The sequence below is a fragment of the Papaver somniferum genome, chromosome 9 (assembly GCF_003573695.1).
Source record: "Papaver somniferum cultivar HN1 chromosome 9, ASM357369v1, whole genome shotgun sequence".
NCBI classification, from domain to species: domain Eukaryota; kingdom Viridiplantae; phylum Streptophyta; class Magnoliopsida; order Ranunculales; family Papaveraceae; genus Papaver; species Papaver somniferum.
In genome coordinates, this window is record NC_039366.1 from 73,248,893 (window position 1) to 73,320,981 (window position 72,089).

The following is a 72,089-nucleotide window of genomic DNA, read 5'->3' on the forward strand; positions in this document are numbered from 1 at the left end:
TGCAATATCATGATTTTACGGTTTTGTCCTTTGTTGAAAATCCACCATATATACCATATTCTTTTCGATATCAACTTATATGAGACACACCTTGCGTAATCTAATATAGACAGAGACTGTCAAAAAGATAGCAACCACATGATTTCTACTTGGTATATAGTATAAGTTCGGACCGAACCAATTATGGGATCAAACCAAGTGTTTGATTAATGAACGGTGCAATTACTTTATTATAGCTAATCAATATTTATATTGCTGAAAGAAAAGTAAAAGCACACGACAAGATTTTGTTAACGAGGAAATTGCAAATGCAGAAAAACCCTGGACCTAGTCTAATTTTGAATGCTCTCAGAATTAAGACAATATACAAAAGATTACTATCAACTTCGTACAGTTGAGACCAAATAAACTAACTCCAAGTTACCTATAGTCCCTTCAGTATCCCTGCACGTACTACCAATCTGGTCAACGCATGTGAATCCTAAGATAGGGTCCATTATCTTAAGTTGCTTCAGTCGCTGTGAAGAATTCTAACACTCAATTCCTTTCCATCGTATTCTAGGCTTGATGTTCTTGAAGAAAAAAAGATCAATTTTAACATCTTTTTTCATGTTGTGATGATCAATCAAAACATGTTCCTTTGACATATAACATGATTAATTAACAACTAATTGACAAATTAAAACTAATAATCAAGGACACATTAGCTATTAACTAAAATAGGTGGGTTACTGTTTTTTTAAATTACTTCAAAATGGCCTCATTTTAATTCTTCGTGTATGCCTCAAATTAGCCAGGAAAAAAGAAAGATAAAGTAAGTCCCGACTTTAAGTCAAATATATAAGACACATGCTGCTTTTAAAAGGCTGAATCGTGTGACTCGAGTGATGTTGTTTTTGTTAGTTTTTGCCTCAAATATATTCTTCTCCCTTTCTTCTTCATCAACTTCTATGTTTCTTTCTTTCTCTCTCCCTCGGTTTTATTTGTCAAACGACGATTCATCATCGAATCAAAATGACTTCTATTAGGTAAAAATATGAAAACCTATTATTTCTTCTTGCTTTTGATTGCTTAAACATGTTAGATAATTCGAACTTAATTTCAAGTTTCAGTTTCAAGAACAACCTACAATTGATAATTGATGAACTCTCTACTATAAACAACAAATTATGGTTTTGAATTGATGAACTCTCAGTCGTAGGTTAGATAATTACACAATTACGGCTGGAAAAAGAAGAAACTCTCATTCGTTAGTTAGATTTATTTATTTTTCATTATGACTGGAAAAAAATGAACTCCCAGGCGTATCGATTTTGAATTTCTTTTACTTAAGGTTGGGAAATGTTAAAGACCCAACCGTAAATATAATTGTAGAGATTACTCCTACGTCCTAGCCATAGGTAAGTTTGAATTTTCAAAAAATAAACAAATCAAGTTTTATATGATTTTCAAACACTAACTATAAATCAAACCGTTAATCTAATATAACCACTAACACTTAATTAGTTTATCTAATTAAGTTTATTAACACAAATTAGCAGAGGGAAATTTATCAATTATAAAGGGTGTTCTTGTATATACCCCTCATAAATATTATTGGTACCCCTTTATCTGCACACCCTTAAAACTTGTATACAAATATGTTAAATTCCTATCCCTAGAGAAACAAAACCAGAAACCATACCTTCTCCACGTATCTTCTCCTTCTATATTAATTTGAGGAAAATGTAACTACAATTACAATTGATAGATTTCTTTTACAAAAAAAAAATAGAAGAGTCAATTCTCGATAATCTTCATTTGAAAACAACGAAGAACAAAGGTTAGCATAATAATTAATCTAAAAACCTAAAACCTAATTTACATGATCTAAATCTCATCAATCTTTGACATCGACAAAATTAATCTCATTGATCAATCAACTAGTGAAAAATGGTAACGAGATCGATGTATAAGCGTATCTGGTCTAACAATTATAGGTTTTCAAGATATAATCAGTTGTCCCCGGTTGACCCATGTTGAGAAAGTAAGACTGCTTTCATGGCATGTTAGCACATGCAATTTTTTTAATCAAAAAATTAACTGCAACACGATCAATATAACATGTTTTGTCTTATGAGGAGATACATTTGGGAAGAAGCCAAAAAACTGACTGATCAAAGAAAAGTCACAAGCTCTAAACATAACGTTGTATATTGAACATTAGTTGGTGATAACGTAACTAGAATACAAATCAAAATTCCTCTAATTGGTTTTTCGGTAGGCGTTCGATTTAATTCTCCGTGCTTATGAATTCTCTGTTCGTGATGAGGAAGAACGAAGAAATTTTTCGCAGGAACAGATTTTGAATGTTTCATCACCAGAAACGAGTGAATATATCAGTTTTATCAGTTTTTTTTCTTTTTCTCTTATCCTTTACACATATATAAGTTTGATCTGTTGCTATCTTTTTCGCTCGATTATGTAACTACTCAGTTTCGATTTCAATTTCCTTTAAGGTTTTACGTATGATTATCTAACAAATTTTGGAGGGGGTATAAGTATCAAAATTTTCAAAAAATTTAGTGATTTCCATATTAACCTAATTATAACTAACATAACTAACTCATGGGGGTATCGTTAGTATTTTTAGGGGGTATATAAAGGAATACCCATTATAAAATATTATAATTAAAGGGTTATTGAGTTTACTACTTAATGAAGCTATTTTGTCTTCTTATCATCCCTCAGAGAAGTATCTTGCAGCCCCAATATAATAGGTTTCAAAAATAGCGCTTTAACTTATGACCAGTTAAATATGTAACCGGGCATCTCCAACATGTGAATAACAAAGGAAGCGTATGTAGCTGTAGAGGGAAGTTTTTATGGCTAACAAGATGACAAAATAGGGTCATAAAGTAGTAAACTCAATAACCCCTTATCCAATAATTTTTGATAATGTATAAATAAAAATGTTAGTGGTTAGATTAGATTAATGATTTGAAAGCACTATTTGCGACTAGGAAAACACAATTTATAGTTAAAAACTGTATGACGATTTTTTTTTTATTTTTTAGAGTCACTTACAACTAGAAATTCATCATTTCCTAGCAGTAAACAACGAGTTATGGCTAGAAAATAGTGAATTGCTCCCCTTAAGTAGTTCATTTATTGCTAGAAATTCATTAATTCCTAGCCGTAATAGGTTTGTACTATGTACGTAAATGGGCATATAGGCATGCTCATTTTAAAATTGAGTAAAAACTAATACTTATGTATACTCGTTCCTAAAATGAGTATTTGTTATCGATGCTTTGATTGTACGGTTAGGAATTCATCAATTCTTAACCGTTAGTTGTCATTTACGGATAAGTATCCATCAATTTCTATCCGCAATTACGGTTATGAGTCTATAAATACCCAGTTTTGTTCCTCATTTTTTTCTCGAAGGGGAAGAGAAGAAAATGAGTGATAGATTTGTTTTTTTTTTTTTTTTATGTAGTTATTAGATGACGGAGGATCCACTTACATTTATATTTTCACATTATCTCACACTTTAAGCGTTTTTTCCCTAATAAAAATAAAATGATATCAAGTTTCAAGTTAATATTTTGAGGATATGTTCCTATTACAAAGTTCTACATACCTAGTTGGAATACCAAATCTCGCAATCTGTCATTCTTAATTTCAACGGTTAAAAAAAGGGTAATTTGACTTTTTATAAGCTCTACGTCTCCTATTGTCACACCCGCGATGCACCTGGCAGATTTCTGACACGAGCGTAACCCGACAACAACGTGGTTCAGTGAATCAAGCTTCACTCACAATCGTTTCAGCCTTATAAGTTTGCACCAATGCAAACAGTACACATACACATTTTTGCAACGGAAGTCTCTAACCTTTGTTTCTTTTCTCTTTTCTTCTCAAATACTTGCCATAAAGCATTCAACATTCCCACACATTCACTAACACAATCATCCAACCAAGAACACTTGGAACATGACACAATTAACTCATTTTATTGCACCAAAGAGAAGATATACAAACCTTGCCCACTTAGAGACTTACACAGACTTGTTCCTCTTGAACCAAGCCTTTTCCTTACCAAAACTCTCCCAATTTGAGTCGCACAATGAACACTGTAATCCCACTGATTTTCGAGTGTTTCTACATTTTTTATACAGTGGCTACAATGACCAAAAATCGTGCATAACACTTGCACACGATGAAATATCCATTTGTCCCATAACCGCCAACAAATGTGCCTACTGTCCAGTTCCTTTCCAAACTCAAGCCAGCCTTCAACACCTATTCCAAAATAGTTATGGACAATCCCATTAGGTTATAATAAACTTCTTCTACAACCGTCCTCCCTTGTTTCACACTTTTGGCACGCTTGTAAAGCCAATAACCAACTTATAACCTCCACTGAGCCATAATGTGCTAACTTTACACATTACTGAACTTGGCCTCGAGTCAATACTCAATCAACATGGCACTGCAGTACTTTTGGCCTACGCTAATGTACAACTAACATTGCGTTACAATCATCTCGGCCAATCTCTTATCTCATTCATGCGTCATATGCTTCACTTAACAAATTTGCTCGAAAATAGCAATGCCCACTCTTTCATTACCATCTCGTTTGCAATGTCCAAGCTTTGGCTAGCCTTTGACTAATGCATAAGCCATATCTTAGCATATTCGACATTATTACATCATCCTTGAGTTTGGGACATCTCAATTCCACGGATATACCTTAATGCCAACATCACATGTTGCATTTGTCACTTTGTCCTTGTCTTGCTTTCCTCAATGAAGATTTATTGTTTCGGTAATAAGCTTCATCACTTGACCATTGAATCTACAAGGTAGCATCATATCGGCACTTCACCGGTCCTATATGATCCTGCTATCTCAGCGCTTCATGGTCTATGTTGTGTAGCGTCATCATGACTGAACAATGACTAGGCCGGCTATGCTGTAACGCGCCACTATGGCGTTTAAGTAGCCATACATGTTATACCTACCCACATCTAGGACATTTTAATCCTATGCATCCCTCAAAACTTTTTCGCTGCAACCCCCATAATAATGTTCTAAAAAAACAAGGATGCAGAACGCAATATTGCATCAATCCCTTTTCTCCATCCGACTGATTGCTCAATGGGAAAAATACAGTTTAGTCCAAAATGAGACTAATATGTACTACCTAGTCCTGACTAGGGCTGTCAACGGGTCCGGGTCCTCCCGGGTAGTACATGGCCCAGAACCGGACCCGACATATCAGCGTCGGTTCCGGGTCCTAACGGTTCCGGGACCGGTTCCATAATGTGTTGTCCCAGAACCGGACCCAGTAAAGATCACGGGTAATCACCGGGTCCGGGTACCCATCGGGTAAAAAAGCAAACTTATATGACTTCCCAATTTTATGGCTCCTGAGTACTGAAAAAGGATTATTCAACACCTGAAAAGTGACCATCTTTAACATACATACAAAAGTAGAGTAAACTTGAGCTTAGAATCCTTAGATTAGGAAAATCAAAGTTACTTTCCTAGCTATAAGTAAGAATCTGCCATTATATATGATAAATATTAAATACAAAAGTTGGCAGATATTTTTTTAGCCGATAACTACAAGTAACGCCAGCCCTAATATCTAATATAGTCTGTCGTATTATAACCACAAAAGTTGACAGACATATCATTCTATAAAGTGTAGAAGCCCCAAAAGATAAATGCGTTTCCTTCACAAGTACATATACAAAAAAGAAGGATGTAGTTCGCACTTCACATGTTCTTTGGCTATGCCTATATATACCAAAAAGAAGTTCCAACCAGTTCACTAAAGATTTCACCATCATATTTCCAATTGTTCCTGCAAGAGAAACAAAAACAGTTAATCATATTCCCAATTTTTCCCAATTCAGAAACCACCTCAAAATTATTATCACTACCACATTCTCTACCAAGTTTAAGGAAATACATTACGTAAAGACAATGTGCTACGAGTAAAAAAGTACAAATCTTGCACCTTCAACCAGACAACGTGTACAAGTAACCATATCACAATCAAATACCTTGCCTGTGATGAAGCAAGAGTTGCTTCCGTGATTGCACTCACCAAATATACAACTAGCTAGGGCCAGGACCACAAGCAAACATTAAAATTCCTAGTAACAAATAGTCAAATATGTAGATTTATACTGTACTAATTATACATGTATAAGTCTTCAAAACAGATATATAGGCAAGAATATAAAAAGAAATTCAAAGTTCATCGTGGAACGACAAATATTGTATAGACAGACACAAGTCAAACTTTCTTACGAATGTATTTCCTTATACTGTACTAATCACATTTCGACAAAGTTTAAGGAAATACAAATTTGTGCATTCCAAGGTTAGCTGGTTATTTTACCTTAAATTGATAGTCAGTCAGTTAGAAAATGTGCGATGTTGCATCATCATCGTCTGACTCGAGCTCCTCCATTGCCTCTAAAAGAGTCTGAAGTGAAGTACTACCTAACCCAAATCCCTCATCCAACACAATAAAATAGTTAGTTGACGTACAAGAACCATAGTAAATGAATCACTAACTAAAATTGATATAATAGCAAACATGAATTGAATATGTTACTTACTCTTCAGCGCACTTCTTATCCAATCTTGTGTGCATATCAGAGCTTCAATTATTTCTGGAAGCATTGAAGAACGAAATTTATCTACAACTCTACCACTGGTGATGAAAACAGATTCAGAAGCCACCGATGACGCAAGAATTGCTAATATATCACGAGCTATCACTGCTACAATTGGATACATTGGTCCATGAAATTTCCACCACCCCAAAACATCAAAACTAGAATCATTCAGATCAATACCACTTCCTTTTCTAATAGGGTGAACATCAGCTGATAGGTATTGCTCTAGATCTGTGCGAACAACGTCATGTTGAGAACTTTCTTCCAGAAATGCCGTCAAACCTTTCCTTCTAGAAGTAAAAGAACTTTGAGAAGATGAAGTACTACCACTACTACCAACTAAATCTTCCATGTTCACTTGATTTGTCGAAATGTTTGCTGAGTATACATGAGCTGAAGAAGCATAATGTGTTGCATATTCATTATACAATCTTTTCAAGACTTCCATAACTTCTAACTTCTTCTCCTCGCTGTTACCAGGATATATTAATGGGAAATAGTAATCCAATAATTTCATTTTAAACCGAGGATCTAAAATGGAAGCTATTGCAAATGTTTTACTAGTAAGTTTCCAATATATTTCAAACTTTTTCATCATATTTACTGCCATTTTTGAGATTAATGCATCATCGGAATCACACCACTCACGAAGTTCTAAATACAAAGAACAAGCAGTATCAAAATAACGATTAACTGTCACGTATGACGTACCTGAAAAGAGAATGGTGAATTCATAAAAGAACTTCAAGCAAATTGAAAGACTACTTGCATTCTTCCAATCTTCACTCGTTGGAGCAACATTAAGAAAATCAGGTTCAATCTTCCCGAACCGGTTAAATGCTTCCCGAAATAGAAGTGCTGTTTCAAGCATCAGATAGGTAGAATTCCACCTTGTATCAACGTCTTGAATCAACTTTTTATCAGGAGCATTGACTTGCAAGCAAACTTCTTTAAATTTTTGTTGTCTTTGTGGTGAGCCTCTAATAATTTCACTGAATTTCTAATTTTCTGTATTTCTTCTTTAATTTGCAGCATCCCATGATCAACAATAATGGCAACTACATGAGCAGAACATCGAACATGGAATAATTCCCCATCCAAAAGTAATCCATTATCTGGTTTTAGCTGAGTAAGAAGTTCACTTACCACGACTTTGTTAGTTGAAGCATTATCCAGCGTAATTGAAGCTATCTTCCTATCTATATTCCACTTGTACACCTGCTCCATCAGTACCTTTGCAATGTTAACTCCAGTGTGTTGCCCATCCACAGCGTTAAAAGATAAAATTCTCTTCTGAATCTTCCATTCTTCATCAACATAGTGAGCTGTCAAAGCCATATAACCTCTATTCTGAGTGGTACAAGTCCACATATCAGTAGTAAGGCTTATGCGACTCTGTACCTTACTAAAAATCTTGTACAAATGCTTCTTTTCCATTTGATAAATCTTTATGCAGTCTGACTTCGCAGTGTTCCGCTTCACAAATTTAATATTGGGTTGTAATGAAGTCAGCACCCTTCTAAAACCAATGTACTCTACAAATGAGAAAGGGAGTTCATGCAAGATAATCATTCTTGCAATACAATCACGAGTTACTTCTTGGTTAAACTTAAAGTTGTAAGCAGCTACTGAACCATCTTGTGTTTCACTAGCTTTCAAGAACATTTGGTTAATTTGCTGTTGTGCTCCTTTGTACGCCATACAACTATTTAGATGTTTCCTCAAACTGCTTGTCCCATTTTTGCTCTCCGCACCAATATTCCTCTTGCAATGCTTGCATTCTCCGTGTGTTTTCCCTTTTATCAATACCTCTTGAAATTCAACCCAATACTTTGAGGTTCTTTTGCGTTTACGTGTAGGTGACGGAACCACATCTGTTGTTGCCGCTTCTACATGATCAGAATCACCAGAATCACTTGACTCACTGGCTACAGTTTCTACTTCTTTCGGCTCTGATGATTTTACAACTTTACTCTTCTTTGCAGCCTTCGAAACGGCAGCTTTAGGAGGCGGCATACACGGGGATTTCTAAATGGTAACTTTAGTCTTCTTTACAGGAACACAATGACTACCAACACTACTTCCTGTTTGACTTTTCATGTTGCCTCTGCAAGGAAAAACCAACAAACATCTGTATCAGCCTATCAGGTGTCATAAAGTATAAACGATAATAAATTTAACAAGCATATACAGTAAGAAAAAGACAAATGTTCCAAGCATATACGCATAAACAGTATACGCATCAACCACACACAACAGTATACGCATCAACCACACACAAGGAATTAGTAGTTTATGACTTAATTTCCAAAATGGCAGTAGAAGACTTGCTCTTGTGCATGTTTGCTGCAAGCTACTGAAAACACCCAACCTTCGAGCTATTAAAATCCCAAATAAGCAAACAAGCAAGTGGGTATGGGGCGTGTCACGGCCTCATGGGAATTTACAGTAAAAAAGTCGTATTACTGTCTTTCCTTGTATTCTCTCTCTCACAATCTCACACTCTCTTTTACTCTCACTGACTCTATGTGCATTTTCTACTTTGGACCCCCATACATACTCTTTCTTTTTTCATTCATTTCCCACTTCACTCAGACTCAAAAATCACTCTCATCACTGACTTTCTCTGATCAAACAAACCACTCCTTCATACTCTCCCATAATAACACTCCTCTCCTCTCCTACAAGCAAAGCAGTGTCTCTGAATAAATAACAAGAGTGTGAAAAGAAAAGAAAAGAAATCAGGACAAAACCCTTTCTTTCACTCATTGATTTCTCACAAAAACAACCATAGAGTTCACATATCATTGATATTACAGGTATACCCATTCAAGCATAATAAGTTTGCCTTGTCTGTGCAAGAGAAATCATCAAGAACAAGGAAAAAAAATTGATACAAAATGAAAGAAATTAAACAGTAGACTAATAAGAGATGAGCGATTCATTTCAACTAGACAATTACTAGATAAGAAATAGTATAATAACTAGACACAACAACAAATCTAGGCCGGCCTGTTTGACAACTCTACCCACAAATCTAACTTCACTAGCAGCAACAATTAGAGCCATAAGTTCAATTATTGAATTTAGAGAAATTGAGCACACCAAATACTGATTAAAATTGAGAAATTGAAAGATACCCATTGATTAAAATTGAGAAATTGAAAGATACCCACTGATTAACCTTATCACCACCCATTATTGGAATCAATAATATTTTAGATGTTATTTTCCTAACATTTCTTAACATTCTCTTCTAAATTTTTTTTAATTGGAATCTCTTCTAAAATCATACTGTAACAGATTCAAGAGGATTCAAAAGCCTCTAAAATCGATTCAATAAAAATCACGCGCATCACTTTAAGAATTTGTAGAGTAGCATATCATACTTTTCTTTCAGTGAAAGAATTTGAGAAACAAAGGATTTCCAGTGTGTAGAAGTAGTTGCAGGAGAAGAAAGTAGATCGGCTGAAATGGGTGGTGAGAACTTCTCATCCTTTATATATGACCTAATTTTCGCTGGGATTTTTACAGAATTAGCCTTTATGAAATACCCGAATACCCGAGGGTACCCGACGGGTAGGATCCGGATGGACCCGTTCATAAACGGGTATATACGGGTAATTACCCGCCGGGTCCTAAGTGGTTAATGGGTACAATTTAAGGACCCGGAACCGGACCCAAATCCATCGGATCCGGTTCCGGACCCGTGTAATGGGTACCCATTGACAGCCCTAGTCCTGACCCATTTAACTAGGTACAATTTACTTTATTATTTATTCAAAATATGTACAATAATAACCCTCATGATTTACAGTGTAATCCAATTTTAGTAAATAATGACTCATGATGGTGTCAGCAATTTTAAATAACATAGTTTTTTTTAAAACAATTTACCTTTCGAAACGCACGTAAAATATTCACAAACTTTATATATTTGGAGAGATCTTTGCTAAATTTACACAAAAAGTACCTACATGACTATAAAGTTTTCATTTTTAATAGTTTTAGTTTTCGCTTTATCGTTATCCCATGTGTACAAAAAAGTACACATGTACAAAATTTTCATAAGCTTATGCGTCGTTTTTTTCATATATGCACCACTTTGTACACACCTACAAAATATGCATGAAATCGATCATTCATATCGACATTCGGACCAACTTTTTCACGGGAGTTACACTGGTGCACCAGTACGTACACATCTACAAAACATGGAGCAAATCAACCATTCATACCCATAAACAGATTTATTTCACAGAATTACACCGGCACACGAATACACACATACCATATTGAATAAACATAACATGGAAACTCAGATGGATTTGGACCACCTACCTCCGCAAACCTTCTGATATGCTTGGACGTTCTACCATTTTGAGCTTAGGTGTCCATAAGTTTAAGATTTAGTCTATTACAGTCACTGGAGAACAAACGTAAGATTCAGATCAGGTCGAGAATCCAATCTAAATCATTTTAGAAAAGATTAGATGGGGAATCCAATCTAAATCAGTTTAGAAGATGTTAGATGCCCACAAACTAATAACATATCAATGAAGTTAATTCAGGATTCCAGTTCGTCTTGGTCGGGACCGAGACACTGGGACAACTTTATCTCAGGGATATTCTCGGTGAGGTTCTCTTTTAAATCTCGGAATAATTACCGAAAATTCATTTCAAATTATATATATAGTATGGATATCAAGCATTATTCAAACGTTTTCACACATAATTGTGTGTCAATACCACCAATTTATTAAAATAAAAACAAGTCTTCATTCAAAACAATAGATACCTCTAGATTCATACTAATTTCAAAAACTTCAACCAAGTTTCCGGTTAATTTCGGCCAATTTCGGCCGTGTCACCCGAGATTCAGTCAAAAATTTTGGACGATTCTGGCTAATTCCAACCAAATTTCATCGGCTAACTTGAGAGCCGAAACTGGAATTTCTGGTGAGATCTCGGCCATCTCGGCCAAAATTGCCTACATTAGACCACATATCCTTGAGATGTCTCAAAGGTATACTACTATGTACACTTCTATAGAATTCTTACAAATACAACGTTATGCCCACAAAGCAGGTCATGTATCCTTGAGATATCTCAAACATCTACACTCACAACAATCTAAAAAATCAAACAACCATGCCCTCAAAACATTCCATATACCCATGAGATAGCCCTACAACAAATCTAACAAAGAGAACATTCGTACCCACAAAGCAGTCCATGTATTCCTGGATAACTTAAAATCAAAATAAAAATTTAAAAAAAAATCAAAAAATGAAAATCAAAGTTCAATAGAAAACCTAAAACAAGTTACGACAAAATAAAAAACGGAAAGAGTAATCAAAAGATTGAACAAACAATCAAAGATCAAACAAATATTTTCATCCGTCAAAATATCATGCATCGATAAACGATCAAAATTAAACTTGAAACAAAAATAAAGAAGAAACAAGACAATTAACAGTGATGAAAAGTTCAAACGCTCCAACAAATCTTCAATTTAGAAACCTTTTTCAACAAAAAATCTTCAATGAAGAACTTCTCCAACAAAAATCGACCTCTCTGTACGAACTCTCGGATCCAAAATAACTTGGCTAAATTGGGGCCTATGGTGATTAATTTGGGCTTATCACCACATGACAAAAAAAAGACATTTGAAGTAAAATGGAAAACCCCTTAACCAATTACTTTTTAAATGGCTAATTTATCCCTGATTAATTAGTGTTAATTCAGGTGATTAGTGGTTAAATATCTTGTTAGATGTGAAATTAACTTGTGTTAATGAATCATCTCAACATGAATTTCTTTGAAAGTTTTTGAAGAACACCAACTCAGAATCGGTTTATGTTGTCATTGGTATCAACCGATTGTAACCTCAAAAACATACATAGATTTTTTGAAACTTGCTTCTACCCAGAATCGGTTTATGTGGACATGAAAATCAACCGATTATCCAGAATCGGTTTATATGGACATGAATTGTGGGTAAATTTTTTCTTTTTTATCTGTGAATTATGTGTCGTTAAACATCAAATAAAATTAAAATTCATTCTATACCCGAGTTAAGAATGAGTGTGACTTCATACTCAATCTCAGATCGTTTTAAATGTTATACGTTTTCAGTTCGAGTATAAATTTGTACTCATTTTCAATTTGAGTATAAAGTTATACTCGTTTTCAAATTGGGTAAAATCATACAGAACTATTTTCATTTTCATTTGTAATCGAAATGAAATCGAGTATGATTTCATACTCATTTTATGATCGAGTATTAACTGGAAAAAAAATGGTTTAACCAGAATCGGTTTACACGATACATATATAAAAACCAAAAACCGATTCCTGACATTGCACAACAGGAATCGGTTTATAATAATCTGATTTTAACAAAAAAAAAAACACAGAAAAATAATTATCTCTTCCATACCAGAATCGGGCTATGTGGGCATTAACGTAAACTGATTCTGATTCAATTTCCTCCAACCAGAATGCCCATCCAGGACAATCGGTCTTTGTGGGCATAAACAACAACCGTTTCTAAATTAAATCGGTTTACAAGTGCATTAACGTAGACCGATTCTTATAAATCCAAAAAACTTTGATTTAAAAAAATTGGATTGTTTGAGTGATTACATGTTATTGAAACCTACTCTAGGGGATTGGATTAATAGAAAACTACCTGATTCGAGCTAAAACGAAAAATTACCTATTTTAGTGAATTATGTGATTATCGACAATGTTTTTGTTTGATTTTGAATTCTTAATTTGGATGGAAATGGAAATAGAAATGATTTTGATTTGATTTATTTATTTTTCTTTTTTTTTGTTATTAGGATTTAATGAGGATAAATTGGTAGTATTAAAATTTCATAGAGGGTAAAACGGTAGTTTCATCAAACTTAGACACCCCTTTTCATTTTCTATGGGGTGGATGAAGAAATCCATAGGCCCCAATTAATCACCATAGACCCCAATTTAGCCAGGAAAAATAATACAAAATAAGATTTTTAGAATAGAACACTGTACTAAAACACGTTGAAAGGATATTTTGGGTAATAGGAAAAATACGGATTAACTCGTCCAAATTTTAGACTAAACCGTCTACCCGAAATTTTTTGAACTAACGAGTAACGACTACTAGGCCTCGGAGCACAAGACCAGAGAGTCTAAAAGCTCACGAAAAAAAACAATCCTGTTAAAGGGGCGGGTGGTTTCATTGGAGGGGCGGCAAGGGTGATAAAAATATCCCTATTATTGGTTAGGGGGTGTCCTGTAGGGGTTGTTAATTGACTAGATTACCCTTTTCACCTCAAATGGACTAATTTACCCTTACTATTTTGGTTGAAAAGGCCGAATTATCCTTCCCCATTATTAACCCAGTTGAATCTGAAAATCAAAACAGTTTTTCTTTCAACTTTACTTCTTCTCTTCTCCTCCTCTCCACCATTAAAACTGATTTTTCATCGTCCTCTTCGATTAATCGGCGATTTGAAAATTTGATAATCGTTGATTGGAAACTATATTAGAGATGCTGAAGAAGAAGGTTGACGAAGATTGTAGCCGTTATAATGAACCAAATCCTCCATTAGGTCAAGAACATCAATTTGAAACTCCTCAACCGTCAAAATCAAGCACAATGACTTATTTGAGGTATGTTTCGAAAAACCCAGTTAGGGTTTAGTCTATTGTTTGATTTAAGTTAGTTTTGTATAAAAAACTAGGGTTTTGGATCGAAATTGAAACTGAAATTTGTGTGTTACATGTGAGTTACGGTTGATAATTACTCCAATTTCAACCGTAACTATGGTTTTTGTTGATGATACAGTTCGTAATAACTGAAATACCAACCGTAAGTTCTTGAATTTATGAGAAATTGTTCAATTACGTTTTTTTTTTTTTGCAACCGTAAGTAGCTTACGGTTGGTCTCCTGTGTTGAGTTACAAACCGTACATCGTTCTGTAACTTTCATTTGGTTTCTACGGTTTGTAATTCCATCAATGTTATCAACCGTATTTGAGTTACGACTTGTAACTCAACATCCATTACCAACCGTAGAACATCCTGTATGTTAGTATTTGGCCAAAGAAAATTTACGGTTAAAAACTAAGATAACATACCAACCGTAGTTTAGTTACGGTTGATCTCGATACATCAGTTACCAACCGTATCGTTGATACGGTTGGTCTCGATTCACTATTTACCAACCGTGTGAGTGGTACGGTTGGTCTCTGTTCATTAGTTACAAACCGTAACTATGCAGGCTCACCATTTTGTTTTGTTTTTTGTTGTCTATATTATTTATTTTACTCTTAGTAAATCAATCAATTGTAATGCTTGTGTAGGAAGAAAAATAGAGGAAATGACTTAACCCCGATTGATCATACGCCCATCCCTCGCGGTGACAAGCATTTAGGGGTTAATAATAGAGGTATCCACAAGAATGAGAAGAAGATGAAGAATAAGTTTGAAATTAAGTTGAGGGAACAACCTGTGGCTGAATCTGGAGTTGAGCTAGAAGGAGTGGAACATAATGATCAAGAAAAGGTCGGAGTCAAAACTAACCGTGAAGGCAAAAGAAAATGAAATTGTGGAGGAAGAAACTAATAATGATGAAGATGAAGAAGAATTTAAAGGAACCGATGATGATGGAGGGGAGGAAGAGGAAGCAAATGATGAAGAGGAGGAAGATGAAGAAAATGATGAAGAGGAGGACGATGAAGAAAATGATGAAGAAAAAGAAGATGAAGAAAATGATGAAGAAAATGATGAAGAGATAGAAAATGATGAAGAGGTAGAAAATACCAAGGGAAAAGAGGTAGTTGTAGCTGCACCTCCAAGGCAAAAGAAAGAAAAGAAGCCGAGAAAGGAGCCCGCACCGAAAGGGATGCATATTCCTAAAGGCAAAGATTTGTTGTTGCCACCGAAGAAGAATAAAAGACCTTGGGGAGAGGCTCCAGATAAGTCTTCAATCTTATTTGGTTATACCGGTTCCTGGTCCGCAAAAGCCTGTCAGACAAGGGTATGTATTTTGTTACTTTTCTTAAAACATTCATTATTTTGATACATTTTGTTTGTTTATTTCAGTTCACCATAATATGCTTATATTTTTGTATATTTGTTTTCTTAGAACCACGCAAGATGCATTAAATTGCTCACGCGTCAAAGGGGTAAACATTGGCCATTAAGTCAAGAATGTGCTTCGGTTCGCAATCTAGTGGCTAGTATAGGACTAGGGCCTGGAATTCTTCACCTTCAATCGGAGTATGATAGTGTTGTGGTCTCTGCCTTCAGGAAACGATATTGGCTTGAAACCGATACGTTTCATCTTCCATTTGGAGAGATGACAATAACACCGGACGATGTGAAGCAAATTACTGACCTTGAAGTTGAAGGACAATCTGTCTTTGAAGGTTTCGACAACAACATGTCTTGGACTGACCTTTATATCCTTGTTCAAGAAACACTTGGGTGGGAGAAAGATGAAACTGAGATGGAGTTTCAGTTGACTGGTGGTTATGACCCTGCTGAACCACATAAACCAAAAATCATCAAAAAGTTATTGTTGAAGAATCTGAGGACCAAGTTTGAAGGAACAACAACAAAGGAAAGTGAAGGTCAGGTGATGGATGAAACAACAGTTAGGCGTACATCCACATCGTATTTGTTGTATTCTCTTGGGACCGTATTATTTACCGATAACTCGGGAAATAGGGTCAATGTTCATTACCTACAACTGTTGAAGAATTTGGACAACATCAAAAACTATTCGTGGGCCACTGCAACCCTTGCATATTTACTTGACAGCCTAAGAAAGGCCTCTAGGGTTGGAGCTACTGAAATTTCCGGGAATGTTGGGCTTCTAATGGTAAGTCTGGTTACATTTTTCTTTGTTTGTTATATTTTTAGTCATGTGTCAATTGTTTATACTTAATTTATTTTTTAGGCATGGGTTTATGACCACTTTCCGAGCCTCAGACCTCCTACTGAGTGGGAAGAACATGATTATGGCCCTACGGGAAAGAAGTTCAAGTTCACTGGCAGACAACTAAGGAACAAAGAGGAGAAGCTCATTCAAATGAGGGAGAAAATAGATGCTTTCACTGTTGAAGATGTTATCTTTGACCCTTATTTGAGGATTGAAAATGAAGTTGATGTTCGTAGGTTTACAGAGATCGCAGGTTATAATTGACCATTGTATCATCGCACAGGTTACGTTATGACCAATCCTCGTCGAACTCTACGCCAAATTGCTCATATTCAACAAAGGGTTGTAGAGAAAACTTCAAATTATCCAAGCAAGGATCCGAGACAAAAGGCCCCACCATTGTGCTCAACTACAGGCCAACTCCAACGGTTGATGCTTGGAACAACCTCCATGAAGAAAGATACCAACTCGCAGCGGGAGAGGCAATTCCTTATAACAACACGAAAGAAGCCACTGCTGATTACATGGGTTGGTATTCTCATTTTGGTCATCCATATATGATCAATAATGATCCAGAGGCCCAACCATATATTCAAGAGGCTATGGCTCAAAGGAAGGCGGTCGACGAGACTAAAGAGAAAAAAGGTCTATTTGGTTTGACTTGGAAGAAGCTATATTTCATGTCGGTACGTAATTTTGTTATCCTCATGACTTTGGATTTTAAGATTAATGATTATTATGAAATAATCTCTTAACACTCTTTTTGATATGTGAATAGAAAGAGCGAGGACAAGCTTTGACAAATAGCATGACTTCATGCATCCGTCGTAATGGTGTGCTTAAAGCTCGTGAACAAAAGATCTTGAAAGACCAAATAAGGAACATGCATAATCCAAACATGGCAGAAATGTATGAGGGGTTGGTCATGGACGAAAGAGGCTTAAAGAGGAGTAGAAACTCTCTTGGAGGTGAGGGTAGTAGCCGTCATCAACCTTCATCTAGCAGCGAAGAGACAAATGATGAAGAGGTGGTGCACGGTGTGGGTACTAGCCAAAGAGGTGGTCGTGGTCGCGGTAGTCGCGGTGGTCGTCGTGATGGTCCTAAAACTCGTGGTGGTGGTCCTAAAACTCGTGGTGGTGGTAGCACCAACAAAAGGGGTCGTGGTGGCCGCCATGCTTAGTTATGGATTTATGTTAGTTGTGTGTGGTTAGTTATGAATTTCGACTTATGGATATTATGACAAACTAATAGTTGTGTGTTAATTATGGATTTTAGCTTATGAAATTTAGCATATGGATATTACTTATGAATTTGAAGTTATTTGTGTTAGTTATGGATTTAAAATTATGGATATTATCTATGAATTTGAATTTATTTGTGTTAGTTATGGATTTAAACTTATGTATGTTTGTTTGTGACAGTTTTTGTCTGAAATTTTGAGTTACAGAGTCAATTACGGTTGGTAACTATTTTTTGTTATGAACCGTTGCACAGACTGGAACAAGCATTTTTTACTAACTTAAGTTACGGTTCGTAAAAATTTATCGAGACGAACCGTAGAGAAAGTTACGATTGGTAACTCTTTCACCCTAACCAACCGTAAAACATCTTGTAACCTATAACTTTGATTACGGTTCATTTTGAGTCACAGTTACCAACCGTAACTCTGTATATTTTGATTTTGACAGTTTTACGGTTGGTAATCTTTCCGGCTAAGGAATCGTAACTCTGGGATTCAGTTTTCTCCAGAGGTACGGTTTATCATCTCTAAATAATTACGAACCGTAACTTTCGAATTCAAAATTTTACGTAGTTACGGTTCGTTATGTGCTTACATTCACCAACCGTAACTGAACTTTTGGCAGAAAAAAATAATTGTTTGGTGCTTACAGTTGCACTGACATGTCCGCCGTTGAGACCTTCAACAACTTCATTTTCAAAAAATAGATCCGTTATTGAAATGTCCTTGCACTAACAACTTCATTTTTTTTTGTTATAAATATATACTTATCCTCCTTGTAAGAAGTTACACTTCCACATGAATCATCTCTTACCTTAAATTAGATTATGGCTCTAAACCCTGAATTCACTTTGGAAGAAGATTTATGTATTTGCCGCAACTTTGTTCTATGCTATCCAAAAAGAGGGGAAGAACGACGTCGATGTGGTTTTGTGAGTACAATTTATTTGAGAACTCTTTTTGAAAACTTTTGTTCCGAAACAGGTAACCCTAATCACCGCGATGGAATTATGCTGTATGTTCGATATGGAACTATTCGGGATAACGTTAAAGAATTTATGGCATTAGTTCGTATTATGGGTGAAATACGATTAAGGGGTGAAACTGACACTGAAGTTTTAGAGAGCTCTATTCAAGAATGGAGAAGGTGGAAAAGGTCGAATTTTCAATACTTACCTCATTTCAACATCCTTAAAGACTTCTATCGCACTCGTAGACCCGGATATTAGTATCCTTTTAGTTCACATGAATGAATGAGTTGTAATGTCATTTATATTTGTAATGGTTTGATGGTTGTATTATTGGTTTAGTAATAAACATGGTTTAATGGTTTTAAATTACTTATAATTGCTTTGTATTTGGTGTCAGGGTCAGTTACGGTTAGTAACTATATTATCGATACCAACCGTAAGTGCAAATGGCAGTTAAAATTTGTTTCTAAAGCTAGTTACGATTGGTAACTGTATTATCGGGACCAACCGTAAATGCAAATGACAGATAAAATGTGTTTCTGGAACTACTTACGGTTGGTGATTGAATCAAGTTACCAACCGTACCTCACTAGTTACCAACCGTAACTTACTCTGAAACCTTGCCAATCATATCACATTTAGTCAAAATACCAAAATACAAAATATAAAATGTATTTCACCAAGACTTGTGATAGAAAACTCTCCGGTATAGGGTGGTTATGACTACCGCATACAACTTTCTCCAAAAACCACCTTTTTGCCACGTTCCTTTTAAATTGAAGCTTGAAGGGGCATCGGGTCTTCTTAGTGAACGTAGTTTGCTTCCTCTTTGCCTTTGCTACTTGCACGATACCCTTTTTTGCATGACTTCTATGTTGTCCACTACACTCGCAAACCATTTGAAAGGCACTTTCACTAGTGGTACCATTACAAACTATGATACACATAATCAACTTGCCTCGTTCTCTAGCCCAATGCTTTGCATCATCTTTTTCCTCCCATGTCTCCTCGGTTAAATAGCGAGAGCTAGAATCTTGGGTGAGAAGTTGATTTGCTAAAGGTTGTTCATCCATTAGGGGAGGTACACTCACGATCTGGACAACAATACACCCACATTAGTCCAAACAAGAACAAAACGAAAATATATATAAAATTACGGTTGGACACGACAAGGAAATACAAACCGTAACAGAGATACGGTTCGTAATTACAATCACTTACAAATCGTAACAAAACTACGGTTAGTAATGGTCCTCCCGTAACAAACCGTAAATAGGGTGAAATGAAAATGAAAACATACAGATCATTATAAGATCGGTAAAAAACACAGATCACAAACTGTAACACAATTACGGCTGGTAGCTATTTACATATTACCAACCGTAAGAAATGTAGTAAATACTGCCATGCACATGATGAGTTACGGTTGGTAACTACTGAAGAACGTAACCAACCGTACTGAAATTACGGTTCGACTCGAAAATTTTATACTAACCGTAACTGGTATTACGATTGAGTTTTTCCCCAAATTGAACCAGTTACGGTTGGAATTGGAAACTTTACGAACCGTAACATTCAATTACGGTTGATAACTAGCTAATTACCAACCATAAGTTCTTCTGAATTTTTTTAAAATTTGATTTTTTTACGTACTTTAGAGAATTTTAAGCAACAAAAAGCTAATGATAACTAGTTTAGAAGTATACCTGGTCATTTTCAGTTGCTGGTTCTTCACTTTGTTGGCTAATTTCTTCAATTGGTTGAGATTGACCTTCACTATGGGTTAAAACATCTCTACCATCTAAGAAATACTCCATATCAGTTACTCCATCAAGGGGTATATAGTATTTGTTTTCTCTATCGTATAGAGATTCACCCATCTCAAATTTGCCACTAGAATCACTCATTTTGGTTGAGGGAATCAAAATCTAGGGTTTCACAAATATCACATAAGTTTTCTTTTTCTTCTCCTCTAATTTTTTTTTCTATAACTCTAAAAATCTGATTTTAGAATTATTATAAGTGAAAATTAATTAAAAACACTAATTTTGATTATTAATAATAAGGGTTAATTGGTCATTTTCATATTTTTTGATAAGGGGCACTTGAATTACCACCTAATGACCCTTTTGTCTTATTAGGTTTGCCGCCACTCCAATGGAACAACCCGCCCCTTTAACAGGTCACAAAAAGAAAGACTAAAGAAACATTTCTTTTCTACTCGTTTAATTGGAAACTGCAGTCTGTATAAATCCCTAGCAAAAGAGAGAAATATTAGAAGCCTCTCTTGCGTGGTAAATTATCCAGCTCGCTAGTGTAGTGAAGTATAAATGATGGCGATTTCAGCAAATTATTGTTTTGGAACCCTAGCCCGAAAATCAAACTCCAAGGTTGTTCACCATGGGATAATTCGAAGTTCTTTTTCTCCTAAAGATGATCTTAGAGGGCAGACTGTAGTTGTGAGTACTTTCCATCCCATATCTAATCTTCAAAGTTCTTGTATCATCTCTTAATTTTAAGGATTTCTACTCAAAATTTTTGTTTGTTCTGAAAAATTAATTCATTGCTGAATTGTTGGTGGTTCCAATATCAGCAAAATGTCAGTTTTAGGATTGTACTGGGTTCAGGTGGTTAATAAACTAGTTACACAAGTGTGCATGTTCTACTTCCAGTTTTACACTCTAAACTGTTAAAGTTTAAATCGTTTCAATGGGCACTTCAATTCCAGCCGTCTTTTAAGTATTGTAGTTGAGAATTGTAGGTTGTTGGTTTGGGTGCTTCTGGAAGATCAGCTGCCAGGCTTGCTCTTGCAAGAGGTGCTTCAGTTTTGGCGATTGATAAGAATGAGAAGTTGGTTCCACTCGAGGTACATTTTTGCTAAATGAAATTTGTTGTTATTTTTTTTAACTATGGATATATCTTGATACCAAAGAGCTAATTGTGCAGCATGATCCCTTGTTTGAGAAGTATGATAATTTGAGAACGATTCTTGGACATTGTGATAGAGATATCTTAGAGAAGGCAGAAAGGGTGGTTGTTTCTCCTGGAGTTCCTCTTCAGAACTTTGGTCTTTCATCACTTCTGCAGTCAGTAAGTTCTAGGGACATTACTCAAGACATATATATATGTGTATAATCTGAAACAAGATTTACGTACTCCACATGGCTTTTCTTTACCCTAGCTTAAATGTGGCTATTAGGGGGTGAGGATGGAGTCTTATATTATCAGAGTTAAAGCAGACAATCATGTTTCCCCGCAAAAGACACTTCCAGCAGATTAATGCATAAGACACGGAAAAGAATGTGTTAGTACTAGAGGAGTCAGCAATAGACAGTTGATACATTTGATTCTGATGGCAGTCTTGTTACCTGCGTTCAGTCATCCTATCAATTTTCCATTGTTATATTTCTGTCACACATGTTGCATTGTTGGGAGTTTTAACAAATAGTTACGCGTGGAGTTATATACTGAAATGCAGGGTAGGCAAGTGATCTCTGAGATTCAGTTTGCATCAGAAGTTCTTCCAAAATCCATCAAAGTTTTAGCAGTAACAGGAACTAATGGAAAATCTACTGTTACGTCTTTTGCTGGACAGGTGTGAGTAAAGCCTTTTTTTTTAATTAACTACTATCGCTATGGTTATGATATAAGCTTAGATGTTAAAGCTTTCTCACAGTTACTATTCGTCATGAGTAAATACTTTATTTGTAAATATAACTGTAATTATAAAGATATAAGCAATTTTTTGTCAAGGGCAACAACATCTGAAGTTTTTTTCGCTCGCCAATATAGCTGTAATACGGCCATGCATGATTTACAAATTGTTATGGTTGAATCGTGTAAACAGATGCTTACTCATCTAGGCTTCAAGACATTCATTGGAGGGAATCTTGGGACCCCACTTTCAGAAGCTTCAATTCTATGCTTGACGTCCAGTGTGCAAACTAAATATCAGGCAAGCATGATTAGTTAGTTTCACTTTTTTTTGTCCGTTCATCACATCTGTGGCATGTCTGTGTTAATTTTGTCTTACCTATATTTCTCCTCCAATGAATTTTAGTAATCAGTACCTTAGTGTTCAAGTATCTCATGCTCCCTCCACCTTAGAGTCTTTTGTATGTGCCATACTGCACTGAACTCTATTTGCTTGGGAGGTTCCTAAAAGTTGAATCTCTGAAAAATTGTTTGTAGGTTGCAGTGGTTGAGGTCAGCAGCTACCAAATGGAGATTCCAAGCAAGTGCTTTTGTCCTTCGGTGAGTCAACTCTAGAATTTGAGTGGTAAATCCAAGCATATGTTATTAAGCATTTTTCTGTCTCTTGTAATTCTACAACAACTGTTCAGGTTGCAGTGGTCTTAAACCTAACTCCTGATCATCTGGAGAGACACAAGACGATGCAGGATTATGCATCAATTACATGTCGTGTATTTTCTCACATGAGTCACAGCAAGCTGGCAGTTCTTCCCATTGGTGAGCCTATCGTAAATCAGATAGAATTACGTATCTTTAATGGAAGTAACTTTACTTCCATATTGTAAATACAGATGGAAATTACTTTTCTCTTTTAAGACGATAATATAATAAAGAGTTTTTAGAGACCCTACATGTTTGGGGCAGCAATCATTCTTTCTCGTATGAGTCATACTCTTTGAAGCAAATTTATTATTGGTTCATTTGTGCAGCTTAAGTAAGAAATCGTTATAAATCACTTTCTCATTACATCATACAATGCTGCTCGCAGTCGGCATTCTGCTAATGGTTTCTCATATGAACATGACCAGGTAATGAACATTTGAATAAAGCTTTCAGAAATTATGCACACAACTGCCATGTTGCTTGGTTAGGTGCTCATCCAGGTGTCAAGGTATCTATTTCTTCTCTTTTCTGCACCATTATTTGGGTCTCCCTTTTGTTTGGTATACTTAACATATCTGCTTTTGTTTGAAGATTGACATGGAAGCAAAGGTTGCTGACTTGAAATTACCTCCAAGGGAATTGATTCTCGGGTACAATTGGGATCAATGAAGGCAATGGGGAACCACAACTATCACAATGCAGCAGTTGCTGCACTTTCTGTACTCGGTTTGGATATGGGGATTGAAGCTGATTCTATCAGTGAACTAGCAGAGACATTGAAAAGTCTAGCGCATCGGATGCAAATTGGTATGTTTTGATAGGTGCGAGTCTAGTTTATAGTGTTGATGAAGCATAATTCTCACTCTGTTAAGTTTTTTAGTATTTGCTATCATAACAGTTCCATCAACAGTGAACATGACGTTAATACCAATCTTATCCCCATTACATCACATAGTCATTTAGAAATGCATCCACATGTAGTGGGCATTGGTAGCTATTAAAGGTTCCTCCCTGTTGGCCGTTGGCTTCCTAATGTGGAGAATCTTATTTCTTAACCAAGCAGTGGACCTCAGCCATGTGACATATCTTGCAGATTGATAGGTTTTACTGTGACTTAAGTTAACCTCAGCGTAGGAACTGTTTGGAAAACTGACAATAGCCTTTGGTACTCCGCATCTTCACGGAGAATTCAGTTTCACCGAGTCCATGTCGGAGACAGCGGGGCAGTCGTTGCACCATTCATGAAGGTCGCTACTTATGCGAAAAGGAATTTCGCTTGATAACTATGAACTAGTGCGTTCCTGCATATCAGCTACGCTTTGAAAGTTTCGGTATAGGAGCTTGCAACCTTGTTGCATCTGTAAATCCACCCATGGTCTACCAATGATAATATTGGGAGGGAGATCTGTTCTTCAATCTTTAGCCCAGGGTCTATTTCCTCACCATGAGTTTTGTTTTCTGACCTGTGTGAAATTATTGATGCAGTACATAGAGATACATATGGAGTAACGTGGGTGGATGACAGCAAGGCAACAAATGTGGAATCAACGTATACAGGGCTGATGGGGCTCAAAGAACAGAAGGCAGTGGTTTTACTTGGTGGTGTTGCGAAGGTTGGCAGTACTTGATTTCGTTATTTTCTACTTATTGATCCAGTTTCAAAGACCTAATATGTAGCTGACATCTGCAGTTTGGGTTGAGATTACCATAAACTTCTGGAATTACAAACATCAGTTTCTTTATTGGTTTCTTTTGTGGCCTTTTCAGGTAATAGAGGATACAAATTCAAATGGTTTCAGAAAGCTAGTGGGACCTCTAATGCACCATAGGCGTGTCATTACAGTAAGTGATCCATTAAAGACAGATGCTGTTTAATTATGTTCTTAAAGTTAAATTTTGTCACGAGTTATTTCCTGTATTTCTTGTTTCCTAAGCTTTCCTAGCTATGTATAACTAATAATCATTTTGGGATGAATGCCCTCAGTTTGGATTTTCAGGGAGTATGATTTACGAGACACTGCAGGCTGGTGGTCTAACAATACCATGTATTAGAGTTAAAACTCTGGAGGATGCTGTGAGCTGCGCAAGGAGCATTGCTGGAAATGGTTTGTTATCATGCGTTAAATTTCCAGGACATAGATGTTTAGTTGGTTTTGGTATTCCACATTTGTCATTGTATATGGATATAAAGAAGGTATAGCATTCAAAGTTGTTCCAATCTACTGGATTGCTTTGTAACTGACCACAGAAATTGGTAGAAAAGTTTTACTGTCCATGCATTATTGGCTGCCATATGAACATTTACCCTAAGTTTGACATATGGTTGAAGGGTCTAGAGAAAACCTTTGATCAGGGTTTAAAATATTTGGTGCATCTGAAAAGTATTCTACCTTGGCTTTGGTTTGATAGTTGATACACACGCCTTTCGGGCTTAAAAATTGCTATACCGCGCCTCGAGGCGTATTCAATTAAAAAAAATCTCTCGAAGTCTTCGTAAATTGCTTTTAAGATCAAAACCTAGATATAGATGCTATCTAAATACAAGTGTCAAGTGTGGTAGACGAGATTAAACAAAGTGGAGGCTGTCATAGCATGCAGAGAAGATGAAATAGTTGATAACTTGTTCATTTCATATATTTTATGATGTTTATTGACTTAATTTTTCTAGCATTTTCTTCGCAATGCGAGGCAACCCCTAGACTTGCCATAGGAAAATGCCTCAGCTGCCTTGCTGGTTCTTCACCTTTGATACTAAGTTACTAATAAGTTGGCAGAAGGATTATAGTTCTAAAATATCAACACGGGGGTACTATTGTAATAACAACTTCTTTTTTTCTCTCAACTGCAGGAGATACTATTGTACTAACTCCTGGTTGTGCAAGCTTTGACGAGTTCAAAAATTTTGAGCACAGAGGGAAGGTCTTTCAGAAATTGGCCTCCACATCCTGATAATTTTGTGATTTGCCCTTCAGGTATATGAAATCTGACCGTTACGGGCAGTAATTCTTAGTTAGTGCTGTGTCTGATTAAGAAAAACTTGTCCATGATTTATTGTGTTACTTCGTACAAGCTTTACAGTTTACAACTAAGAAATTGAGAGACGGAAAGCATAGAACTGAAGTTTACTCTTACAGAGCTTAAACCATTAAATTACACAGCAGGTAGTCGTAGCATAGTAAAAAAGGGTGAAGAAAATGTTTACTTATCTATAATATGTTCTGCAGAACATGCGCTGATGTGTTTAATTTCTTTGAACTTTAAACTTCAAAATTTGAAGTGATTATAAAATTCCTTGTTTGTAGAGACACCCTTTGTGCATGTCAAAAACATATAAATTAAAACTTAAAAAAGACTCGTTGAACCCTCATTGATAGAGACATTATGAATTTACGGGTAGAATGCATGTCCTTTGCACGGTTCTGCCTGAAATCACTTTGGAACTATTGTGTTTTACTTCCTGTAGAAATTTGGTAATTTCAAATATTCCTTGTGAATTGCAATGATTTCTGAGAAGTCACAAATTTCTTTATCTGTAGAGGCAAGAGACACCTTGTACTTAGTAGAGGTTTTTTGTGTCTAAAAACTACGAGCAAAAGGTGGTGGGAGTGGAATGCAAGTTGTTGCTTATTTAAAATATAATATTTAAGGTAGAGTTTGATGGAAATACTGGATTCTTCGGGGAAAAAAAATTAAAATAAAAAAACGGATTTTAATTAAGGATACATTTGGCACTTAATAGATTTAAAATCCAAAAATTGAACTTAAGAAGTGGGTATTTACAGGTGGCAGGTTTGAAGTGATGAACACATGTTAGCACTTCAGCATTTGTTGTTGATGCTAGTTATAACTCCACCCTCTATATCAAGGAGAGTCAGAACTTCAGGTCTGCAAGTTGGAATAACCAATACAATACCGGTAGGATGCTGGAAGTATGTGGCAGCTGGCTAAACCCCTAAGGTTAAAAAACTTTGTGTATTACATTGGATATTTGCACGTCAATATATCTGATTGTATGTCTCAGATGGATCATGGCCAGGGAAAAGTTGTGTACTGCATAATTCTTGAAGTCATTAGCTAGTTTGTTCTCTAGGTTGTTGTACAATTCTTTTAGTGAACTGTCACTAAGAAGATAGACCTTCTGTTGCTAAATTATAAAAGCTTCACTGATAAAGGATGTATATTTCACTATCCTGTCCTGAGTTATCTTAAGTCTTTGAACGCCGAAGAAATTAAACTTTGTAACATATTATTTTGTGAAATTAGATCTTCTTGCTGCTAATGTCTTGAGAGATTTATTACTGTCAATGATTAATTTCCTTGTACGCCGAATACCGTTGCACTTGAACTTCCTAAAGGTTTCTCGAAGGACACCATTTTTTCGTGTGAAGGAAAAAGCATCTAATGTTCATTTTGATTGATGACTTCAGAATAGACAGAACTTGAACCTTGAGCTACAAATGGAATACATCAGCAAACAGGCACCACTTCTCTCATGGAACATTCCATAAGAGTCTCATAATTTGCCAGGTATTTCACTTGCTAGAAAGGATATTCTCACTCACTAGAATGTATTCTTGTAGTCTGCTCGTTTCCATATAAATGTTTGCTATCACTGGATTTCATCATATTGTGTTAAACCTCTATTGTTTTTTTTTGATGACTTTAATGGGCATATCTATTTGTATCATAAACATTTACTGAACTCATGATAATGCTATAGGTGATCTTTAAGAGTCTAACGCATGATAGATTTTACTTTGCCTATGTTTTTAATGTAGAGAGTAAACAAACGCATTGCAGCATAGATTTCAATTTATTTTTTTGGTCCTGCATTTATTTGGAGTTGCAAAGAATTTCCGTTTTTGTTTATTTTAAAAGGGAAAATTGTGGTCTTTATTCTGCATATGTTTTTATTTATTGTTAAGCTTAGGCTTTAACATTGTTTTCGGCTTAGATGGTATTTGTTACCACATTCTTTCAAAGCATACTTGAAGATACAAAAGGGTAGTGTCTTTTCTGTCAAAAGGGTAGTTGTCTTTTCTGTCTGTTAAAAAATGGAAGATTGTGTTATTATTATTTAAAGGTCTTTATTGTGCAGATAGTCTCTGAGCTAGTTAAATTACAAAATTTCCATGTAGTCGTCTTAAGTAATTTGTGCTTCTCTGGCTCGAAGCAATTGAGTTTCTTTCACATGCACTGTACATGTCTTCTAAAATGAATTGAAGATCAATGCGCGGCAACTGATGCACAATTGGAGAAATTAAATTATAATGGAGTATGAACAGCTTGGTGATTATCAGTTATCTCTAGTTAATATCACATAAGTGAGTATTGAGTAATAATGTCATTCTGCTTTAATGTGCGACTCAACATAATTGAGAATCTTGCATGTCTCTGTTGTAAATTGAAATAATCTTTCTAGTCCCTATTTATTATATCTCCTTTCTATTGTTTGTAGACTATGTAGATTTTACCAATACTGCAATGAAGTTTATATTTCTAAGTAAACTTTTATTCAGGTTAGAAACTTCCGTGTTCAATATTCTTGCCAGTTGTAAAGATGGGAAAAAGTTCACAGCTTGTCAGCTGTCACCAATATCTTCTTTTGGAAGACACTTACTTCTGTGTGGACAGGCTAATATGGATATCAAACTGTAGAACGGCCACGTTAGACAGTGCCTTCCTCCTGTTTATGTTGCCACGTGTTCTAGCATAGCTCAAATACATCTCTTCTAACCCACCTTACTTAACATGTGTGAGAAAACACTGTTCTTGCAGTAAAGAGGTTTGAAAATGACACTCCTTAGAATCTCCTTGTGGCCGTTATAAATCTATAGATATATTCAAATAAGTCTCGCTCCCTTTAACCTTTTTCTTCGTATGATGATACAGGCACGTGATACAAGACTGCGTTCTGAATAACATCATAAATAAGCAAAATTTACAATAGCTAACCAGTGGCTGATAAAAATAAAACAATAGCTAACTAGTTAGCTTTTACATCTTCTGTTAGTGTGTGTAATAAAGCTGAAACCGATCCTACATTGCCTTTATTAAATATTGATATGATCAGGGAAAGAGATCTGTTTTTGTGTCTTCGGTCGTGTCAAAATAATGATATTGTTTCCGGCTACCTCATGCACTGAACACGTAATCAACCTCTATGAACGTGTCGGGAGAAAATGTTTGGATAGATCTTTGGATTCTTATCTCTGTTGCCGCCCCTTGAATGTTGCTTCTATTTCCATCCTGAAGAGATCCAACCAAGATTTGCTTCTTTGACCATTTCTACGAGATCCCTGAGTTCCTCTTCTATTGGTCCTCAGGTACTCAACGCAGGTGCTTTCTTGGGTTTAGCTCTGTAATCGGATATATATTTGGAATCCATAAGCAGGTGAAGAAGTTCAGTAAGTTCTGATGGGACACAAGACATCGTGTTTTGGGATTGTGTTACTGTGTCAAAATATGAGCTTGAGGTTTTTGATGACAAAACAAGAAATGGTTAGCAAAATCAAGGGCAACGTAGGAACTTCATCCTGGTTACAAGGAGGTGCCTCGTCTGGTGTAATTTCTGGATTTCGGGTCTGCTTCTCAAATTTCAGGCCGCTAAATGCTGAAGCAACCTCAAAAGAAAATGAGAACGGTAATTGTGGGTTATCAAGCTATTCACATGGGAAAATAGTCTACACTGACTATTCTGTAATTGGTAAGCATTTAATTTCGTTTGCTTTACTAAAACAGAATTTATTTGGGAAAATTACAGATCAATGTGGTGAATTATCTCTTCCGTTGACGACTCATTAAATTTTCTCCATTTAAAACTTCTTGTGGGGATCTATTATTTCCCTCATATCTAAGCTTTATTTGGAGAGTTTCTACGACATGCAGGAATATGTGGAGACGGTAGATGTCTATTCCGCTCTGTGGCTCATGGTGCATGTTTACAATCTGGTAAACCATCTCCAAGTGAGACACTTGAAAGAGAATTAGCAGATGAATTGCGAGACAGAGTATATTTCCTCTTTTTTTTAACCATTTCAATAATACATAGGATCCAGTTGCCATAGATTCATCAATCTCTTATAGAGATGTGTAGTCTTACTTGTTTGTAAGTTGTAATCTTTCTGATAGGGTGAGGTAATTAGGGGTACCTAGAACGATTAGGCCTTTTGGTTGGAACAAAAACTGTTGCTAGTTAAGTTACTTCTATTAAAAGACTTTGGGAAGTGAAAATAATGGATTCTTTTTGTTCTTTTCTTTTTATGGCAACTTGCATGTGGTTGCTCGGCCTTTACAGGTTGTTGATGAGTTCATTAGAAGGCGGGGAGAGACTGAATGGTGAGTATTTTTCGATCAAGTAGGTGAATACTCTTGGTTGAACTTCTCGAGTTTCATCCTGTTTAGGCAAAAGGCAGAGACTCGTCTTACATTTTGGTGTGATATGACTTCTTTTCCTTTATTTCCCACTTTTATATGATTGATGAATCAAATCCATTACATGTAACAGGTTTGTTGAAGGCGATTTTGATACATATATTTCTCAGATTAAGAAGCCGCATGTCTGGGGTGGTGAGCCTGAATTGTTCATGTGCTCGCATGTTCTCCAGTATGTCTTTCCTGTAACTTCCTCGTCTAACCTTCTAGTTTCATGTCAATTTAACATTTCAGTTCTCTGATATCTGATTGCATGTTATATTTAAGTCTATGAAGAAGAAACCCATTTGCAGTGTCATTTTGTTTAGGAGTGAATTTTGGGTTGGTTCCCTGATGCAGCTCAATTCCCAATCCCAAGGTTCATAAAACTTAACTGAACCCCTGTGGTGGGGAACCCTTAGCCCAAGTTGTCTATGTTGGGTTGATCAGGTTACGTCAGTTTGATCTTTCTTTATTACTCTGTGGTATATACTGCATGTTCAACAGTTAAGAACAAAACGCCTGCATTTCTTTGTCGAATTAAAGAGCTAGCTTTGATTTGATACAAGGACTGTTTTTTTTGGCGGATAACGTTTTAATTATAGGGATTTTCCTCACTACAATCAATCCTAAACAGTATGCTGATCGGGCTGTAGATTTTAGGACAAGCAGATCTTTTTAATGGATGATCGACACGATGATTAGAATGTTCTGTGAAAATCAGCCTTGATTGGACTCCTAATGTGATGTACAGGCATACAGCTTGGCAATGAAATGTGGTTAGGTGGCTTGTAAGCATTGGGTATGCGATGCATATCACACAGGTCTTATTCTGTAGCTTTTATACGACTTCACTCTCCCTCCTATATGGGCTATCAATTAATTGTATCTAGTATTCCAAAATTTGTGACTTGTTGACCAGCACCAAACTCGGTAATAGATTGAGCTACAGCCCGTGGCTTCTTCGTCGCCCCTTTGCGCAGATCTATGACCATGATTGATGCTGGACATGAATCTTGTCAAACAATTTGGAATATACCATATAGTCTAGTGTACCCAAAGCTAAAAGTGGAAGTATTTAAATGTAATGTAGCATGTATAGTTATTTGACCACCACATCTCCAGGCTTGTTGTGCACTGTGTTAATAAGCCCTCCAACCTATCCTAATTAATTCAGGTGGATATATCCAGCTCGTCCACCTTTGAACCCCGAACTCTGTTGTTTCTTTTTCACAGTTTTTATATTTTTCTTACAAGCATTAGAACAAAAAGAGATGAAGCGTCGTGACATAAAAATTTCTTTCAGGATGCCGATTACAGTGTACCTATATGATGAAGAAGCTGGCGGTCTGATAGCCATTGCAGAGTATGGCCAAGCGTATGCAAAGGTGAATCCAGTAAGAGTACTGTACCATGGTGGTCATTATGATGCATTACAGATCCCCGGGAACAAGGGTTTCACTTCAAGATTAGAGGATCTAGACCACATTGTGTAAAGAATATAGGGGTTATAAAATGAAATATAAGTTGGCAGCGAAAGGTTTCGTTATTTATGGCTCCGCATTTTACTAGCATCTGTACTTCACTGTTCTTTGCTTGTTTTGAACTTTCCAACCTCCTGCATCAATTTCTACCTATATGAATATATATATGATTTCATAGGTTGCAACAAAATCTTTGGGTCCCATAATTAAGAGTGGTGTTAATAGATCCGACACTCATGAATTTTATGCGAAGAAACAAGCAATAACAGCATTCCATATGCACTCACTTGCAAGGAAATAGATATGGAAACCTGGCGGAGTATGAGATCAGTTACCAAGAGTCTTGATTGAGTAGGTTCTCCATGGGAAGTTGAGAACTTTGTTGGCCAAGTTTAATCTGTTTCTAGGATATCCAGTTTATAAACTGACTTGTTTTTAAATGCAATAAATTTTCTGGATTCTGCACTTTAATCACTGAAACAGAATCACATTGATAATGAATTCATGATGAAATTATTTGTGGCTCTTTTTGGTCGAAAATAACGCACCTTCATCTAAGATAAATCTACAGGTATTCCTGATTTGATAACAGCAAGCAGGATTTGGTACCAAAACTATTGTGTTAAACTTGCGTTGATTTGAATTTGAGTGAAAAAACATCTACTACCCTAAGCATTGAGAAAAAAAGAAAGAAATGCAGCCATACATAAGCTCTAAATCAGGCAAAGATATCCTCTGTAATAAATGATTCTTTGGTATCATCAATACATGTCTCAGCTGGGATTTCAAGCTGCTCATAGTTTAGTTGTCGAGAAGCTTCATATACAGCAATGCCTGCGCTTACAGACAAGTTCAAACATCTTACATAAGTATCAATCATAGGTATTCTGATTGTTCCGCCGCCTAAAATTTCATTCTGGCAATCAAACAAAGCTTCCGGTGGCAGCCCAGATGTTTCTGATCCGAATACAAGCCAATCACCTCGTCTATATGCGAAATCCTAAAAAGCAAGACAAATATGCATCAAATTAAAAACAGGGACAGAGTTACGATAACAAAAACTATATGATAAAGGTTGAAAACCCAAAAGCCTGGACAGTTTCATATACTACGAAGTGCTTGACTGCAAAGCTGTTCCTGAGATTTAAATACAAGCCCTTACATTTCTTACAAGAATTAAGCATATGCATCAAGTGATGGAAATGAGGAAGCTGTAATATGTTCTTGGCATTGAACACAAATTTTACAGAATAACAGATCGTAGCTGGAAAGATAAGAAAAACTCACAGAATGAGTCGATGTTCCTCTCTTCGTAAATGCCAGCAACCGCTTTGCACCCTCCTGTAGCAAAAATGTTATAATAATCGAGAATGGAGATAAAATGGACTGAGGGGAAAAAGACGTAACATAAAAATTGAGCAGTTGAAGTATTGGAAACAGACCTGTTGCCTGTAATAATTTCTGAATTCTGCCCACGAGGTATGAATCTTAACAACCACATATCTATATAGTTGGTTAAAGATCCTATCGCATATCAAATCTTTTGACCCTGACCTTAATCTCAGTGCTGAGAGATCGCGCATCCGATTCAAGTAAATTATAATATATTCCAAATTTTATAAAAGATGAAGTATATAGAAATAAGTTTAGTGGATACGGCCAGTAATCCAATCCTGCACGCTTTAGTTTTGCATCATCGATCTCATAGCCTAGCGGCTACAGAAAGAAGCAGAATGATAACATCAGCATTTTCCAAATGTCAGTATTAACTACTGAGAAACAAGAGTAGAGTCGTATGCCTGAGCTCATTCCAGAGAGACTAAGCCCCTGCTTGATATCTTGGAAAAAATTGGCTGACCAAAATGAGAAATAAAGCCTTAATTTTGGGGGGTGTGGGGTGGGTGCAGTGTTATACAGTATTTAACTTCTTAACTGTCGTTTGCATTGACACTACAAAAGTACAAAATCTAAGGGCCCTAGGGGTGAAAGGGTGAAAACAATGCAGGAATTCACCACCAACCCCAGATTAGTATAGCTTCCTACAGCATTAAGGATATTCCACAGCATTCCCATCAGGCAAAAGAAAAATCAGGATATCAAGCGCACGACAAAAAGTGAACTTGTACAAGAGGGGGAGGGGGGAAAGGATCCCTTACCTCAACTAGATGCAATCCAACAGCAGATGCTGCACATGTTCTGGCTATGCATCCTGTGTTTCCAGGAATCTGGCAAAGCAAAAGACATTTAGTGCAACCAGCAAGGTATATCAGAGTGCCCTAAAAACCAGCAAAAACTGAAAGAGTTCACTAGGAAGTACTAATAGAAATACAAATTCCCGAAATAGAAAAACTCCAAACACTAAAATCCGGTTTTCTCTCACATTTTCTACTAAGCTTGACTATTGCCTATGTTCTCAAATAATCATTCTAACATCTCTTAATGACCAAAGTTGTATTCAACCCCATTTATTTTAACTGTCTATAAACATTATTACACTGAAAGACAATGTTTTTTGTTTTTGTCATCAATCATTTTTGTTTCTGTTGTTACACTAGACCCAGAACTATAGAAACCGCATTACCAAATTATTACTAACCAGTGGTTCAATTTAGTTTATCAACCCGTCAAGGATAATTAGATTAGCACGATTTAGAAGTGTACAGAATTTGGGTACCTGTGGAGAAACTAAAACTACTTGAAGTAGTCTGTTCTGGGTGACTTCAGTAAACGCTTCACCAGCTCCGCGGGGCAATGAATTTACTTCACCCTTTTTAGCTGCAAAAACAAAATCAATTGCAGTTCTTAATTTATCCACAATAATGACTAATCCAGATAAACAATAGAGAGTGATATTTACAGATGCAGTATAAGTTATGAGGAGCAGCCGAAGAAGAAATTGAGAGCGAAGGTTTGTTTTTAAGTTTTGGGAATAGAAATGGGCGAATGAGAGAAAGTCCGGAACGAAAATGGTGGAGAGGAGATAAGAAATTTAGGGTTCTCAAACGGGTACACGACTCCATCCCTACTGGTTCTTGACTGTACCCACACTATAAAGAACACACTCGATTTAGTACTAGGAGATTGCAGATATCCGAGTTGCTTTTTTTTTCCTAAACGCGAGGATTTCGAAATACAAAAAAAAAAAAAAAAATTGGGGGTGTCGGGCAATTCCAATGGACTCAACAAATCTCATTTTGATCCCACCATGGACTCAACGAAAGTGAAAAATAACTGCACAAACTGGCAAATTTAATGGTTTGTCCATTGTGGTTGGCCATGCGTCTCTTCATAAATTACGCGGATCATCAGCAGCCGCTAGCGGTTTAATTCAATTCACGATGTCCAATTAATCCTGCTGGCGGCTTGAGTTAATCCGCGCTGCCGTTTTTGGGCGGTTATTTACGAAAAGTTTTGCAGTGACACTCGTAATCCAAGTCGTCATGCTGTATGCGACATACAAAATCGTTTTCAGGCAATTAAGAAAGAAGTAAGTGAGTTTGTAGTTTTAACCATGCTAGCCAATCGATTTAGATTGAGGGGTGAACCATGAGATGGTAAGAAGATCTTTAGATGAATGGCAAAGATGGAAAAATATGGTTTTAATTTCCAAGATTGTTTCGAAATCCTTAGGCGGTTAACACGTTCAACCCCTTCTTGCTAGATGTTGTTCCACCGGGTACATCTCAATGAAGATGGTCAATTACAGGTCTTTCGATTGGTTAACTGAGTTAGTAAATTAAATGGCAGTGTCTAACAAGAAATAATTGTAATGAAATATTAATTAAAATTATAATTACATTAGTTGCAGAAATAAAAGTTAAAAGTTTTCGAATGTCGATCATCATTGCCTTCTTCACCTTGATTCCATTCTTCAAGACCCAGAATATTCCCACTTGCCAACAAACTTGAGAATTGACATATATTTTCGTAATTTGAGAAGGCAGAAGAGGGTGGTTGTAAACCTGAAGGTCCTACAAATATAGAAGAGGTTGTTTGTGGTGATGCAACATGATAATAAACCTCATTCGGGTTCCAGGGTGAGAATGATGTTGAGATGCGTCTCAGATATGGTTGAATTATTTGATATTGGGAAACCGACACAATTTGGTTTTTTGTATCTAGTACTTGTGTTTCTCCCGCTTGTGTACCGTTAGGCTCGTGCCATGATGCATTGCTCCTAGAATTACTGTCGGAATGATCCCCACCATTAGGATTTATAGTTGGGCTCAATCCAAACACGATATCTGTCTGCCACTTCTGAACTGTCTGCATGTGCAATCTCGTCATTTATTGATTTAACCAATACAATTTGTTAAGCTCTTGTTTCAATTGATCTTCACTTGCCTCCACATAGTAATATGGATAGGTACGTTCCATAGTTTGAAAAACAATTGGGATCGTGATTGGCCCGCCTTGTAAAATTATACTTGACAACTCCCAGCGTATTTCAGGCATATTTTATGAAGATGATGAAGAACTTCCATTTGTAGCGGGCTTAGTCATAAAGCATGGTTCTTCTGGAGGCGGCTAACTAGGAATGAATTTCCTATTACGACCTACAAGTCCTAACGTTGGGAAATCAAACCCATAAATGTGCACGTTGTCAACGCCAATGGTAGGCTTCACAATCGTCTTGTACCATCCTAGATGTTGTACTTCGGTAATTTGATGTTGAGCATTTAATTCAAACCTCTCCCATAGATGTTCTCTTAACCTATCATAATATGATGCAGAGACTTGCATCTGTTATGGGGGGTTGATTGCAATTGTATGTTGTAACTGGAAAAGTAGTCTTTACCCCAATACCAGACATCTCTGGTCATTTTTGGGGTGTAAAAAACAACTCTTCAGAGTGAACAATCAAGAATAATTTGTACCTGTGGTTCTGAAAACTCAGGAAAATCATTGCAAGGATGAACAACGACATTTTAGTGGCTCAGTGTCATTTGTTGATACCTATTTACAAAACTAGAAAGCGGCCATTCGCTACCAGTGCCTCTTTAATCCTGTGGTACATGTCCATTATTGGAACTCTACGGGTATTGTCTCTAAGAATTGGTTTACCAACACGAAAGTAGGTATCCCACCAATACTGCAAATTGACCTATAATTTAGTATATTGATCATATTTGTTTTCCTCATAAAAAATACTCCATTTCTAAACCATAATTTAACCAGTGAAGTTCTGAACACATAGGGGTGATGCATCGAGGGCATTAGACAATTCTGCTAAAATTGTAGATCCCCGATCATAATTTGTTGTAACACTTCAAGACAACCAACGTGAGAAATAGTGATTGAGTATAATTATTTTGAATATGTTTCAGATGGACAAGTATAATTTATTTGAAAAATTTTATATAGAGCAACACCACATTTTGATTTAGTTTTTAGTAGAATTTATTTTATTATATATTGAAGAAAAATGAACTAAGATCGGTTCCTATATATAGGGAAAAGACAAGGATTTGTCACTTTTGGACCCATTATGGGTATGTCAAAGTTGTTAGAGCATTGCTCGGTCGAACTCGCAAACGTTGCTATCTCAAGCTTGTTTGTCAAGTTTAGTTGATCAAAACTATAAGTTTTGGTTTCTAGTCTACTTATAGCTATGTCTCGGATTATGATAGAATGTGTAGTGGAGATTTAGACTTCACGACGTTCATCGATTGAAGACGAAGATCTACTGAGGAGAGCTTGGAGTAACTTCATCAAAAAAAGGTATGTGGAAACTAAAAATTATCCATCACTCAGAAGTCTATTCTATTCTATCTCCTAATGAGACTAAGTCGTATAACTATATAGAATTTTATATTATACACATTTGATATTTCGAGCTGATTATAACTCGGTTATTTATTTCTCGAAATATGTGTTAGAAGATTTTTGCTTTAGCTACGTTCATCATATTCTTAACGAGTTTAGTTGGAAAAAATTTATTTGTTGAAAACTAAATAATAAGTCAAAAGATGATCATATGAAGATTTCCTTGAAACATCTTACATGATTTGTGTGAGACAATCATTTGATGCTGACTCGAAAAGTTTCATATTGATCATTCAATCACTTGAAAATTACTTATAAGCTAATAGCTTGTGTGAGACATCTATTGTCGTCTTCTAAGGATGTTTCAATGATTGAAATGGGAGTTTAGAACAATTAACCTTTATCTGGATACAACACAGTATGCAAACTGTTGTGGGATGGTTCAGGTCCGAAAACCTTATTTACATACCAATATGCGAACGGTTTTAATTGTTAAAGTCCGGGAACCAATTTTGCATACCAGTATGCGAACGATTCTACCTGAGTTAAGGTCTGGGACAACAATATGCATACCCATTTGCAAACTGCTGGACAAGACCAAAGTCCGGAAGCTATAGTTTGCGTACCCGTTTGCAAACTTAGTGGTTGAAGTTCTAAAATCGGTTATTTATGTTTTCATACTCATGAATGATAGGCTTTCGAGACTGCCTATATTATAATAACCGCAATTGCACGGTGTCTAATAAGTAGACAGAGGCAAGTACGGGTCGAACCCACAGGGAGCGATGGAAATATCAATAATCAATATCCTCAATCAACTAATAAATTAATCAGGAACAATGTTTTTGGATTTTTAGAATTATAAAACAAAGAAAATAAACAAAACTAATAGAGTGAATCCAATGGAAAAGCCGGTAACCAGGGTTTTATGTATCCACCACTATTTCCTATTCAATTACTAAAATGAAACATAACTCATTAATTATCATTCGTTCTATCGACATCACCTATTATAAGTATTAGAATCGCAAATATCGCCAGGACACCCTAAGCATGACACATCAAAAGAATAAATCAAAGCATGCACCATCAAATTGCATTAGCGAGAAAATTATACGAAACTAAAATATCGATTCACAAACATTACATGGCTCTTCTAAGCATAACCCATCAAAGAAATTAACCCAAGTATGGAATATCAAATAATGAGACAAATATATTTTTGAACCTAACAATTATGCACAAAGGTTATAAGAAACAGGTGAAGCGACAACTCATATTATCATTAAATCAATAAACAATTATTCAAGAACTAATCACATTCAAATCATAATGGTCTATTACTATATAATTCAATCAAAGTAGCCTAATACCCAAAGTGGTTTCAAACATTAAACCCTAATTATAAAAATCTAGCAATACATGAGAATGGATTTCTCAAAACCCATAAAAACGAATAAGTCAAGATAGAGAGATTAAACCGAATGAGTCGTCTTCTCTTCTCTTTTCTTTGTTATGCTCAAATCTTTCGCCGCAACACTGTTCTTCTTGGCGGCCAAAGAAAACTTAGGCGCAGGCCCAAAAAAAAAAAATTCTTACCGCCAGGCCCACAATTAATTTCTGATACAGTCGCACCCATAATTATTTAAAAATATTTAAAACGTACTGAAAGACTCTATTACCCTTCATCGTTTTTGGGCATAATTGTTTTTCTTCTCCGCCGGTTTCTTTCCCTATTCCTCCATTAACCTCTGTAACGGATCTGCAAAGATTTTTTCTCCATCATTTAAAGAAATAAATCATTTATAATCGATGATTCAAAGAAGTAAATCATTTTTGACTAAACCCTAGAATACATTTCAACAAAAATGGATGAAACAGACGAAGAAGAAAAAATCAAGTAGAAGAAACAGAAAAAAAGTTATGCAGCTAAATTTTCCCTTATATTGTCTTATGCACTAAACAAAATGATGCAAAAGACATTGTAACTTATTCTTTTAATGCATAATATCTTATGCAGATCCAACATTGACAGCATGACCTGTTATGCATTGTTTAGGTTATCTGCATAAGTAGTTATGCATATAAAATTTTTTTTACGCCTTCCCTGCGTCACTTATTGTTTAACTGCATAACATCTTATGCAGATCCAACATTGACAACATGACCTGTTATGCATTGTTTAGGTTACCTGCATAAGTAGTTATGCATATAAAAAGGTTTTTACGCCTTCCCTGCGTCACTTATTGTTTTAATGCATAACATCTTATGCAGATCCAACATTGACAGCATGACCTGTTATGCATTGTTTAGGTTATCTGCATAAGTATTTATGCATATAAAATTTTTTTACGCCTTCCCTGCGTCACTTATTGTTTTAATGCATAACATCTTATGCAGATCCAACATTGACAGCATGACCTGTTATGCATTGTTTAGGTTATCTGCATAAGTAGTTATGCGTATAAAATTTTTTTTACGCCTTCCCTGCGTCACTTATTGTTTAACTGCATAACATCTTATGCAGATCCAACATTGACAGCATGACAAGTTATGCATTGTTTAGGTTATCTGCATAAGTAGTTATGCATATAAAAAGGTTTTTACGCCTTCCTTGCGTCACTTATTGTTTTAATGCATAACATCTTATGCAGATCCAACATTGACAACATGACCTGTTATGCATTTTTTAGGTTATCTGCATAAGTAGTTATGCATATAAAAGGTTTTTTACGCCTTCAATGCGTCACTTATTGTTTAACCGCATAACATCTTATGCAGATCCAAAATTAACTGAATGACCTGTTATGCATTGTTTAGGTTATCTGCATAAGTAGTTATGCGTATAAATTTTTTTTAAGCCTTCCCTGCGTCACTTATGGTTTAACTGCATAACATCTTATGCAGATCCAACATTGACAACATGACAAGTTATGCTTTGTTTAGGTTATCTGCATAAGTAGTTATGCATATAAAAAGGTTTTTACGCCTTCCCTGCGTCACTTATTGTTTTAATGCATAACATCTTATGCAGATCCAACATTGACAGCATGACCTGTTATGCATTGTTTAGGTTATCTGCATAAGTAGTTATGCATATAAAAGGTTTTTTATGCCTTCAATGCGTCACTTATTGTTTAACTGCATAACATCTTATGCAGATCCAAAATTAACTGAATGACCTGTTATGCATTGTTTAGGTTATCTGCATAAGTAGTTATGCATATTTAACTCGTATTTCTTCACTATGATACGTACCTCTACTACACCTTCAAAAAACATTTTACCAACTTCACCAAGTAATTTATCCCAACCTTCAGTCCTAAGAACCTTGTTAACAGGCACAGAACCATCTTCAAGGAAATTCACCATAGCTTGTTCGGGTTCAGGTTCTATTACACGACTACTTGAAGCTCTACTACGACTTCTGGAAGAATTACAGCCAACTTCGACAAGTAAATCAAAGCTCTTCTGACCTTTACAGTGGCAACGAGATACAAAACATTGAAGCAGAATATCAGAATCAACTCGCATAAACTTGCTTCCATCATTAAAGGAAAATCTGACATGATGCGGTAATAAACGAGTCCAGTCATGGCAAACGGCTGTCTTCAAAGACTCCAAAGTTGTGTTGACATCAACAGGATGTGCTAAGAATTCACTGAAGTAGTGAATTACAGCTAGTGCACTACCAACAGGCATTTTCACCCTGCAAAACACAAAAGAGAAAAAACCAAACATATCTATCCTGCATATTCCTTCACAAAAATTCTTACTCAAAATTAAAAGATCAAATCAACAACAGCAAACAATCTACATTAACCATAATCAGATGAGAAATCAACAAGATATCAAAATTAATAACAGATAACAGATCAAAAATAAGAATGGAAAAACAAATCAAATAAAAAATCCAACAGAACAGAAGCAAAACCTAGTAAATTGGTATGTCAACATCGGAACAATAAATCGAAACAAAAAAATTTAATCGAAAAGATCTACATTGATGTTAACAAATTCAAAACCTAGAAAATAAACAAAAATTCAAAAACAAGCTTAAAAGATCTAAAAAACGATTCAAAAAACTAAATTAAGCTTCGGAAACCTAAAATAATAGATCCTAATCTTACAGAAACTAAAACATAGAATCGAATCAAGATTAAAAAAAAATCAGAATCAAAGATTGGAATAAAAACGAACGAACCTGAAGCTTTGCTGAGTAAATTGAATCTCTCTCGGTAATCAAGGACAAGTGAGGCTAAAGCTTGCTGAGTAAATTGAATCAATCTCTCGATAATCAATCTCTCGAAAATAAACAGGATATACTGAAACTGAAAGTGAGGCTAAACTGGGAAATAAAAAAGAAAATAAACAATTTTTGAAAACTCTGGGCCTGCAAATAATTTGTTGGCTGCTTTTGGGTGCGCCCGTGAGATTTTGTGAAGGTGGGTTTCATAGTAGGAAAATGTGTAAGAATGGGTCTCCCTGTAGTTTTCACATAAATTAGTGCTGCCAAGAAGTACGACTAAGACCTAGTACAATTATCTAGGCCCAGTCCATCACAGCCGCTTACTAGCTCCGGCCCAAATCCGAACTATTCATTCAAATTCAGAATCAAACACGAGCTAACAGACTCGTAAGCCTCCTTATTCAGGCCATGGCAGCAGCAACACCTCCGACTTCAATCGACTGCTCATACAGCATCCATCCTCTTCTACCTCTCGGGAACAGCATTCCACTAGTGTTGCTTCACGCACTGATGCCTCTGATTTCAAAAGAAGTATTCGAATTCCATCTGCCAAGAGATGATGAAGAGATCGACCTTGCGTTATCTCCTTATCGCAACTCCCACTGCCATTAGTTCCTGGAACTTGATTCCATCTGCTTCACTGTTTTCATGCAAACGTTTTCAGCCAAACCCTTACATAGAACAGCCTACGACATCGACCCTTGTTTCTCTTCCATTCATTACTCTAACACCAGCCTGTGTCTGTCCGTGAAGCCTTGATTTCATCTTCACTGATTTCTTCTTACACTCGTTCATTACAGCTCATCAGATACGAACTCAGTCCAGGCCAAGAACTCATGGCTATCACCAACTCCTAGCTTTCGCTGCCATCTCTTCCTCCGCACAGCGACTCCATTTACGCAGCTGGTCATGAAAGACGCAAACACCACCGCCAACAATCTCCAGTACTCAGTCGAGCTCTCCTCGGGTCACAACACCACTTTCTTTTCTCGTGAGCAGCTCCATTACGTCTGCAGCTCTGTTAACCACCAGCTGTCAGCTCACTTTTAACCTCCCTGGTCATCTACAATTCTTAACGTAATCAAACCAGCTATGCTCCATTGCCATCCCGACACTTGAGCCATCTTTCTTCGCAACTGAGACACCCAAACAGTCCCCACGACATGCATCCAGCCAACGTACATCTCCATTTTGCACAAAGATTCATAGCTTTCTCCCATCACTAATTCAGCCAATGCAACAACCGGTAGAACAATAACTCTGCCGCATCAGTTTATGGAGTTTGATTCCATCTTCTTTCATGTGTACACTGCCAGCACAATCACCACTAGTTTAAGAATCCAAAATCCCTGAAATTCACCATTACCAACTGCATATCTAACCTAATAACCCTTGAAAACCGATTCACAAACACAGACTCCACCTTCATTCTCGCCTACGAACTATCTCAGCCAACCCATCTTCTTCTTGGTGTCATCTCGATGTGTTTCCAGCCAAAACTTCTTCACACCGTCAGAGCCAAACTCATTATACTGATTCACATAAAACAGCAGAAAACTCATTTCCAGACGCACCTTCTTTTACATCTCAGGAACTCCCAAAGTCTGTTGTCACAGGACTTCAGCCAAGCCCCAGTTTCAGTCCTTGCTCTGTAGACTACAAACCAGCACCAACGACTTCTCTGCCAACACCACTGATTGCAAATCGATTATCCAAGGACCCATACAAACCCATCTTCAGATCACAGCAAGAACGCCAATTGGTAGCAACAGCTTATTTCTTTCCTCCATCAACGCCACATGAGACTTCAGTTCCCCTTTTTCAGAATATCACCAGCTTGACATGGGAGACGAAATTTCATTTCGTTCAGGTGAACGATGAATATACCACAAAGTCGTGTGGTTGAGAATGAGCCACGTCTCATCATATATGTGGTTGATTATCGAAGGACGTGAAATGGCTAATTTTGGTGCCACGGATGCGAACTGACATGGCACCAACATTTGATCAATGTCTCTGTCTGATGCCGAAAGTGGCTTCTTTGGTAGTTTTAGCCACAAATGCCAATATAGCTTTGTTTAGCCATTTCGTCCAGATGATCAGATTCGCTCGTACTTTCTACAAAAGCACTAAAATATTATTATTAGTCAAAATATTGAGTCATAACTAATATAAATATGGGTACAAAATGTAGCACTTTCGTGCTTATCAATGAACAAATACATTTATGAATTAAGGAATGCAATCTTTGCAAACCGTGGCTTAATGTTCATGAATTGATTCTCATGAATCAATCCGATTTTGATTCAATTGGTTCGTGTAAAATAGTGAACAATTGAACAACTCTATTTTGAAACACAATTAGATTCATTTGATTATCTTTCATGAGTAATTGATCATCATAGTTGATCCAGAAGTGTTAGGTGAATGTGGTTAAGACAAAAGTGTTCATATGGCTAACTTCAGTTACCTATTATTGAGCCAACTTAATATACACGTTTAGGTACGCTTACCCATGTCTAAATGAAAGTATATTTCATTTGTGTATAACAAGCTAAGACCATCTAACGGTGGAGAGATATTGCTTTGGTTTTAAGCAGACTTAGCTTGAATCTTAAATCAGGTTTTCATCTAACGGTGAGTGTTGAATGCTTTGTTACTAATCTATCTTAGCTTTGATTGAAAGCAAACCCTGATTTGAAAGACTATATAAGGGAGAACTCTAGCAACTGGAAAACCTAATCCCCGCACTTTCATGTGTCCTAGTTGCAACTAGAGTCGATTCTCCTTTAACCTAGGTTTTTCCAAAACCATTATAGATTGACGACTTGAAGACTTCATTTGGGATTCTTGAAGCCAAACCCAACTATTTTCTCTCTAGTTATGTGATTTGATCTTACTTGTTCTATCGTATTGAGTTTTATCTTCTCTAAGATTTGATCAAGATTTATCTCCGATAGGTAAGATATAAAAAGTAATCACGAAGCTCTTCGTCTCATTCTTTGTGATTCCTTAATAACTTCTTGTACTACCATATAGTTAAGTTATTTTGAGGTGGTTGATATCTCTAGGCTGCTCTTCGGGAGTATAAGACCGGATTATCAATTGGTTCCTGTTCACCTTGATTTATCAAAAGATGGAATAAAAACTTCATAGGTACTTCTGTGGGAGACAGATTTGTTTATAAGACTACTTTGGGAGCAACTCTTAATTGTGGGTGAGATCAGCTAAGGGAATCAAGTGCGCAGAATCCGGCGTGGTTCAAGAGGCGTAAGGAACGCGACTGTACCTTAATCGGTGTGAGACTTGGTTAGGGCTCAACTACATTCCAGTCCGAAGTTCACTTGCAGTAGGCTAGTGTCTGTATTGGAGTAATACATTGTGGTGTTCAAATCTGGACTATGTCCCGGGGTTTTTCCGCATTCGCGGTTTCCTCGTTAACAAAACTTATGGTGTCTGTGTTATTTATTTTTCGCATTATATTTGTTTATATAATTCAAATATCACAGGTTGTGCGTAGTTCAATAAATTGGTGCTCTCAGAATTAGATTGGAGTTAGTCTATACAGATTGCCGAACGAATTATTGGGTGTGGTTGTCATACCCGTGCTTTTTCAAAAGTGTCAAACATAATGGGCGAATCGCCAAATTTTACATTTAGCCCGTTGAAGTAGAGTCTCGACCGCTTGGTAGAGACTTAACCGTGCGCGACCAAGTTTATATCACCCGCGATATAGTCTTGGTCGCTCTGTGTAATCTACATCGCTCAATGATTAATCATCCAATGGTACGAAATCCATCATCCTTTAAATACTCAGTTTTATTCCCATTTCAACGCACACCTCTTCCTTTTTTTTGATACTAAACGCACACCTCTTCCATACTTCTCATAATTTTGTTTTGAATTGTTGTATTAACACCTCTCATAACTATTATAATTTTCTGCAGTATGAAATCTGGTTTTAGCATGGATGAGTTCATAAAAGTTTAGCATGCCGCCAAAATCAAAGATGTGTTAACCAAGAAATCGTGCATAAGGAGCTTCACAGAAAGAGGGATGTTAGCTGAAGATGAACGCATCTGCAGGAATTATGTTACTTTTTACATGAGATTTAACCGATCATAAGAACAGGCAAGGAAAGACAATATGGGAGAACATATTTCAGAAATTTTAATAGAAACAGTAAACCTCAATAATCTTGATGTGAATAGGTTGTACGGTCGCTTCGTTCAAATCAATCACCAAGTAACCTTGTATGTTGTTGCGGTAATGCAAGCCTATCGAAGCCGCAAGAGTCATGAAACAAAGTTGATGTTGAATGAAGATGTGAATTGGCTCCACAAAAACGAAAAAGATTCCCCATACATAAATTGTTATAATATCTTGAAAGGGTTGCCCCAATATAATCCACTTTTGTTAAGTGTTTTTAATGGCAGTGACTAAATGCAACCTTGGTTTTGGCTATTTACAACTCTTGAATAAAAATAAAACAATAATGGAGTGTTTAGTAACCGTGGTTGGGCGGGTGATAAAACCCACGGTTATATTTGTGCTCATTAATGGCCGACTTTCTTCATCTTCTCTTTGTTCTTCCATTTTTTTTTTTTGAGGATTATCGATCTTGCTTTTCGGATCAATAATGGCTTCATTTGGAATAATCTGCAACTATTTTTTCATCTTGTTTACGCAATAAAAATAGAAGTCATTCAATGGATAAAAATCAAAACCAATTGAAACCCTAATAAATTATTCTAAGCAGATCATATTTTATTTATATATTTGATCTTATGATAATTATATTAGATAATTTTAGGGTGTCAAAATTAAATTCCATTTTTGGATGATAGCGATTTGGAAAGATGATGGAATAAGCTATGGCATCATTAGATTTTTTTCGCTTGGATCAGAAAAATAACGATGATGGTGAAGGTGGGTTTTGGACACCTACATTATTTAGGTTAACAAATGATTCAAGTTCAAAAAGAAGGTTATATTTAATTTTTGGAGGGTTGCATTTAGTCATTGCCTTTTTAATTAAGTAATGTTTTGATTTCCACATTCTCAACTTTAGTTAATTAAATATAAATTTTGGTTTCATGTAGGTCTTATAAATTAAAACTTAGAAGTCTAATTTTCAACTTTACTTATTCTTTTAAGTTTAATTTTCAAACCAATTAGCATTACTACGTCTTTTTACAAGATATAAACTTGGACAATACAAATTTAAATACAGACTTCGAACTTGACCTGCTTTGAGGCGGTCCATATTTGGATATACATACATATTTTGCAAGTAAACTGTCCAAGGTTAATAAAATCTCGAAAATTTCTGGCCTCATGTCTATCTTCAATTGACGTAAATTCTAACTGATGCATTATTGAGAAAATAACTAGTAAGATGGTTAACTTTCAAATCTTCTTTGCCTTGAGTTTTTCGTTGCCTCTCAGCTACATGTTTAACTTCGTTAATGTCCCAAACTTGAAAATTTTCTTTTTGCTTTCCTACCGATACTTCTTTATAATTATCACATAGCTTGTTAATAACAGTTTCAAGTGCTATTTCGCAAAAATTAAGTTGGGTCGTAATTTTTGTCGTTTGAAGATTTTTAGTGAGAAAATGAAGTTTGAAATTCACATATTTTCACCAATAGAGAAATAGACGTTATAATGGTGCATAGGAAGGAACCCCGCTGATGGGTGGTATTTATACAACTAGGAATTACCAATAGGTACTATTATGGTAGTCTTAGTTAATGGCAGGTCCACCCACTAAAGCCCAGTAAGCATAGGTCCATAATTAAAAGAAAACATGAAACTGGACCTAATTTTTTAAGCCTAGGTCCTGTACACGTGCGGGACACATGTGACGTATTATCATAATTCCGAAAACACCCCGCAAGTTTTTTTAGGCTAAGAAACACGTTCGTTTCTTTTTCATTCTCTCAATTTATGTTTTCAGAGAAGAGCTATGCAAGTGAAGATTATTTGAGGTCCTTGTTCGATTCATGAGTTCGAGCTCTGCAAGTGTAATCGGTAGGTGGATTTTTTGTTCTTACGATATTAATCATCACAACGATTTTTTGTTCGAGCTCTGCAAGTTTTATTCGAAGTTTTTCCAGTTTTTTTTGTTCGATCCATGGTCTAATCGTTGTGGTGTTTGATTAAGATTTTGATCTCCATGTTTGATTTCTTGATTATTTACTAGATCTAGATGAATAATCACATTTTTGGTTCATTTCGTTATTAGATTTGATCTAACTAGTTCCATGTTTGATTTCTTGATTATTTACTAGATCTAGATGAATAATCACGTTTTTGGTTCAATTCGTTATTAGATTTGATCTAACTAGTTCCATTTTGTTGTTTTTAGATTTGTTTTTTTGTATGAAACAATAGTATGTATATCCTGTATTGACAGAAACCTAGCTTATTTTGAATGAAGAAGAAGAAGAAGATGCATCGTTATGACTTACGACAAGAAGATTTGTTGTGTTTCCATGTATGTTTTCTTATCATCTTCTTCGATTATTTTTTTCGTTTTTCTTCTATTGATTGTATTATGAAGATGAAATCGATTTTCCTGACGTTTTTATGTTTTCAGGTTTTTTACAGTTTGTTTTTGTGTATGAATTGACAATACATATTTGGTGTACTAATATAAAATTCTTATGATTTACGAGGAGAATATTTGTTTTCTGTTTCCAGGTATGCTTTCTAATCATCTTGTTTGATTATTTTGTTCGGTTTTCTTCTTTTGATTTATTTTTTTGATTGTATTCTGATAATCAAATCGATTTGATTGACGCTTTTATGGTTTTTAGGTTTGTTACAGTTGTTTTTCGTGTATGAATTGACAGTACATATATGGCGTACTGATACAAAACTCTTCTAATTTTGTTTTATTTGAAGTTTTTCCAATTTTTTTGGTTCGATCCATGAGTATGTATGTATAATACTGATAGGAAGTGCTATTTGCTGTGTTTTTGCTCCTTTTTTAGTCTTACCCTTCAGTACTTATGTGAAACACTGTAATATGTCTTTCGATTCTCTTTTTTTTCATAGATCTGTCACCTGTTGTTGTCATACTGTTGATTTGTAGTTCATGAATCTTCAGTACATATATCGCATACTGATAGGAAGTGCTCCTTGTTATTGTTAAGGAGAAGTGAAGAAGATGCAGGCATACAGTGGAGCTGCAATAATGGGTGCTGTTGTACAACAACCCAATCTTTTTAATAAAGGTTCTTCAACTTTTTTTCCCAAGTTGGGTACTACTGCTGCGGATAGATTACCTTCTCAAGTTAGGCAGACCCTGAAGTACGTTCAATAATTGATAGTGAGAAGAATCGTCAGTAGCTTGGAGCTCATTGCTTCAGAGAATTTTACATCTCGCGCAGTGATGGAAGTTGTGGGTTCTTGTCTCACAAACAAGTATTCAGAAGGGCTTCATGGTAAAAGGTAAAGATGGTGCTAAATGTTGTATTTTTTCCCTGTATTTATATTGAAATGCATTTGATCATTTCATTCTGCAATGTAGGTAATATGGTGGCAATGAGTACATTGATGAGCTAGAGACACTTTGTCAACAAAGGGCTTTGGCTGCATTTCACTTAGACCCAAAGAAATGGGGAGTTAATGTCCAACCTCTGTATGATTCTCCTGCTAACTTTGAAGTTTACACTGCACTTCTCAACCCACATGACCGTATTATGGTAAGTTGAGGCCTCTTTCTCTCCAATTTTTTGAATTCAGTTTTGAACCCCTAAGGGATGTAATCAACTCTCCTTTCAAAATATGGGGCTGTATTAATTTGTTCATGTAACTGGCACAGGGTCTGGATCTTCCTCATGGAGGTCACTTGTCACATGGATTTATGACTCCTAAAAGACGGGTATCTGGGACTTCGATTTATTTTGAATCGATGCCCTACCGTTTTGATGAATCAACAGGTGCTGCTCTGCATTCTTATATTGTGTAATGACTATGTGGTCTATTGTTGTTCATTTATAATTCGTTGATAATTTGCATTCATTACCAAATTCACTTGCATGCCTTATTGATTATGATATGCTTGAGAAAACTGCCACCCTCTTTCGACCAAAACTCATCATTGTTGGTGTTAGTGCTTATCCTCGTGATTTCGATTATCCTCGAATGAGAAAGGTATACACATATCTTTTGATTGTCAACAGTTGTGATTCTTAGTGATCAGAGAATCAGACTAGTTAACCCATTACGCACACCTAATTCCCTTTCCTGCTATGTTTCTTGAAGATTGCAGATTCTGTTGGGGCTTTTCTCATGATGGATACGGCTCACATAAGTGGTCTCGTTGCTGCATCTGTACTTGCCGACCCATTTGAATACTGTGATATTGTAACAACCACCACTCACAAGGTACACCTAGTCCCATTCATGAAGTCTGCAAGACTGCAACTACTGACCCCAACACAAGCAGCATTTGTTTTTATTGGTTTAGGTTCAAGGGTCATGTTGTTTACTATGTCTTCTGTTTCAATTTGCAGTCATTACGAGGTCCCAGAGGTGGCATGATTTTCTTCAAGAAAGATCCTGTTCTTTGGGTTGATATGGAATCTGCGATTAACAATGCTGTTTTCCCAGGGTTACAGGTAACTAAAACTGTAGCGGTTATTTGTGATTTATCATTGGTTCAACATTATAACATTTTTTAGGTTTGTTACAGTTGTTTTTCGTGTATGAATTGACAGTACATATATGGCGTACTGATACAAAACTCTTCTAATTTTGTTTTATTTGAAGTTTTTCCAATTTTTTTGGTTCGATCCATGAGTATGTATGTATAATACTGATAGGAAGTGTTATTTGCTGTGTTTTTGCTCCTTTTTTAGTCTTACCCTTCAGTACTTATGTGAAATACTGTAATATGTCTTTCGATTCTCTTATTTTTCATAGATCTGTCACCTGTTGTTGTCATACTGTTGATTTGTAGTTCATGAATCTTCAGTACATATATCGCATACTCATAGGAAGTGCTCCTTGTTACGTTTGATTCAGTACTGGAATTGGATATGGAGATGATCTGGAGCTGCAGTTCAGAACTTATTGCAAGAAATGACAGATTTTGAATGATAGGAACATGAGTTGTTGTTGGTTCAGATTTGCAAGCTTGTGAAATCGGTGGTGGTCTTGATGAAGTTACAAATTGGTTGTGACGTGTGTTTGAAAGAAGGTGTGCTGCAAATGGATTTGGAGGAACATAGAAGGTTGGGTTGCTACATTGTATGATCCTACAATGTATGTGATGTAATACGTTTTCTAATTTGTTTATCATTGATTCTTACAGATTTGTACTCTACCTGGAAGCAGTGCAGCAAATATGTACTCGAATTTGTAAGCATTCAGATATATAATCGGATTTGTAAGCAGTACGACAGATATGTACTCAGACAGATATGTACTCAAATTTGTAAGAAGTGTAGCAAATATGTACTCGAATTTTTAAGCAGTGTACCAGATATGTACTCAAATTTGTAAGCAGCGTAGACACACACGTCTGGTAGTAATGGGCATTATGGACATTTCCATGTTTTAATTAATTTTGGACCTCCAGATAAAAAAAAAATCCGGTTGGACCCTTCTATAAATAACTATATGGGCCTAGGACCAAACAAGAAATTTTCCATTATACAATTCCCTCCTGCCAATGTAGCCCGACTTTTCGGTAGGCAGCCAGAGGAACGGTGCCAACAGTAAGGGTAAAGATCTCACGAATAGGAGAATGGGCTATTCATGCTGTATAATAAACTCCAATAAAATAAAAAGAATTCCCCAAATAAACTCTCAAAGTGTTCGGTGTGCTGTTTCACATCATATCATCCATCGTCTTTGTCACGAACTTGTGAATCTCCAGTAATAATCGATAAGGGCTTTTGAAGATCTCTGAGATTTCAGTTTTTCTTTCTACGATCAAGGTATAGATTAGTATATGATCTCCTATACATGTTTAGATTTATATTCTTCTTTTAAGGAGTTTTTTTTTGGAATTTGTGTTCTGTTGTTATCTCTAGGATTAGGGGAAGCAGATTTAAAATATTTTTGGGTTTTCACTCTATTTATGAATCTGATTTTGATCAGTTTGTATCAAATATTTGTTGGATCCTCAATTTAAAGAATTTTCAATGAAAACTGTTACTGCATCTGTATACTTTTTCATGGTCAATTTTTTTTTTCTTTTTCTTTTATTATCTTTAGTTTCCTGTAGAAATTGATAAATATCAAGGATAATTAAAGAACTCAAAAGTAAGGTAATTTGTCCGTGCGTATGTTTGAAAATTGTATGTTTTAGGCGATGGATGGTTTTGATTTATGTTGCATGCAAGAAAAAGGTCAACTTTCGTTTTAGTATTGGCTTCTGGATGAAGTTTGGGTGGTTCTGTAATGGTTGAATTAGGTTTCAAGTGGAAGTTCCACCTTTTATTTTTGTATTTTGATGATAGACGTTATTTATGTTATTATAGTCATATGAAGTTGCTCTTTTTTCTGATAAGAAACCTAAGCAATGCAGCTAGTCCGGATTCCAAAGATTGGCGAGTGAAGTTACATATCAAAGCCGTCGGTTATTTGAAAGGATCACTAGTTACATAGTGGATTTTGAATAAAGGGGTGAAGGCTATTTTTTTCTAGCTATGGAGAAACGAGTTGATTCCAAACTTTTTGTTAATGATGGTTCATTTATGGAAAGATTTAAGCAGCTGCAACAAGGTCAGAAAGTGAAGGGAGCTGCAGCAGAGGAGTCCCATTCAGGGATGAGTTCATCTGGTTCGAAACACAATGTTGAAACTAATAAGGTGGCTTTGGATTTAAAAGGAGACAACAAACGAAAGCTGAACCCTGGTTCTTCAAGTGGTAAGCTAGCATTCAGCTTGAAGCAGAAATCAAAACTTGTTGCCGCTCCAATTAAATTAGGTGCAGACGAGGATGAAGAAGAGGGGGATAGAGGAAATGATGTAAATGATAATTCAAAACGGCAGAAGTTGGAACCCGTTGTTACAGCGGATAGATCATTAGAGAAAGGGGATGTTGGTAAATTTCCTTTTAGTACTTTTCCTTGCCTGGTTACATTTGGAATGCATTTTGTGTTATAAAGAAGCACATATAATTTTCTTAACAACCCGACCTGAAATTGATGTTAGGTGAAAGATGGAAGCGACCAATTTACTTTTTAGATTTAATGGCATAAGAATCTCAACTAAACTGTGTCCTTATTGCATGGAGTGCCTTGAGCGTGTTGCTGTATTCTCCAATTAAAACTAGAATATGATATCCTTTAGTCTCACATGTGGTCTAGTACTCTAGGCACATATATTTTGGCTCTAGTTTTATGAAGCACTAGTACAGTAGTGTTTTATATCTTGATTCTGAAAATAGTAAATTTACAATAAAGTCTCTATTCTCTCCCCATGTCATTGTGCGTTGTAGAAAGGCAAACAATAGAATCCTCAAATATCTCGTATGAGTCATGACTATATGAATGTTAGTTTAGTTTGCATGTTGTTGCTTTAGTCCGGCAATATTATGCTGGATTATTCTGAGAAAATTCATTGAGGGTATGGTATCTCCTCTTCAGTTTAGCATACTGAGCATAGAGATTCACATGGGAATCTGTGTTCTCTTTCTTCTTATATTGATGGATGAAGAGAACAAGACATTCTTGAAAGTTTCTTGTCTCATGAATGCAGCTTATGAATTGTATCTCTATCAACCTTGGTGGAAAGACAGCATTGGAAAATGTGGAACGGCCTGCTAAGAGTAATTTGCATTCACTTGTCCATCTCTTGGTATTAACCAGTTCTTTAAGTGCCATGCAGCACCATCTCCCCCAAGCGATCCTGAAGTGAAGAACGTTGCAGACAAATTAGCAAGTTTTGTGGCTAAGAATGGAAGAGAGTTTGAACATGTTACAAGGCAAAGAAATCCTGGTGAAACACCTTTTAAGTATGTTCTCTAGTGGTCTTTTATCTTTCTTTCTTTTCTTCTTTCCTTTTGTTTTCTTTATGTTAATTTTTATCTTATTTATAACCATGAAAGGATCTAAAAGAATCTGAAGTGATACTTGTATTACTGAGCCATTATTACTATGTCATAATTTTTTTGTAGGTTTCTGTTTGATGCTAGCTGTGCGGATTACAAATACTATGAGTATCAGCTTATTGAAGAGGAAAAAGCCCTTGCCAAAAGTAGGGATGGTCAAGTTTCACACAGTGGTTTGTACTCTTTATTCATCGTTCTCTAGCCTCTTAAATGTCTGTTCCCCCCAATACTTAGACATCGTAATGCTGTCATTGATCATCTACTGCGTAGTAGTTGTCTTGGATGAGTTATTCACATCCACAACTGTGAAACCTTGCGCTTTGCTTGGTAATGAGTTCCATGAATTTTGGAGTTCTTTGACATTTGATGTCAGATTTGGGCTTTGCGTATCTGGCTATTTATGATTGGGTTTTGATTTGTACCCAACTAGAAATCATCCATGAATAAAATTAGGAAAGGGTGCTTGTAAGTTGTGTGGTGCTTATTTTCTTGATTGAAGGTCGTTCAGTGCCTAGCTCCTCGTATTACCAGTAAAATAAGTGGGAACACATAGTTTTGATTTGTAAGAAAATACTGCGACTTATTTATGGTTCCCTGGCTTGCACTAGGGTCATGTTGAAATGTCCTTTAATTGGATTTGGGTTCCATTTTTGCACCTGTGCATTTGGATTAAGCTAATAAACTATATTTTTCCCTTTCTTTCTGAATATCAGCCAGCACAATTTCTTCAGTTGCTAGAACATCGACTGGCGGTCAGAGGATTCCTCTTCAACAACAATCTGATTATCAAATTCCAGCCTCAGCTCTCTACGAGGCTAGTGAGGAAAGTAGATCTTCTTTTGCTTCAAATCAAGCATCATCTGTAGGAAGAACCCCATGTTATGGTGTGCATGTTACCCTCTCTCTTTACCTTTTTTTTTGATTACCCATTGCTTGTGTGTGTTACCAGATGCTAGTATCAGTTAGGGGGTAGACCTTTACACCAATTCTGGATGCAAAATGTTTACGATTGCATATCTATGGGCCATAGCACTATGATATAACCCTTAACTCCAGATTGTTAATTTTTTATATGAGTTACTCCAGTAGGCTAGTTGTTTTTCTACCATGACCCTGTTTCATGTGTTTACAAAGTGAGGCGTATTATTGATCCTTTATTACGGGAACTCACAATGATATGGCCAAGATCAGCCAAATCGGGATTTAATCTGAAAGCATTATGATAGTAAATATATAATTTTCCTTGTGAAAAGTGTTCATCTATCAGTTTCTTGTTTCAGTCTATTTTCTGAAATGATCTATTTTTCCATTTGTAGGTGGATCTAGTGCATCTTCAGCTGCAGATCCTGTTGCGATGATGGAATTCTACATGAAGAAGGCTGCACAGGAGGAGAGGCGGAGGCAGCCTAGACAGTCAAAAGATGAAATGCCTCCTCCTGCTTCTCTCCAAGGTCCAGGTAGTTATGAGTTTGCTCTTCTCTATACTCTTTTGTTGTATAGAAATTCCTATAGTTGATGTTTTTGTCTGAAAATTACCAATTAAAATCTTTTCTTGTTTCTCTCTATCAATTTTTTTGTTTTGTTATGAAATAGCTCCAGGCAAAAAGGGCCATCACATGGGTGATTACATACCTCAAGAAGAATTGGAGAAGTTCATGGCAAGCTGCAATGATGCTGCTGCGCAAAAAGCTGCAAAAGAAGCTGCTGAGAGGTCTAAAATCCAAGCCGACAATGTTGGGCACAAGCTTTTGTCCAAAATGGGTTGGAAAGAAGGTATTTTCTCTTTTGAAGTTCTTTCCATCAATGTCTTACGAGTAACACCACCAGCAGGTGCTGATAGGTTAAACTTGTCAACATTTGGAGTTTCTGTATTCAAATTATGATTTTGTTTGATCACTTGGATAAATGACAATTTATTACCCATGTACACTAAGTAGCCCCTGACCTTCAGAATTCTGTACGTGTGCATTTCAATTTTGGAGTTTTGCTGATAACCCTTGTCGCCTGTTATTGGAGTTATTTAGCTTATACTTCAGTAAGTCTGGAACTACTCATCTGCAGTTTCTGTTGAGGTGTGCCGGTTTAGTTCTTAGTAAATGGTATTAGAGCAAGGGTCAATTCCAGGGTTCTATTCCTAAAAAGGGTGTCCTCTATGCACACCTGTCCTCTATCTTAGATTTGACTGTTCTCGAACAATGTTCTCTGACTCGTGTCAAGCAATTAATACTGGTGCAAACAGTAAAGAGAGCCCATCATAACTTGCTTTCTGTTCAAGTAGTTTCGCTGTATATAGCTCTACTGGTCACATCCATGGGGTTACTAATGTCAAGTAATTGCCTCTCTTGAATGTGCTGGATTTTAATTGAAGGTGAGGGTCTGGGGAGCTCCAAGAGTGGTCGTGCAGATCCCGTCTCTGCTGGAAATGTGAAATTGAACAACTTGGGTGTTGGAGCTGTAAAACCTGATGAGGTTAAACCCGAAGATGACATTTATGAACAGTATAAGAAGAGGATGATGCTTGGTTACCGCCACAGGCCTAATCCTCTGGTAATAAAAGGCACATAGCAACTGTTTTTTGTTTTTTTTTGCTGAAAGTAATTGTGCCTCATTGACTGACTATATCCTTTGGTTAAAATGCAGAACAATCCAAGAAAGCAGTATTACTGAAGGTTCTGTTCCATTTGGGATTTTGGGGGGATGTTTTGTAACATTGTTTTTCAGAATACTACAAAAATAGAAAGACTCTCTATCCTTGTAAGTTAAAAAGGTTGGCTGATGAAAAGTATCATTTCTTCTATTCATTCTGGTCTGTATTGTGGGAAAACTGATTGATTCATTCCTTAGTCATAATGTCATATACTACTAGCTGAAAGAAATGATAGTCGAACACCTTCTGTTTTATGTGAAGTTCTCTGTAATGGTAAAAGTAAGTTAAAGATTTCATCTGGATCCGGGATGACAGCTAAACTAAACATGCTTTAGGAAAAATACCCCCAGTGTAACTTACTAGAGTAAAATAGAATTAAACAGAACATGTGTGGAAGTAACTGCGTTTTTGTGAAGTTGGAGCAGCTATCCTGGGAATGGCTGGTTGCATATGTTAATAAACAACCGTTAGTCTTGGCTAAAAGATCTTTGTGCCCATTAAAGTTCATCTGATATTAGAGAGGTGATTTGATATTTGGTTTGACTATGTTTTGTCACATCGTGGACTTCTTTTAGGCCGATAGTCCCTTCTCATCCATTTGTTTTAGGTTTAGTTGTTGATTTCTGAATTCAGCATTTGTTACGGTTGGGGTAGATTTAAAAAAACAAACAATGCCATTCATCAATTCCCCAAAAAATCTACATCAATCATATACGGATCCTGAACAAAAGCCAGATTGTGGAACATACTTGTGATGTGATTGATGTCATGGTGATAATGTTCGATTATTCTCTCTATATTCCCATAAGATAACAGTTAGAATGGGAAAGGCATAATCCTCATCTGTCGAAATTCGAACTTGACTTGAGGTTCTTATATTATTCCTTGTAGTTTGGAGAAAATGGAAAAGAACATATATAATTTGTTTTCAAACAATGTTGAATGTTTATATTCTTTATGAAGACATCAAATGACGTATACCATACAGGCTTCTCTGAATAAAATTGACGGTAAATACCACCTGATCACCAACTTTGTCTTGATTCGCATCCTTCCCTTCCCTGAAGGCCTGAACTTTGTTAGCTTTAATGCGTGCGTGGGTGCGTGTTAGCTAGATAATTGACTTTCTTTTTTCTGTTTGTTTGATGAATCTACATAATTAGACTAAGATTATCTTTTTCTTGTTCGACATAGAAAAATATATACTCAATAAGATCATTAAAAAGCAAAAAAGAGGTACAAGAAAAGTAAAGCCCAAGGTGACTAAGCTTTGGTTTTTTTGGAGTAATTTCTTTTTACCAAGTTCAACTCCGCTCGAAACATGTCTCATTTTCAATCAGATGGGTAAAAGCTGATTGAGGAATGAAAAATAAGGCACATTGTTATTTTTGATGCACGATCTAGAGGCTAAGGGTCAACGACTCACCGGTATTGATACAGGAAATGAAAAGAGATGAACAATTTTTAGGGGGAGGATAAGGACGACAGTAGAAACAAATTGATTTAACAGGCCGACATGGCTAAACAACAAAATTTAGTTCTTGTCTTAGTTTTTGTAACAATATATGATTGCAACAAAAGCACGACATTACCTCGTTAGCCAAACGCGCAAACACAAAATTGGTTAAAAAGACCAAAATCAAGAATTCCTGGATGAAAAAGATTTGTGCATTTTGATACTGTTTAAATGGACAAAAATTAAAAAGATACTGTTCAAATGGATAAAAATATAAAAATAGCCAGGATGTAACCAGTTTCATCCTACCCATTTTCAAATATTTTTTCTTATTTTTAATTTATATCAGGATGCATCCAGTTTCATCCTTGCTATTTTTTAAGTTTAAGCCGCGATGAATCCAGTTTCATCCTTGCTATTTTTTTTTGTCCATTTCACCCATACTAATTTTCACTCTTCCATTTGAATCATGTTTTAAATTTTTTTGGACAAATGACCCATTTTCCGTTAGCCAAAGTAGTCAACTAATCTAATCATGTTTGATAAAATAATAAGTCTACTTTTCTCAAAATAAAAGATGAACATGTCTGGAGTCTTGGATTCTGAAGTGATATATGCAACACTAAAATCAAAATTTGATTTGGTTAAATGAGAAACAAATCATTTATCATAAGCCATTTCATAAATTAGAAACATGTCTAGAAAACATAGTTAAAAGATAAACAATGCTAGTTTTTTTTTTTCTTTTTTGTGTTTTCGTACAGAACAGGAGTAAGAGCCCCAGATTTCAAATGTTTCATACAAGGTATGCATCAATCAGATATAATGTGATCGAAATATAAATATTTTGTATTATAAGATATTACAAAAGCATTAAAAACCTATGATATTTGAGGGATGTTGTGATACTTCTGATTTCACCTTAAACTTTTGTTCTTCACTACTGAACAATTTTTTTCTGCACGAATCTTAATGCTTCAGAGATAAACGTAGTAATTGACATTGCCATCACATCCAGTAGCCATGGATCTTCATAGGAATGGAAATCTATGCCAAGCCAATATAAATTGATCTCAAAAATATACTTGAAACGGTTGTATCAACCGACATAAACACTTTAAAGGCTCTACAAAATTGAATAATCACCAAAGTAGAGATTATGTTTTATTCTTGATAATAATCATTAGTATTTTAACGCCCGTGCTCAAAGATGCCTCATTTGCATGAGATGAAGCTTTATCTCAAACTTATGTTGCTTGCTAAGAGGAATATTGGCCTAGAGCCAACTTTGCACCATCATGGTGCGTTATGCAGTTTATATTGGCCAATAGCCAATATTGCACCATCATGGTGCATCACACCAGTGGATGGCTGGCCGAGAGAATTATTGCACCATCATGGCGCATCAACCAGTGAAAGGCTGGCAGTATCGTGCCATCATTGTGCTTTCCACCAGTGCGAGACTGGCCCATGCGATATTGCACCATCATGGTGTAATTCTCAAATTTGTCATCAGATCAGAACGGAAAACACCACCATCATGATGCAATACCTAATTTTAAGTTGTAGAAATGACCATATGTAATGAAGCAATCATGTCGAAGTGCTACCTAATTTTAAGTTGTAGAAATGTCAATGACATATATATAGGGAAGGGTGATTGGTTGATGGTGCATATAGTGGAGATGCTCATTAAGCTTCATAGCTTAGCAAGTAAAGCTTATATGATACGAAAGCATCATTATGGTGTGTCGGCGCTCGAGAGAGCTTAACGATGCTTAGGCATCATTGTTGTAAAGTTGCGAACTAAATTCGTATCACCAGTGCAACACAAAGAAAATGCCAACGATGCACATTCTTGCGCATCATTTGCAAAAGATCCTTTGGCTTATGCAGACTAGGTAATTGCTTGTCTATGGCCTTGCAATACGAGTTGGATTTAGTTGCTTGTCCCAAACGACGATGAACTACGATCACTGCTTGATCCTTTCAAGGTACGAAGGAAGATACATAGCTGATCGCATGAATTGCAACACTAGTGGTCCAACACTTTGTCGTTCATACCATCTAATTGAGAGGTGATTGTGATATTATGGTAACTCATATCATCTGGCTCGACAATGCAATGCAAGAGATGATCGTTATCAGACTTGGTGAGGTAAGTTATAATCCATCCCTTGGATGCTCATACTTCATATAAAGCCATTCGACGTAGGCATGCACCAAAAAGATTTCACATTTGTTTCAATCGAAAGAGATGACGGGGAGCTGCTTATGGTACTTATGTTCATCATATGTGTGTTTTACTTTCTTTTTAAAAAAAAATAAAATAAAAAATAATTAAATACCGCTTTGTAGGCCTCGATTGAACCCATATTATTTTAGTGAGGATTAAATATCCACAACTCTTAATGCGTTGTACCAACTCCCTCATGTATCTCTGAATCCAATTATGGACAATCTTCATCATGAAACTGCTGCAGAATGAGTAACTTCCGCCGGCCAACATATGAATTTAACCCTACTAGAGATGGCTTACGTGGTTGGTTTAATATTGGAAAGAAGGCATTAAAAGGCGCACTAAGGCATTCTAAAAGAGAAAACTTCCCATATTCTGAAGGAGTGTCACTTTTCAAGAGCAATCCTCTTAGCAACTCAAGGTGCTATCAGAAGTGTGCAGACAGTTCACAACTTAGTCTCTGACTGGATAAAAAGTTGGTTTGGGGACGAGATGAACAATATTGATGAAGATTGGTTAGTAAAGATGGCCAATACAGTTTGGGAAATCTGGGAAGCACGCTGAAGATATGTGTTTGAGAACATAAAACCAAACCCAATAATGGTTATAAGGAATATCCAAAACTCAATATAATCACGTGAAAGGGAATGAAAAATAAGAATACCCATGCTCCCATGATAGAAGCAATAGGCAGTGGACTCTCTTATACTCACTGGAAACTACCTTATAACCTGTACTTCTCTATATGTAGTGATGCAGCTTATAAAATAACTGATAAACATCATTCAGGAATTGGACTAATCCTCAATAATTTTGCAGGAAACTTCATGCAAGAAAAATGCACCTATGCAGACAGATTAATCAGTGCAGAGCATGCTGAAAGTGGGGGATTGCTGCAAGCTATGGAGTGCACTGAGGAACTTAACATGCAACATGTATGTTTTGAGATGAATGCGCATGTATTGGTGGAGGTAGTGACTCGTGATCATCATAAAGTATCGTGGGAAAATCAATCTACAATTTTAGAAACTCAAACTAAACTTTGCAACAATCCGTCATGGAGATGCAAGTTTATTAGAAGAAGATGTAATAAGTCAGCTGACTTTTTGGGTAAACATGCTAGAATGTTTAAAGTTTGGATAGTCTATCCTCCAAGTGTTGTTGCATGTGCAATATTGGAGGAAGCAAACAATGTCTCATATTTTATTTAATAATGAAATTTATTTTAGTAAAAAGAAAAACAAAAAACTATGATATCCCAAAAAGATGTTTCAAACTTCGCATGTAATGATTTAAATCTGTAGGGTTTCATAGGTCATTGCCGAATTCTCGCGGGTGGTGATCAAGTTTCATTTGTTTTCGTATCCGTTTGTTGTTTTATATATTTTACTTGGGTTATTCAAAAACAGAAAACCCAAAATTAACGACATGACTTCAAAATATGTTATGCCATATTTTATTGAGTTTGCAGATTATATTTATATATCACTCGTGTTGTCATTCCAACACTAAGGTTTAATGCATCGCGACGGGGCAGGGCAGAGCCCCACCATACTAAATATAGATGACAAAAAGTGTAGCATTTACCCGAGAACTGACAAATTAAAAGTAATACATATGAGACACGAAATAAGACTCAAGGTCAGACATCTAAGAACTGAACCAGATGTCCAAGAATCGAGCCATGAGAGACCAAACAACACAGACACACGAAGCTAAGTCCAAGTGCGAAATTAAGAAGATTCTCGATGATGTCAGCTGAGCGGAGGCCTAAAAAGCTAGGTACTCATAGTGAAGAGTTGTCCCAGGTCGGTACAAGCACAAGAGGGAAACTATTAAGTCCAAGTTGTCACGTGCTTAGTCATCTACATGTAATTCTCGTGTTCATATCATGTATAAATATCCAGAAAGGCTGATGATGTAAATAAGCTCATTTTGATCAATAGAAACCATACTTCATATTATTCTCTCTCCTCTCTCCGATTCTCTTATAACCTCCATAGCCTCGACCGACTTAGAAGATAATCAGAAAATCCTAACTCCATACTACCGGAGACCAGTGATCAGCGTGATAATCAAGATTGTTTTCCGAGATTAAGGACTGCAATATGACATTGTGAAGGTATGTCCAATGACTAATTTCGACGTATCTTCACTGGCACCGACCATTTTTAGAACTTCATGATTTTCCACATAATAAAATCACAAATCTAATTCTGATGCATGATTTAATCTAATAACATAAAAAATTGCATGAGAAAGCATCAAATGCATAAATATTGTTGATCTATGTGTTTATTGGTTCATATTACGATGATTCTGAATGAGATCGAACTTTAAACTGATGATTTTGAAGAATTTAATCTCATAAACATAATCGCCATGATCAAATTTGAAGATCAATGGTAAAATTTTCGATAAAAAGAAATTTTCAATTCTAGATCTAGAATCCTCTAGATTCCTAGCTAATATCTTTATGGTTGAAACCTCATATATCTCATAATCTTTTACAAAGTAATCTCAGATCTAGATTAAACATATATTTTGATGATGTTGAAATATGTTTACATTGTTAATTAAGAATCTTTGAAAGCATAATGGTTAAATCCGACTGAAACTTGATGATCATATGTATGACTTACGTAGATCTATATTCTTGATCTATAATCGCATGTTTATAAATCAGTTAAGATACATAATTCGATTGTTTTTTGGTTTCACCAACAAATCTTTGATAATAAACTGCTCTAAATAGAAAAAGTACAAAACATATGATAACTGTTATTTCAGCCAACATAAATGCTTGATCCGTTTGAATCTCATAATTTTTGGTAATCCAAGAAAAAAATCTTCTAATATGATCGTTAATCGTAATTTTAGTAGTTCATTTATGCTAATATCTATAACGTGTAATAATAGGAAATGCTTAATTAACCACTATCAAGTCACGAAGCACGCCAACTTACAAGTTTTGCCGCTTAAATTTATGGCGGTGATCTTTCAATAGTCAGATCTCCGTCAATGATTTTCATCTTGACTAAAAATGCTCAACTGACAGATGCCCATCTTAATATTTATGTGGTTGTGAGGTATGTAATGGAATGCCAACAAAGACGGTTACCACCTAGAACAGGTGTAACCTCACCGTTACGACAAAAAAAAACTACACTAATGGTGGATCACATAAGTGCAAACACTCCAGAAATGCCACAATGAGATTAACGCCATCAACGCACCAATACCAGGTAGAAACACAACAACATCTACCACAATAGTAAAAGTTTTCCCACCAACAATCACAACATCAATAGTGATGGCAGGTGGTCAACCACAAGCTAATTTAGTAGGCCCAGCTGTAACACCTCAGCAACACAAGAGGCCACCAATACCACCAGCTCTTAATATAACTCTTGTGGTACAAATATCAGGAGACATGCTCCATGAAAAGGTGAGGTACCCAAATATACCTCAAGCTAAAACTTTTTCCTACCTATAAGTCCTTTCTCCGAAAGTGATTGTCTATGGACTGAGTCGAGACAATACAACTAATCGGTTCACACTTCGTGTGATCTTCTATGGATACGAGATAGAGACAATGCAACAACGAAGTATGTTTACTTGATAAGAGGTTCGGACTTAACCAAACACAATAGGATTACTATCAAGTAAAATAAGAATTAACGTTTGTGTAATTTACTTTAAATTATAATTGCGGAAAATAAAAGTAAATGACACAACAAGATTTTGTTAACGAGGAAACCGCAAATGCAGAAAAATATCGGGACCTTGTCCAGAATTGAATACTCTCAGGATTAAGCCGCTATACAAAATCAAACCAACTTCGTATAGTTGAGACCAATCAACTAAACCTATAGTTCACCTAGTTCTGTCTGTATTCCTACGCCTCCAACTTATGAATAAGTCACGTACTTGGAACAATTCTTTTGGTTCGTATTCCAAACAGTAAAGGAAGAACAAATATTTTTGGTAGCAACTCTTTTAAACCAAGTGATGTGAGTTCGACAAAGGCTCTTCTGTTTATCTCAATAAACTCCTTCGTCAGGTTCTTAGATCTATCTTATTCTCAACCACCAAAGGTAATTTTTAATATTTTGCAATCAATACTTTTAATCACAAAGAATTGTATTGATTCCGATCTACACAACTAATCAATATAATCTACCACAAGGATAAACCGATTATACTTGGATCCTCTATACCGAAACAAGTATTGTGCACACCAAAGATTATGAACCCAAAATCAGAAATCTTCAATATCTTCTTTGTCTTCAAATCTTCTTAGATCTTCAATAAACACCCGCACACAACAACTTGAATCTCTTGTGATCAATCACGCACAGAACGGAGTCTGTTAACAATGGATTATCACAAGAAGTCTTTAGATCTACAAACAGTCTAAAGATCCCTGTCGAAACTTTGATCTAGTTTGAGTGAATCTTATATCAGAAGAGAAGATTCTCAAGCATAAACAAACTTGGTGCAATCAAAGTTCAACCACCGTTAGTCAATAAAATCAATCGAAAACACAAGATAAACCGGAATTATCTAGTTTCCCACCGACGGTACCAATAGAGCTTCTCAATCCCAAAGCGGACTTTAAACTGAGCGGCCGTAAGAGATTTCACCTAATTAGGTTACTCTCCTCTCCGGATAGGCGGCTTCACCAGTAACAACAGAACCGAGGAAGTTTGCTGTCACGAAGGATTAGTTTACTAGAAATGCAAACTTCAAATATTTATAGACAAGGAAGTTTGGACACCAAGGAATTTCCAAAACCGAAAATATTCTCAAGATATGCAATATATTCCAAATTCGATTTCCATAATTCCTGGAAATGCTCTGTCCAAAATAATGACCGAAAATCTCTTTGGAAAATCTTCAACTAGTAAATGCACATTACTAATTCTCATTTTCCTAAAATAAAATTAAAAACCTTAAATAAAAGATTCTCAACTTATTTTTGTTTCGATCCTGGGATTTTTTTCCTTTAGCTATTAAGGAATAACTTTGAACAATTAAAGATTAGTGTTAGAGCATTGCTCGGTCGAACTCGCATGCGTTGCTATCTCAAGCAGGTTTTTCAATGTTAGTGATCAAAACTATAAGTCTTGATTTCTATTCTACTATAGCTAAGGTCTCAGACTAGGATATAAAGTGTAGTTGAGCTCAAGAACTCCATGGCAATCATCATACAAGACGAAGGACTACTCGAGGAACCGCTGGATCTTCATCGACTAAAAGGTATGTGGAGACTTGAAGTTATCTATCACTCAAAAGTCTATTTATCTCCTATCTTGAGACAAAAGTCGTTTTGCTATATAGACTTAGATTATACACGTTACTATTTCGAGCCGAGTTTATCTCGCCTGTCTATTTCTCGAAATATGTGTTGGTAAGCTTTCGCTTTAGCCAAGTTCATCTTTACCTAGTGACGAAAGTCATGACAAGTTTCAATCACTTTGAAAATTGCTTACTTTGACGAAAAATAGTTTGTGAATAACAACTATAGAATATCAACGTCCTCTAAGAATGTTTCAATGATTGAAATGAGAGTTTAGATCATATAACCATTAGAGGATATAAGCATTGTTGTGGAAATACATATATGTATAAGTCCTTATTCCTTGAACCGAATTTTACGAACTTTGTTGATCAAGAGAACCGGAATAGTGGCGTGAGCCAAGTCCGCGAACCCAGTCCGCGAACTGGCGGATGTTCTCGACCCGAGAAATTCTGCCGGAGTTTGTGAACTCCGTCCGGGAACTTAAGTCCGCGAACCCAGTCCGCGAACTTGAGTAGGTTGTATCTAAAAACGATGTTTATGAACTTATTCTTATATAAACTAAGGAATGTAAATTGCAAACCGTGGCTATATAGTTCATGAACTGATTCGAGTGAATCAAATCGTTTTTGCTTCGATTGTGTCTTGTGTAGTTGTATAAGATTTCCTTGCAATTGAACAACTCTCTAGATAGTTCATTTGAGTCACTTGAACTAGTTATGGTTGATATGAAAGTGATCATATGGCTAACCATTTGGTTGACTATTGTTGAACCAACAAACGTACAAGTTTGGGTACGGTTACACAAGCCTAGAATGTGCATTTCATTTATGTGTAAAAAGCTAGTTTTCAATCTAACGGTTGAAAGATATTAGCTTGAATCTAATCAGGTTTTCATCTAACGGTGAATATTGAATGCTTTGTTACCAAGCTAACATTGATTGCAAACCCTAATTTGAAAGACTATATAAGTGAGAACTCTAGCAACTGGGAAACCTAATCCCCACACCTTCTGCGTGATACTAGTTGTGCTACGCTAGAGTCCTTTGGTTTCTTCTTCTAAACCAGGTTAACGACTTAAAGATTTCATTGGGATTATGAAGCCAAACTGATACTACTTTCTTGTAGTTTTTTGACCTGATCTTGTTGTTTCTATCGTACGAGTACGATTGTAATAATTGGCTTGAGATTGATATCTCCGATAGGCAAGATATAAAAAAAATCACAAACACTTAGTCTCATCGTTTGTGATTCCGCAATATCTTTTTTCGCTGCGTCGATTAAGATTATTGTGAGGTGATTGATAATACTAGGCTGTTCTTCGGGAATATAAGTCTGGTTTATCAATTGGTTCCTGTTCACCTTGATTTATCAAAAGACGGAACAAAACCCGTAGGTATATTCGTGGGAGACGGATTTATCTATTACCGTAGACTTTTTTGTGTGATACAGATTTGTTTATTAAAGTCTCCGACTTTGGGTCGTAGAAACTCTTAGTTGTGGGTGAGATCAGCTAAGGGAATCAAGTACGTAGTATCCTGCTGGGATCAGAGACGTGGGAGCATAACTGTACCTTGGATCAGTGTGAGATTGATTGGGGTTCAACTACAGTCCAGACTGAAGTTAATTTGGAGTAGGCTAGTGTCTGTAGCAGCTTAATATAATGTGTGTTCAATCTGGACTAGGACCCGGGGTTTTTCTGCATTTGCGGTTTCCTCGTTAACAAAATTCTGGTGTCTATGTTATTTCTTTTCCGCATTATATTTTGTTATATAATTGAAATATCACAGGTTGTGCGTTGTTCAATCAATTAGAATATCCGACCTGTTGGTTGTTGATTTAAATTGATTGACACTTGGATATTGGTATTTTCTACCATCCAAGTTATCTTTCTAGTATTTGATAAAGACTCGCAAATTTCTATTTGCTTGAGTATATATCAAATCGAGAGATTGAGATATAAACTCTTTGATATACTTTTTATCTAGATTGGGTCTGACTGTCTATTTGATTCTCTAGAAAGTATATTGGAGTTTGTCCATACAGATTGCTAAGCGAAATATTGGGTGTGGTTGTTGTACCCCCACTTTTTCAATTGGTATCAGAGCATGCAAACACGTTCAAGACCTTACAAGTCTGTGTTTGTAGCGATCTGACTCTATGAACAGAGGTGCTATCCCAATTAACGTACCACTAGTCTTCGATGGATCTAATTACTTGTGGTGGAAAATTGCTATGCGATCTTTTCTTCAAGCACGTGATTTTCAATCATGGGTATATGTTGTTAATGGCTATAATACTCCCGTCGTGGCAGTTGGAGATGTAAACGTTCCCAAGCCTATTGGTCAATACACCCCTGCCGAGATAAATGTTGCAAAGTAAAATTCCGACGCTTTGAATGCCATTATACATGTCATTACCCCAAATCTTCAGCATCATGTGTCCAATTGCACGAGGTCTAAAGATGCGTGGGATATCTTAGAAACCGTATTCGAAGGTAACTCCAGTGAAAAGGAAGCTAGGCTTCAAAACCTTAATTCCGATTTGGAAAACCTTCGTATGCCAGATGAAGAAACATTTTATGAGTTTAATCACAAAGGGTCTGAAATTGTTAATGCATCTTTTGCATTGGGTAAGACTATTCCTGAAAAGGACATTGTGATGAAAATTCTCAGATCGTTGCCATCTAGATACGACTCTAAGAAGCATGCCATCGTTGAGGGAAATAACCTTGATAATCTCTCCAGAAATACACTGGTTGGGAAGCTTAAGATCTTTGATCACGAACATTCATCCAAAACTAAGGATGTTGCGTTCAATGCACAAAAGAACACTAAATTACTTGATAAGAGTAAAAAAGTGTATATATCTGAAGATGATCACTCTGAGACAGATTCATCAGATGGAGATCTTGACAAGTCAGTCTCGATGATCACAAGACAGTTTAGGGATCTTCTGTTGAAGAGAAGTAAACGTTTCTCCAGAGATAAGCCTAAAGCATCAGTTAAACCTCATAATCGTATTCCTCCTAAAAACAGGGAGACATATGAAACTGATGATGAAGATATGCCTCAGTGCTTTAAGTGTAAGGGATTTGGTCATTTTGCAAACGAGTGCCCAAATCGTAGAAAATACACCGGGAACAAAGGTCTTGCTGCAACTCTTGATGAAATGTCTGACAACTATGATTCCAATGAAGACGATAAATCAAGTGTTGCACTTGTTGGTGAAAATATTGATTTTGATAACTGTAGCGATACATACATCAATCTCAATATTCTTTCAGAAGAAAACCCAAATAATCTGGAAGAAAATATTGACCCATTTCTTGGAAACTCTGTTTGTAATGTTTCAGGTTCCACCGTGTGTCTAGCTGTGCACACATCTCAGAAGCCTGACTTTTATCCTAGTTTGACGTGCTCGTATTGTTCTCTAAAGGGTCATGAACTTTTAAGGTGTTACAAGTACAAACACCAATTGAGGCACGTCAAAAAACTTCAACGAAGAGCAAATCAACTAGCCAATAAGCTTAAACTTGCTCAGAAGACTGCTGAGGTATGTAGGATCTTATCTTCATCTAAGAAGTTAGTTTCCAAGGATAAGCTAAGACCATTAGAGAAGAGAGTATGGTCGAATCGTTTTGATAGACAGAGGTCTGTGGATTCCTCTCAAGAGGAAAATGGTGGACAAATTGTTGTTCACCACAACACAACTTTATTGTGTTGTTTTGGAAATATTGTCTCATGTGCCCGATCAAAAGAGACAATGATTTTGTACCTCTCAGGCTTTAGGAAAAGTTTTCTTTCTTCTTTTCTTAGTTTTTGTTCTTCCTTGTCTATCAACAAAGGAGGGTTATTATCGACAACTCTACTCTTTATAGAGTTGTGAGTTGGACGTGTACGAACCTGTTTAAAGGTTTCAAAACCCTACATTCCTTTTTCCTTCCTCAAAACCTCTTTTTATCTCAAGACTACTTGTTGAGTTCAATTTGTGATTTCCTCTCACAAAACCATTCGTATGGATACTCCAAGCATGATGTCTTCTGATGGAAAAGATGTTAATATGATTGTTAAGCCATTAATCATGAAGGAAAAAGAGAAATCTCTGTTATCTCCTACCTTGAAAAGAAAAAGAAGGAATGTGAGGAAGCCAAGTGTCGTTCCTTCAAACTCTCAGAAGTTTTCTGGTGTTCTTGAAGAGTTGAAGGAGATGCGAAAGGAGATTCAACAAATAAAGGCTTTTGTGTAAAGACTCATGAGATTCAGAAGGCCCTGGTTTGACAACATCAGTCGAGAAGGTTTATTGATATAAACTCCTACCTTAATGAACCTTATATCCTAATGGCTGTTGACGAAAAGGAGTTCGGGGATGATAAAAAATTCTTCAAAGGTCTTATTGCCTAGTAAATCTTATATTTTCTTGTTTTTGATTAGAAGAATAACTAGAGTTTGGAATAGCCATTATTGTGATTACACATAGCTATGTCCAACGTTTTCATCTTCATGTTTTTAGATTTATTGGTTTAAATTCTAAATTTGTTTGGAAGATGATTTTTGCAGTATTAATCTTTTTATATATTGCAATATTGTTATGGGATATGTGTGTTTATATCCGTGAACTATGATTGTCCCATACCTTGTCAAAAGTAAAGTCTTTCTTATGCCGATATGCATGTATTGATAAAAGAATGAATAGACTTTTGACAAATACAAAAGTTAAGCCTATTATGTCAATTATTGATGGAAGATAGGTTAAAATATTTTGTTTGCAAGGATTATGTCTATTAAATGTCGTTATGAGAATAATGATGGAAAATAGAATGAATCCTTGTGTATTCCGCAGTATTGATCTTCTTTGATCCATATTTTATGTATTACTGTGAGGCTCCGTAAAGTGTCTTATGTTGAGCATTGAACGACCAAGTTGATTATTTTCATGATTAGCTATGTTGTTGTTCCGTGAGGTACTTTATGTCGAGCATATTAAACTAAATTAATCATCTTGTTTGGTTATTTAGTTGTTGCTCCGTAAGTTTTCTTATGTAGAGCATGACCAATTAAATTGATTACTTTTGTGATTAGTTTGGTTGTGTATTTCGATTAGATTAATTATGGGTTATCTTGTGATTAATCTAATTGTATGTTTTTAAGTATCCATAAGTTGACTTATGTTGAGCATTTGTCGATTAAATTAATCATGGTTCTCTTATGGTTAGTTTAATTAAATATTTTTGGATTCAAATTCATACTTGTATGAGATTTGTTAGGTCCAAATAAATCCTTCTTTTCTTTCGAAATTAAGGTCGCTCTTGTTGTTCTTTCGGGAATGACATTTTATGGGAGAAAGTTCTTAATTGAACTTGTGTTTAATTGACAAATCTTTGTGGGGAGTGTGGCTGTGGAATATTATAGGGGTTATCTTGTATCTTTACAAACTCCTTGATGAATGCATTTAGCTTCGGATTTATGATTGCATCTAAATAAGATGATATATTTTTGCTTTCTTTTGGTCAAGAAATATCTCTTTCGGAAATTTCATTAGGATCCCGTTCTTGTACCTTTGCCAATTTTATTGACAAAAAGGGGGAGAATTAATATGTAGTTCACACTACATATGGTTTTCGGATCATTATGTAAGGGGGAGTGGTTTCCATGTGAGATGGAGTATTGACTAAGGGGGAGTAGTACATATCACCATAGTATTGTTGTGATACAATTGACCTTTGACGCTGTGTAATGATACTATGACACTGTATAACAATGATTGAGAACTCATGTTTTCTCGTTGTTATAGCTATGGATTTTCAACAACGATGATGCTGAACTTACAACCTTTAGGATCGTTGGAGTACTTGGAAGTGACGAAGATTTCAAGTAATGTTGAAGATTAGGCGTATGGAATAGGAGCTACAAAAGTTAATTTATTTATTTTTTGTATTCCATATGTATTGATAGTTTTGTCACTAAAATTGACAAAGGGGGAGATTGTTAGAGCATTTCTCGGTCGAACTCGCATGCGTTGCTATCTCAAGCATGTTTGTCAATGTTAGTGATCAAAACTATAAGTCTTGATTTCTAGTCTACTATAGCTAAGGTCTCGGACTAGGATAGAAAGTGTAGTTGAGCTCAAGAACTCCATGGCAATCATCATACAAGACGAAGGACTACTCAAGGAACCGGTGGATCTTCATCGACTAAAAGGTATGTGGAGACTTGAACTTATCTATCACTCAAAAGTCTATTTATCTCCTATCTTGAGACAAAAGTCGTT

At 36.0% G+C, this 72,089-nt stretch overlaps 3 protein-coding genes and 2 pseudogenes across 5 annotated transcripts; 4 read left to right on the forward strand and 1 right to left on the reverse strand.

The window, feature by feature from the left end:
- The first annotated feature begins 21,077 nt into the window (after positions 1–21,077).
- Positions 21,078–27,580, forward strand: LOC113308032 (annotated as a pseudogene).
- A 2,022-nt stretch (positions 27,581–29,602) lies between these two features.
- On the forward strand, positions 29,603–32,270 carry LOC113308033 (OTU domain-containing protein At3g57810-like; the record flags this gene model as incomplete). The annotated part of the gene is made up of 5 exons (XM_026556504.1): positions 29,603–29,897; positions 30,080–30,201; positions 30,489–30,529; positions 30,699–30,797; positions 31,911–32,270. Coding segments are annotated over 5 exons (747 nt in total), but the record flags the coding sequence as incomplete, so codon positions are not given.
- A 505-nt stretch (positions 32,271–32,775) lies between these two features.
- LOC113313511 (putative tRNA (cytidine(34)-2'-O)-methyltransferase) lies at positions 32,776–35,202 on the reverse strand. Its single transcript, XM_026562296.1, has 7 exons — positions 34,946–35,202; positions 34,763–34,863; positions 34,245–34,313; positions 33,746–33,804; positions 33,531–33,591; positions 33,376–33,429; positions 32,776–33,088 (listed from the first exon to the last, which is right to left on the reverse strand). The coding sequence occupies exons 1-7, from the start codon at positions 35,106–35,108 to the stop codon at positions 32,807–32,809; spliced, it is 789 nt and encodes a 262-aa protein (XP_026418081.1). The 5' UTR covers positions 35,109–35,202; the 3' UTR covers positions 32,776–32,806.
- A 14,212-nt stretch (positions 35,203–49,414) lies between these two features.
- LOC113309566 lies at positions 49,415–50,727 on the forward strand (annotated as a pseudogene).
- A 1,164-nt stretch (positions 50,728–51,891) lies between these two features.
- On the forward strand, positions 51,892–57,096 carry LOC113308815 (SURP and G-patch domain-containing protein 1-like protein). 3 transcript variants are annotated; one of them, XM_026557269.1, is made up of 9 exons: positions 51,892–52,056; positions 52,650–53,167; positions 53,953–54,079; positions 54,242–54,348; positions 54,889–55,059; positions 55,492–55,632; positions 55,775–55,948; positions 56,544–56,722; positions 56,816–57,096. In XM_026557269.1, the coding sequence occupies exons 2-9, from the start codon at positions 52,771–52,773 to the stop codon at positions 56,840–56,842; spliced, it is 1,323 nt and encodes a 440-aa protein (XP_026413054.1). In that variant the 5' UTR covers positions 51,892–52,056; positions 52,650–52,770; the 3' UTR covers positions 56,843–57,096. The 3 variants fall into 3 exon arrangements, with proteins under 3 accessions (XP_026413054.1, XP_026413052.1, XP_026413053.1); XM_026557267.1 differs by having other exon boundaries at positions 51,898–52,056; positions 55,769–55,948; XM_026557268.1 differs by lacking the exon at positions 51,892–52,056 and having other exon boundaries at positions 52,073–53,167; positions 55,769–55,948.
- Positions 57,097–72,089: the final 14,993 nt, after the last annotated feature.

Bases quoted from the DNA above. Each gene is read 5' to 3' on its own strand.
- LOC113308815 (XM_026557267.1), top strand. From the start codon at position 52,771: ATGGAGAAACGAGTTGATTCCAAACTTTTTGTTAATGATGGTTCATTT. The intron at 53,168-53,952 runs GTAAATTTCCTT...AGTGCCATGCAG, and splicing joins ATTAGAGAAAGGGGATGTTG to CACCATCTCCCCCAAGCGAT. The intron at 54,349-54,888 runs GTTTGTACTCTT...TCTGAATATCAG, and splicing joins TGGTCAAGTTTCACACAGTG to CCAGCACAATTTCTTCAGTT.
- LOC113313511 (XM_026562296.1), bottom strand. From the start codon at position 35,108: ATGGAGTCGTGTACCCGTTTGAGAACCCTAAATTTCTTATCTCCTCTC. The intron at 33,430-33,530 runs GTCTGTTTCCAA...TTTTTGCTACAG, and splicing joins GAAATTATTACAGGCAACAG to GAGGGTGCAAAGCGGTTGCT. The intron at 33,089-33,375 runs GTGAGTTTTTCT...CTTGCTTTTTAG, and splicing joins GAGGAACATCGACTCATTCT to GATTTCGCATATAGACGAGG.